The 72089-nt window shown below is 43.0% G+C and overlaps 1 protein-coding gene and 4 pseudogenes across 1 annotated transcript; 1 reads left to right on the forward strand and 4 right to left on the reverse strand.

The window, feature by feature from the left end:
- Positions 1 to 9916: 9916 nt before the first annotated feature.
- On the reverse strand, positions 9917 to 10873 carry LOC100725913 (olfactory receptor 7A17-like). The gene has a single exon (XM_003467832.2). The coding sequence runs from the start codon at positions 10871 to 10873 to the stop codon at positions 9917 to 9919; it is 957 nt and encodes a 318-aa protein (XP_003467880.2).
- Positions 10874 to 22072: 11199 nt separating this feature from the next.
- Positions 22073 to 23005, reverse strand: LOC100725646 (olfactory receptor 7A17-like; annotated as a pseudogene).
- A 3347-nt stretch (positions 23006 to 26352) lies between these two features.
- Positions 26353 to 39157, reverse strand: LOC100725378 (olfactory receptor 7A17-like; annotated as a pseudogene).
- Positions 39158 to 39469: 312 nt separating this feature from the next.
- Positions 39470 to 45442, forward strand: LOC111756230 (putative ATP-dependent RNA helicase DDX11-like protein 8; annotated as a pseudogene).
- Positions 45443 to 45553: 111 nt separating this feature from the next.
- LOC100725109 (WASH complex subunit 1-like) lies at positions 45554 to 58234 on the reverse strand (annotated as a pseudogene).
- Between the last annotated feature and the right edge of the window lie 13855 nt (positions 58235 to 72089).

Below are 72089 nucleotides of genomic sequence, written 5' to 3' on the forward strand. Positions count from 1 at the left end.
TTGGGAAGAGAGGCAGAAGGAAAGACTTTGGATCATAGAGCTTGGAGAAATGCGTCAGGCCCACTAAGCATCTTTATTGTTACTGCACACAGAGACAGTTAAACTCTTGGAGACATGGTTTCTTTAGCTGTCAAATGTGATAAAAATGTCACCCAGCTCATAAGAACCTTTATGAGACATAAATGAAGAAAGATACACACATCGAATTTCATTTTTAAAATAGGAGAGTGCTGAGAGGTGATCTCAGCTCTCTGTTGAAGAATTTTTGACTTAAATCCAAAGGGAGTGAAATTATTATGCAAAAAATACTCACGCTCCTATGTTTCTTGCAGCACTAACATGCAACAATCAAGGAGTCAACCTGGATGTGCATGTACAGAGGCCTGAGCAAAGAGCCCGCATCCATCATAGCTAGTATACACAAGCAGGACAATACAGCGTTAGTCAGCCACACAACAAGTGACCTTCTGTCATAATCTGAAGCAGCCTGGGTGAAGTGGAAGACAGTAAGGAAAGTTTAAAAACCCAGCCACAGAAAGGCAAATTGTGTGCTATCATTCATGTGAGGAAGCTGAAAAACTTGATCTTACAGGAAGAGAATGGAGTACCGGTCCCTTGAGAAGGGGATGCGTAACAGTGAGGAAAAATGGGGAGAGTTAGACAGGAAACACCGAAAACCCAAAACAACAGGAAATTGATCTTGTGTTCCACAGCACAGTAGGCAAATCTTAGTCCCAGCAATCTATAACACATCACAAAATAACTAGATGATTTCAAGGATGATTGAAAGATGATTTCATTGGATGATTCCAATGCAATAGAAATGGATAAGTGCATGGTAATTACCATGGTGGGGCTACCATACATTATATACATGTATAATAACCAGGTGCAGTACCGTTGTTGTATGTCAGTTTTAAACTATATTACAAACCAATTAAAGTAAATTAAAGATCATCTCATTACGGAGGATGTGCTGGCTAACTCACAGCAAAATGTAGGATTTCCAAATAAGCACAGAAGGGCCTCCCAGGGAGACCCACTTCAGGCTTCTGAACTCCAGAAAAATGAGAAATAAATGGATTGGAAGCAATTTAATGTCAATTTGTGATAGCATCAATAGGCATCAAATGCTGTGTAGTCATTTCCAATAAAAATGTATTTGGAAGAACTGAATTTTAGGCTTTCAAGTCAGTTTAGCCCTGATTGTGCAAGGGCGTTTTGTGCTGGTGGGCGCTATGCAAAATTTCCTGCTACAGAGAATTTCCCATTTAATAAATATCCGTGTGCTTCTGCTCTAGATGCCTTAATACTGAATGAAGAAACATAATCCACTGTTAACACTGGCAATATCCTCTCTACTTTCAACTCTTACCTAAATTTCTACATTCTTTTCCATTTGTTTTCATTCATGATCTTTTAATTTCTATTCTTTCAAGTTTTCTCTCCCTGTAAAGGGTACAAGTAAACATGATTCTGTGGATATATGTGGGAGGTGTGCCTATTTGGGTGCAAAAAGGATTACAAACACACACCGGTGATGGTATCTTGACTCACTGCGTACATTTTCTTAAACTCAGCAAAACCATCTCACCTATTTCGTTTATTCCTGGCAACATCTAAATTATATGCATTTTCCCCCACACCACCTTCTGAAAAGAAGTTAGCTGAGGCTCAGGGGTGTAAGCAAAAGAAAGCGAAAGCACCATTTTTAAGACAAAGTAGTTAATGCTGAGTGGAAAATAACTAGCAGTTAACATTGCCTAGAAAGTTTTGGGGATGTGGCAAAGCTCAGGCAGCTAGGAGGTCCTTAAACAAACAGGACCTTAGATGGAGACAAACCGGGGTGGGAAATGTTTCCTCTTTTATCTCAATCTACCCTTTTAAAAAATTTATTTATTTTATTATTTTTTTATTTAAGGGAAAAATTTTTAAAAATTAGCAGGATATATTATCGAAACTTCTTTGATTTCCTATTAACTAGGTTTGAAGCCCTGTATTGCTCCCACTATCTTGTTTTGACTGATTTTACTCTCTTCTGTTTTGTTTGATAGTATCAAGTTTGAGGGTATAGGCAACTACTTTGAAGGCAATAAGATTCACTATGATGCACTTTCTGGTTTGACTATTATCTTGTTTTGAAGTCCAGTAATGTCCCCAATGTTTAGGTTTTATTAGTTTTGTTCTGTACTGTTTTGTTCAATTTTATTATACCTGATGATATAGGCAATTCTTTTTAAGGCAGCAAGAGACATTATGGTAACCATTGTTGATCAGCTTGTATTCTGTTTTTACATCATGTACTATGTCCATACTTTGTTTTGACTGACTGATTTGTTTTGTCACATTTGGTTTTATTCTCTCCCCCCAAAAAGTAATAACAATTGTGGCAGTAATAAAACCCAAAATGTGTAAGTGTTATTGTAAAAAAGAGAGGAAAAGAAAGTGCTCTAAAGGACACAACTGCAGGTGTCTTTAGGTGTGTAAGATAGATGACCATATTACTGTTTTTGTTGGATCATTGAACACAACTGTTTTCAGTCTCGCTGTTCGAATGTCCATTTTGTATGCTTAATTTTATAACTTGAACAACTATTTCTAAGATGACAATATGTAATCTATTAACTAGTGATTTCTTACTGTTTATTTTTTTGAAATTCTGTATTACTTGTACCCTTTTACTGTTGTTTTCTTTCTTTAAATAAAATTTTTAAAAAAGAGAGAAATGTAGGCAGCAGCAGGAAAGGGAAAAGGAAAGTAGAGAACATTCCATCTGCATGAAAAATAGCTAAAGTTAATGGGGAACAGGCAGCAAGATGGCACACAGCTTCTCAGTCAGCTTCTGAGGAACATCAGCTTCTGAGAAAGTCTAAGAGAAGAAAACTCAGATGTTATTCTGAGGAAATCTAATCACACACTAAGGAAGTAGCTTGCAAAGAGACAAAAAAACCTCAGCTGCATCTGGGAAGGTTGTAGGCTCACAGTACCTGGCCATAAGGCCTTGGGGGGACCCACTGAGCTGCCGGCTGTGACTGCCCAGGGTGCCCCAGCCCTGTGAGACTGATTCCAGACCACTGTGCCTGCAGCTTGTGCTGTGTGTCCATTCCTTGATGGATCCGTGAACACCTTTCCCACAGGGACATGATGCTTTTGAAGGGAATGATTAAAGCAATTAAATGAACACATAAAAATTACATTCATTGGGGCTGGGGATTTAGCTCAGTGACATAAGTCCCTGCTTTGCATGCAGGCAGTCGTGAGTTTGATCCCTGGTACCAATAAAAATAAAATAAAGTAATAAGAAAATTTAAAAATTACATTCAGCCATGGCCGACCATCTGAGCTTGTAATGCATCATGGAAGTTTCTAATCAGAGAAAGTGTATCTACAAGAGGGTCCTAAGATGGTGGCTTGCTAGGTGATCAGGCAGAGAGTCTCTCCGGAGAAATCATATTAGATGCTAGAATATGACAACATGGAGAGGGCCAGATGAATGGACAATGATTCTTATTAACCAAGACAATGCAGCTGGAGGATTTAAAGTCGTGCTGAGACTGCGAAGTCTGATAACGGGAGGCTGCAAATCCCGCACCTTTAATGCAGCAAACTAACCTGAGGACCCAACAGGAAAAGCTGTGTTGGCTTTTGGTGACTGCTGGAAATTGAGACCCAGGACCGAGAAGCAGCCAGTTCTGCCCCGCTGCACCAGAGGAGATTGTGAAAGGCTCTGAAGCTGAACACTGTGCAGTTTTCTGATTCCATGCTGTGCCAGAAGCACAGTGAGGGTGAGCGGCATGGTGGTGTACAGTAGGACCTGCACCAAGCCCTGGTGAGTACTGGGGACTGGGTCCCGCACCTGCTGGGGTTGGCGAGAGAACATCTTGGAACTGGGCAGAGCCCACCACCACTGGGACATCAATAACACAGAGAGTCTGGTGGAAGACATCTTAGAGTTGGGCAGAACCTGTGGCTCAGTAACATCACTGAGTCACCCTGTAGAGAGTTCTGGTGGATGACATCTTGAAATTGGGCAGAGCCTGATGCCGTGTTGGCTTCAGTATCATACAGAGAACTAGTGGAAGACATCTTGTAATTGGGAAGACCTGTTGTTCTGGTGCTCCTGTCACAGAGAGGTCTGGACGCTTCTGAAAGGCCCTAAGCAATTTGGAGAGGGCCAGAGAACCCCAGGACACTCCAGTTTGAAAGAATCCAGAAACATGACAAGAGATAAAAATAAAAATAAAAAAATCTCCAGCTGCCCAACATGAGAAAATAAGCCCAGGAGAAATAAACACTGAAGAGAATAAGCACAGTAACCATCCAACACTGGACATAGCATCAGCCGAAATTAAAAAATACCTCCATGACCTCATAGATGAATTTAAAGCTGTACTCCTGATCCAAGTGAGGCAAGATATAAAGAGATTAATTAAAGAAATGACAAGCCGCACCCAAGAGAACACTGATGGAAGAACTGAGGAAATCAGAAAAGAAAGAGAAACTTCTGAAGAAGAATTTAAACATAACTTAGAATACATGAAACAGATCCAGAGAGATTACCAGGAAACTAAAAACTCCATTGAACACTGGCAAAATATCCTGACAGAAACTAAAGACAGCCTTCTGAAACTTGAAGAGAGATTTATGACATATGATCGTGAAAGAAAAAGCCTCTTAAAAATAACAAGGAACCAGAAAGAAACAATTCAAAGACTAGAAGATGACAAAAAGATACATAACTTAATAAAGAATGTGAGTGAGGAAGCAGGAGCAACCAAAAATGAAATACAAAGAATATTCACAGATATATTAAAGCAAAATTTCCCATGTATAGCAAAAAGAAATGATATCCAGATAAAAGAGGTATACAGAACACCAGCTACCTACAATGAAAATAGATCTACGCCTAGACATATAATAATCAAGCTTCCAGAAATCCACCAAAAGAACAGAATATTAAAAGCAGCCAGAGAAAAGAATCAGATTACCTACAATGGGAAAATTATCAAAATAACAACAGACTTATCAACACAAACTCTTAAGTCAAGAAGGGAATGGGGAGAAATATTCCAAGTCCTGAAAGAAAATAATATGCAACCAAGGCTCATATACCCGTCAAAACTCTCTCTCAAAATTAATGGAGAAATAAGATGCTTCCAAGACAAGGAGGAACTGTGGGAGTTCGTGGCCACCAATCCAACCCACAGAGAGTGCTGAAGGACATTCCAGAGAAAGAGAGGAAGTGATACCAGCATTCCAGCAACAGTGGCAGAGAGGCCTCAATGAATGGGGCAGACAGTGGAATGAGGGAATAAGGTGGACAAATTATAGCAGAAAAGTGGAGTAGCAGACATGAGGCAGAGATGGTAAGTTATAGTTTTTAGTATAGACAGCTCTGAAACACTATAAAAAAAGGCAGAGGTCATTGTTAATAGTGAATCAGGATTTAAAAGACACAGTAGTCTTATAGCCATATTTAGTTTGAATTTAATTTGTTCTGGTCTGTCCACTCATGTAAGATTTGAGGGCACAGACATCTGACCCAAAAATAGCAGATTATACCATGGTAACTATCCTTACTTTTCTGTTAACTTAAACTGAAATCCTGTATTATTTACATTGTCTTACTATGACTGATCTTAATTGAATCTGAATCATAAGACCATGGGTTGGCCTTGGCTGACTTTATTTGAATTTGGTATGCTTGTTAGTATCAACCCTAAAAGTAGAGGCAACTACTCTGAAGATGACAAGATGTAAAGGATATACATACTGGTATTAACTATTAACAGCTCTCAAATCCTACAATGCTTTCAAAGTTGTGTTTTTATAAAAATAGGTAATACTATGTTTAACTATATTAAGCCAGTGTTGTGGACAAATCTATTGAAAATAACAAGAGAAAACATAGTAACTACAGAAGATCACCTCTATTGCAGTCTTATATGTCTTATCCATTGCATGTTTTTCTAGGAATTTGTTTTGCTGTCTTGTTATGACTTGGTTTTCCCTATAATAGAGAGAGGATAGATATATATGTAGAAATTCACACATGAGTTTTTTTAAAAAAAATATTTATGGGAACAGATTATATAATGCAAGATGTAATGAACAGATACTCTGAAGAAGAGACGCTAAGAAACCCAATACTAATTTTGTAGCATTATGATATAAATTCTAGCAATACTATTGTTTGCTGATTAGAATGACATTGGTCTGGTCTCTTGAGTTCAGTTTCAGCATATGTAGAGATGGGGACGGCTACCACAAAGAGAATGAGAGATGCGGAGGTATTTAGTATTGTCTTCTCTAATTATGGATCTTGAAGACCTAAAAAGCCTTCATTATCCTGTAATGATTTGATTAGTTGTATAATATGCAATAAGTATATAAAGTGGGTGAAGATGGGGACAACTATTTGTAAGAAACTAGCGACAGTTAGATAGACAGTGAAGATCTCCAGTGAACTTGCTTTGAAATCTGCATTTCTTTAAATTGTTTTTTAACTGTTTTGATATGTTTAATCTTACCCTCTCTGAGATGTAAAACAAGTGTGTAGGACTGACAACCATATTACTGAGTTTTTGTTCAATCCTTGAGCAGAACTGTTTGTAGTGTCACTTTTTGAATGGCATTCTAAATACTTTAATTTTGTAACCTGAACAGCTATTTCTAAGATGACAATATGTAACTTATCAACCAGTGATTTCTTACCGTTTGTTTTTCTGTAACTTTATATTATTTCTACCCTTTTTTATCTCCAGGTATTTTTTTGTTTCCTTTTCTTTAAATACAAAAAAAAAAAAAAAAGAAAAAAAAAAAAAGAAAGTGTATCTACCTCCTCACATGCAAGTTATTCCTTCGTGGTGAAAGCAAGTCTTTCTTCTAGATTGTTAAAAAATGGACAGCATGGTATCATTGCCAATCGTTGTGGCACAAGCAATAGCAGACTATTATAAAAGTGGGCCAAGCCCATTAATTTTCCAGCAATTGTATTAAAAATCCATTAAACTTTATTGGACACTTTCTCAGATGAGGCAAAATCACACCATGCTGTGTGCTCACTTCCGTGTGGCTCTTCAGTTCAGCACATCGAGCTCTTTAAATGTGTATAATTGTCCTATGTCACTATTCTCTAATAAGCGAGTTAAAATTTTAAACACTGAGTGGTGAGGGACACAGGGCCAGTTGCCTTTAATAAAGATACAGCTATCTTCTCTAATTGGGTTAGAAAACAAATATGATTGTAGGAATAAAAAATATAATTAACAGTAACCAATTCTTCTTTTGGTATAGCCCATAAAGTTAATCTTAGTGTAGAAACAAAGTAAACTGAGTGAGCCAGCAGAAGCCACATGGGCCAGGAAAAAACTCAACAAGTTAACCCCAAAAGGAATGCTCCTGCACTGTTGGTGGGCATGCAGACTGGTGCAACCACTGCGGAGGTCAGTCTGGAGGTTCCTCAAAAACCTGGGACTGGAAGTCCCATTTGTTCCAGCTATTCCACTTCTGGGCATATTTCCAGAAGAACTGAAAACATCATACCACAGTGATATATATGCACCTATGTTTATAGCAGCACATTTTATAATAGCCAGATATTGGAAACAACCTAAGTGTCCATCAACTGAGTAATGGTTAAAAAAGTTGTGATATTTTTATACAGTAGAGTACTACTCAGCTATAAAGAATTATCACATTGAGATATTTATAAATAAATGGATGCAACTTGAGACCATCTTCATAAGTGAAATAAATCAAACTCACATGTATAATTCCGTATAGTCTCTCTAGTGTAAGAAATAGTAAGAGTACTTAATATTTTATGGTAATCATGGTTTCTCATTATATTGTTTTGAATTCTTACAGTGTTTTCAATCATTGGTTGGAATGGTTTTATTGTTTTGTTTGATCTTGTTATGTGTGATGGTATGAACAGCTACTTTGAAGAAAGCAAGACATTATAGCAGCCTTGCTGATTTAGTATAATCTTGCTTTGAAGTCCTACCATGCTTTTGTTTTTCTGTTTCAATTGGTTCTATCATATTGTATCTTACTGGATTTTACTATGTGTGATAGTATAAACAAAATTTTCATGGAAAGTGAGATATTATAGAAGCCATTGTTCATTTCTTGTTATTTGGTTTTGAATGTCCTGTAATACTCTCATTCTCTTGAATGGCTTTATACTATTTTGTTATGTTTGATATTATTGTGTGTGAAGGTACACTCAACTACTTCAAAGAAAGAGACATTATGGTAGCTTCTGTTGATATCGGGTTGTCTTGTTGAAGAAGTGCTGTGTTGCTTGCATTGTTTTGTTCTGACTTGCTTTTTTCTGTCCTCTTTTGTTTTATTATCTTTAAATCGAATTTAAAAAAGAAGTTAACCCACCTGTCCCATCAACCAGCTAGCATGAGGGCTGGGATGCAAGAGGCTTGGCCCCCTCGCACCAACCAGGCAACTGGCTGAACACAGGAACACAGGTTGAGCTGATAGGAACCAGGGCACAAAAACAGTTCAGTGCTTGTCTTGTTGGATTGACTTTCTAGGCCTAGAGCCAATAGTCTGAGCATCTAGAGGAAAACACAATGCAATATAGCTGCCTCGGGAGATTTCCTTCTGTCTTGTTTTTGAAATCCAATACTGTTTTCACTGTTGGTTCCATTGTGTTTTATTAGATTTACCACTTATTTTTTATTTGCTGGAGTATGTTTTTCATAGTTATTTGTTTAAGGAGATTTAAAAACCATGGTACTTTGGTCAGAAAAATAATAAGTATATCTTATAAAGTTAAAAAAAAAACCTTGATGTTTCGTTGGCTATTTCATGACTGCGTTCATCATTACCCTGCTATTCAGCTATTTTACATAACTATTGCAAGGTGACCGCAGTGAGATTCCACACCAGACGTCTCAGAAGGACATGCATGCGTGCTCTAGAAGTTGCTGATTCAGTGAAGCAGCTGGGCCGGAAGTCACACTCCCCTCTGGGTCAGCAACAGAACAAAGACTGAACTGATTCCTGGGGGTAAAAGAGATGTACAGGGCTGGGGATCCAGCTCAGTCATACAGTATTTGCTAGAGCACAGAAAGCTCTTGGTTTAATCACTACCTACTGGGAAGGGAAAAAAAATGATACATTTGCAAGATGATACTGATGAGACTTTCGATTTGGAGGGTAGGGTAATATTTTGAGTGTAGAGCTAGACATTCTGAACAACCTTGCCAACAAGATAAGTCAATGAAAGAAGACAGTATATCAACCAAGATACCAATTCTCAAACCAAGTCAATAAATTCTCTTCACATGGACAACTCTTCACAATACACTGGGTAGGAACAGAACACAGAAAGAAAATAATTTTCCAAAGCAATAAACTTACCAATTTCAAAACTTTCTTGGTCATATTAAAGGTCATTCCTGACTCTAAGGTCGTATGGAATCAATCTATTTATCCAAATTTGTAGCTGACTTTAATTGCCAAGTACAATTGTCCTAGACAAACAGTATAACCAAAGTAAAACCTTTGACTATTTTATAAGCACATAAACAAAAAATAAGTCAATGTGATATGTTACCCTACAGCACTTATAAATACGAAATCTGATTGTTCCATGGTAGAAATGAGAATTTCCAAACACTTCCTATCCAAGAACGGGAACAAGAACGGGAACAAGTTTGGGGGAGTAATAAATGACAAAAAAACAAAACAAAACAAAACAAAACAAAACACAAAACTGAAATAACTAGAAAGAAGAGAAAATCTAACAAAGTGATTTAAGTAAATTATTTAGAGAACTACATCAAAGAAATGGAAATTGCAGGCAGTAAAGGAAAACACATCATGTTGTACAATCTGATCAAAGAATCAAAATTGCAACTCCAAAATTTGAGCCCCGAATTGAGAAGCATTGCTACAGAGGTGGGTCAGCTGGTCCTCTGCCCGATGCCCTCCCGAGAAGTCCTCTCAGCGCTCTCTTGATGTCTTCATTCCTCAGACTGTAGATGAAGGGGTTCAGCATGGGGGTGACCACAGTGTACATCAGTGAGGCTACTGCAGTAGAGCACCAGTCTTGGGTGACAGCAGAACTCAGGTACACACCCAGGAGCGTGCAGTAAAACAGGGAGACCACCGAGAGGTGAGAGGTGCAGGTGGAAAACGCTTTGTACTTCCCTCGAGCTGATGGAACTGCACGTATGGAGGATATTATCTTAGAATAGGAGAACAGGATGCCAGCAAGGGGACCCATAGCCAGCAGCACTGCTGTAACATATATGGCCATGTCATTGAGAAAGGTGTCAGAACAGGCACGGTGGACGACCTGATCCAGTTCACAGAAGAAGTGTGGGATTTCCAAGTGACTGCAGAAGGACAGACGCAAAGCCATGAGGGTGTGTAACAGGGAATTCAGGACACCCAGGATCCAGCATGCCAGAAGCAATAACCCACAGAGCCAGCGGTGAATGATAACAGTGTAGTGCAGGGGGTAGCAGATGGCCACGTAGCGGTCATAGGCCATCACCGTCAGGAGAAAGATGTCCAACCCCGAAAAAAGCAACAAAAAGTACATCTGGGTGATGCAGCCTGCATAGGTAATGAGCTGGCTGTGGGTCTGGATGTTCACCAGCATCTTGGGCACAGTGGTGGAGGTCAAGCCGATGTCCACAGAGGACAGGTTGGAGAGGAAGAAGTACATGGGTGTGTGCAGGTGGGGGTCAGAGACGATGGCCAGGAGGATGAGCAGGTTCCCAAGCACCGTGGTCAGGTACATGGAGAGGAAGAGCCCGTAAATGAGGGGCTGCAGCTGTGGGTCCTCTGAGAGTCCCAGAAGGAGAAATTCTGAAGGCCGAGTAACGTTTCCTGGTTCCATGCTTTGGGTATAACTTCCAAAAATAAAAATGGAGTGAGACAAAGAGCATTAGCAAAGGATGCATGACTCACCTGCCATGAATACTAGCAATTTTTCACTAAGGTGGGTAGAACTCAGGGCCTCTCACATGCAAGTTAGGGGCTTTGCTACTGAGCTACACTTCCATCCAGATCTTCTAGTCAGGAAAATAATTTCTGTGTTTTTGCATGGATTTTTCCCCTTTAGCAGATTCCAGCTATAATGTCTCATTATACTGGAATGTCTCATCAAGAAGTCCTATCTCAAGAAGTCCTATCTCAATAATGTCTCATCAAGAAGTCCTATCTCATAAGCCAAGTGTCAATATTCTAAGAATTTATTGAAAAAACATATGCATTTGAGGAATATAAGTTGACAATGGTCCATGTCCCAGGCATTTTGTGGACAATCAATGAACAGTGAAGGAGCCATGACTCCAGCAAGTGGTGGGTGACCCAAGGAGAGAACAGCCAGCACCTCCAGAGATTCACCCCATGTTGGAACTTAGGGTGCTAGGAAACAAAGGAACCTGCTCACCTCCCTGGTAGGCAGCCATGAGCCTACTGGTGCATGGGCTGAGAATCAAACATCCTCCCCACCATAACAAACAAGAGCCAGAGGTCTGAGCATGTCTTGGGAGGTTGACCACATGCAATACAGCAAACATGGGGGATTTCCTTCTACCATCTCTTTGAAGGCAAATATTGTTATCACTGTTTTGCTTTGTTTTGATTAATTGTATCGCTCTATTCAATACTCTGTTTTGATAGGTTTTATAATGTTCTGAATTTGGTATGATTTTCCTGTACCTGATTTAAAGAACAACTATTGTGAAGATACCGAGATATACTAAGGTATCTATTCCTGTTCTGAAGTTCTGTACCAATTTCACTGCATTGTCTCGATTGGCTTTGTTTTGTCTTGTTCTGTTGTATTTTACTCTCTTCAAAATAGGAAAAAATTTAAAAAAATTTTAAAAAATGAAGAAAGCAAAATGTCTACAGTAAAATGATGGACGGGCATATAAGCAACTTGTAAACCATTTATTATGTCTGATGATGCTAAGTACTGTTTTACTGAGCTTTTCCCAGAAACAGTCAGCTTGTAAAGGGAGAAGATGATGTTGGCTCGGGTTTTGAATGACGTTCTGTCCCTGCAACACTGGGAGTGACATAATGCCACACGTCATGGCAGGAGTGCATGGCAGAGAATATCCACAGACCATCATGACCAGGAGGCAAAAGAGAGTGGAAAGTGTGCTGCAGGAACCAAGTCTCCTTCAAGGATGTGCCCCCCTAGTAGTCTAAAGACCTCTTCCGAAGCCCATCTCCACCCACTCTACCACCTCCTAGTAGCTCTACCTTGGGGACCATCACTGTAATGCATGTTGGTTACAGGATGCTTCAAGATCCAATTGTAGAAAATGTGGTGAAAAAAGATGGAAAGGAGAGAGTTGGTGGGGTTCTGTGTTTGCTGGTTATGCCAAGAAGACCAGGGACAAAGCAACATTTGAACAGAAACACGCAGAAAGACAGGTGGGGAGCAGGAGGGCTTCGGGGCTGTGCGCGGCTCCCAGGAGGAGCAGCGGGGTCAAAGGCCCTGGAGAAGACGCTTCTCTCAGGAGCTCAGCACTAACAAGGAAGCCCTGTGACCAGGGGGTGAGAGGGGCCACGTGTGACACAGAACAAGGACCGACCTGTGTGCAGGGGCGTCCGCTCCTCCACTGGACGTGGAAGTGGAAAGGTCACTGATTCCAGGGTGAGAGGCCAGTTCTGCAAGCGAGACCTCATCTCACGGAGAGAAAGAGGTCGCAGGTGTGGGTCTGTGCTGGTGTTTATTGGGGTGCCTGAGGCCTTCACTCCTGCACCCAATTCCTGCTTTTGACTCCTGGCACCCAGAACTGTGTGCAGCCTTATTGCTGCTGAAAGTTCAGGACAAGAGGCGGCTCTCTTTCCAGCTGCCATAATGTTTGCTTTAATCAGTTGAGTCAAAATCTCCCAGGCACTGACGTCAGCCCTTGGTTACCTCCTGTGCTGCCTTCAGTTCTGGCTTCTGTATTGTGAAGGGTGGACCAGTCCCTCTCCTCGGAAGCCTGCACTCACTCCTGAGTTACTTGTTCACACACACACACACACACACACACACACACACACACAGACACACACACACACAGACACACACACACACACACACACACACACACACACACACACACTGAGCACAGCAGGCTTACATGCAGGAATCACAGTGAGGACTCCTGGGACCGTGTAAACGACATGGTTTTCTCACACTGTGCACACATTAGAGAGGGACGAACACACAGAAAGCTGTCTCCATCAGATTAATTTCGATTTTCATCCAACTGTGGTCTGTCCTCTGTCTACAGAAACATTTTAGAAGCATAAAACATCTGTTCAACCAACAGGGCACACAGAATGGAATGAACCTTAGGGATTGAAAACAGTTTAAAGGTTCAGGTGACTCCTGGAAGGGCAGGAGCAGGAATTCCCTTCCTCAGCTGTGCAACCTTCTGGCTCGCCTTAACCCAGGACCATCGACAAATGGCAGCAACAAATGTTTCCAGGAGAAAAGTTCTACTCTCCTTTTAGTGTCCAACATCTACAGACTGAGCAGCTCAGGAGAAAAGTGGGCAAAAGGAATGCTAAGCAACCTTTCACAAGAGAAAATGGATGTAGATCTACGGGTTTTAGGCATTTTACAGGAAAAAAAAATGAAACATTGCATCTTCTGTCCATTCCATATTTATCTGGAGTACTGGTCTTTTACTGTCTTTTTGTAGATCAAAAACAATTCCCTTAGATTTTTTCCCTTCTGCTATTCCTTGTTATTCAGAAGTTTTGGGTTTTCATCTCTCTCTCTCTCTCTCTCTCTCTCTCTCTCTCTCTCTCTTTCTCTCTCTTTCTCTCCCTCTGTCTCCCTCTGTCTCTCTCTGTGTCTCTGTCTCTGTCTCTCTCTCCCTGTCTGTCTGTCTGTCTGTCTGGTTTCTCTCTAGTCCTGAAAGGGCTGGGTATGTAGCTCAGCACCACAGTGCCTGCTGACAAGTAAGTTCAAGGCTGTGAGTTCAATCCCTGGTTCCAAAAAAGATGTCAATGCCTGTGCTACCCTCAAGTCTACATTCTGATCATTCTCAATTAGCAAATATTTTCTGCTGTTCTTTATAAATTCTGTAGGGTAACACTCTGGGAGTCTGCTCTTTTACACTGAGAAATATTCTCCATGTGATTGATCCAGAGAGCACTAGGTCACACACACATCCCACCTACACTGATTTTACCCTTAGATTTCATGACTCAGGTGAAGAGATTTCACATTCCTTGTTCAGTTTTATGCTTGCACAACAGTGTATAAATACACGTACTTCGTATAGAGACAAATTTAAAGAAAATGAGAAGCTATCACATAAAAGGTGTGGCAGGGAGGAGACTGAAACCAGGTTGGATAGAACAATCTGAGAACTGTTAGTAAAAAATCCAAAAGGAGCCTGACAAAAAATTAAAATAGGTTACGAAAGGGGAATGATTTAATGACTTCAACAGGGATTAATAACTCAATTTACAAAGATTCACAAGAGATTAGCATATAATTGAGGTAAAGCATCTGCATATATCCTTTTAGACATGGATGGAGTTCAGGGGTACAAAAGGCATACACAGGGCTCTGGTTCAATGTCCAGCATCACAAAAATAAACTCTTTCTAAATATGTACGTGTGAAATACATTCAAGAAAATAAAAGGCAATCTTCAGTCAGATGAATATAATATCTTCTAAGTGATGACCAGAAATAATGTGCCTCATAGAACTGGATCAGAAAAGATCAAATAATGTATATTCCCCCAAACATACTTACATAAAAATTTTAAAAACTACATGGCAATAGTGAATGTGGATAAAAACTCTAATTCTTATATTTGGAAAAAATGCCATTCTGTTAATATCGCTTCAGTCCTTTTGTGTAAGAATCTAGTTCATGTCTTGTACTCTGAGTAACAACTGAAAGTAATGATACATGGCATATTAGTTATTGTCTTATGCTTTGTTATCAAATTTTGTTTTCTTATAAAGTAAGAAGAGAAAAGTCTAATTAAAAACAATACTCTGACCACATTGCATAAACACAAAGAACTACATAGGCAATGAAAAAAATTATTGAAAACAATAACACAAATTCATTTGGATTCACCAGTAAGAAAAAAATTGCAAGCAAACTTCATTACTGTAATATCCTTTTTAATCTATCAAAGGTTTTCATCTGCCTGTCTCCCATGAGGGGAAATAACTGATAAATGTGTACAGTACCTGCTGTACTGATACTGCAAGGAATCTTCAGGAAATTCTCTGTTCCAGAACTCTCCGATGGAAAGATGCTACAAATGGAAACACACCCTAGAGTGTCCATCATCAAGAAGAAGAGACACAGCCCACGTCAAAATCTGTCCCCTCACAGCTGAAGTCCTGTGTCTGTGCTCCAGGGATTGCAGAAACATATTCTCACAGTAACCTGGAGCCACTCTGGTCCTAATGCTTCCTCTTGTAGCTAAGCTTCCACAGGTTCAGTGTGTAGAGGATTTGTTTGGGGATTTTGTTTAATTGCAGATTCTTTTTTTATTTTAAAGAGAATAAAACAAAAGAAAACAAATTAGAACAGAACAGAGCTGTGAGCTGTCGCAGTGCTAAGCTCCAGGGATGCCTCTGTGGTTACCATCATAGCTGAACACCCAAGTTAACTGAGCAGGAAGTGTCTATTGCATTGTCTGCTCTCTACCCTAAACTGAATTCGCCCTTAAGTGAGCGAATTCAAACGAATCCCTCTAGCAAATTCTGCCAGCTTTCATTCCCTCTGAGCCTTTCCTTTAGCACCACCACAACTCTTGGGCTCACCTAGATGAGATCTTTCAAAAAAAGGTCTCTGCATAGGCACCTCAAATACAGGCTGGAGACTTGGTGATGGAGATGGAAGCTCTGTCCCCAGACAAGACAGCAGCCTTAATGAAGCCTCAGACCCCAACCCAGGGCAATTTATTTAGAAAAGCACCTTGCCCAGCTCAGCACTGCACGTTCTGAAAGACAATTAGTGCAGGAGATGGGCATATCTCCCAGTAGATTCTCCCTTAGGCATTAGTCCCTCCCTCTTGCCTTTCCAAACCTTATGGGACTCTGCTCTCCACAGAAAATTTTTCCTGCAGATTCTTTGTTATACAACCTCAGATTAAAAATCCAGGGGAATCCAGGCTTCATTACTCCTTCCCAGCAAAACTGCACGAAGTACAAATATGTACTAATAAAATGAAAAATGTCTAAAAATCATAAAATAAAATATCTGAATCAGAAAACCCCCAAAAGAATGAAAGACAAATTGGGAACATAGGAAGATTCTGGGTAGCTTTATATATTGTGTATTTGGGTCAGTGTTCTGATTATGTGGAGAATTTTTCAGATCTGAAACTTCACTGAACCTTTGGAATGGTGCTTGGCCTGTGTATTTTCCAATTTATTTGTACTTTTAGAAAAAGTTTCCTCTAGTATCTTCTCCCCACTATCCTTCACCCTTGAGAAACTAATAACAAATGTAAAATCCTTGGGCTCACCCCAACACCTAGCAAGTGGACACAAATGAAATTAAAAGGCTACTTACAGAAGTCATAGAAGAAAACTTTCCAAACATGGGAAATGGAGCTGGCATGCTGATAAGTGAGGCATATAGGACTTCAACTAACCATAACCAAAGTAAATCTATATCCTGACATATCATAATCAAGATCCCAGAAATGCAGCAAAGAACAGAACATTAAAAGCTGCTAGAGAAAAGAGACAGATCACCGATACAGGAAAACCCATCAGAATCACAGCAGACTTGTCAGCACAAACCATCAAGTCAAGGAGAGGTTGGAAGTAAGTGTTTCAAACCCTCAAAGAAAACAACTTCCAACCCAGATTGATGTACCCTGAAAAACTATCTTTCAATATTGATGGAAAAAAGATACTTTCAAGATAAAGAACACATGAAGGAATTCATGACTACCAAACCAACCCTACAGAGAGTGCTGCAGAATATTCTAGAGAGAGATAAAGAGGACCATGGTTCAAAGAACAGCAGTAGAGGAGGATCACCAAACAAGACAGGCAACTCAATGAAGGGGAAAAGTGGAGGGCCAACAACAGGAGGATAACAGGGCAGAGACTAACCAACGTATGATGGTTGTAAGCATTAATGTAGATGGCCTCAGATGAACAATAAAAAGAAGCACACCAAGAGTGCATCAGGAAACAAGATCCATTGATATGCTGTGTACAAGAAACACATCTAACTGGAAAGGAAATTCATAGACTGAAAATCAAAGGAGAGAAAACAATTATTCCATGTGACAGGAGACCAGAAAAAAAGCAAGAATAACTTGCTCATCAACTACAGAATTCATAAGAAACATATGGTATTTTTATGCAGTGGAAAGCTACCCAGTTATAAAGTAGAATAATCTCAGGGCTCATGTAGGTAAATGAACGCAACTGGAGATCATGTTCATGGCCAAAACACTTTGAATTCATACACGTAACCCCTAGCATAAGAAACAGAAGGAGTTAATGGGATCTTAAGCAAAATAGTTAATGTAAGAGCAGGGGAGGAAACACTTGGGAGGGAAAGGTGGAAACTACTGGTAATTTCTTATTGTCTTGTCTTGAACTCTTGCATTGTTTTCACAATTTTGTTAGGTTTGGCTTTGTTCTGTCTTGTTTTGTTAGATTTTACACTGTCTGATGGTAGGAGCAGCTATTTTGAATATAAAGCGATAAAGTATGGTAATCTTGGTTTCCTATTATTATGCTGTGATGTCTTATAATGCTTTCATTCATTTGTTTAATTGGTTTTATTCTGTTTTGTTTGATTTTTTTGTGTGATGATATGAACAGCTGTTTTGAAGAAAATGAGACATTTTGGCAACCACTGCTGATTTCTTAGCATCTTGTTTTGAAGTCCTAACATGCTTTGTTCTTTTGTTTTGATTGGTTCCATCTTGTTGTGTTTGATTTTATTATGTGTGATGTGGGAAACTTTTTGAGGAAGATAAGATATTACAGTAGCTATTGTTCATTTCCTGTTATCTAGTATTGCAGTCCTGTAATGCTTTCATCCTTTTGAATGGTTTTATACTATTTTGTTCTGTTTGCTACTATTGTGTGTGAAGGCATGGTCAACTATTTCAAAGAAAACAAGAGACATTATGGTGGCCACTGTTGATGACCTGTTGTCTGGTTGTGAAGCACGCTGTTGCTTGCATTGTTCTGTTCTAATTTGTTTTCTTTTGTTTTATTCTCTTTAAAATAAAAAAAAGAATCTGCTATTAAACAAAATCCCCAAACAAATCCTCTACACACTGAACCCTGAAGAGTCTTGATTAGTACAGGATCTCCTGAGGTCCATTCTCGTTCTGCTTGTGCTGCGCATTGGTGGGGTCCCGCGCTCTGTCTGATGCTAGGCAGTGTCTTTGGTCTCCATTCTCATGGCGCTGGATGCACCTCCCTCCAGGGGACAATGGGGATTTCTCAAAGTATTCCCAAGTGTTCTTTGGAGAGAAAATCATTCTGGTCATGGAGCACAGTTTAGGGCATGAGAGCTGGGAATATATGGAGGGTTCCAATGAGAGCCCTTTGGTTTTCCATTTGTCACTTTCAACAGATCTACGTAGTCCCTGTAAGCCAAAGAGCTGCAAAGTTAGAAAAAATTTCTTAGTGGTATTGACCACTAGAATGGACATTTATAAAAATTAAATGAGGTCATCATGAATTGCAATATCATAGCAATGTGCCTAAAAATCTGGACATCGCTTATAATTGCCACACACTTGATAAGCGCTTTTCCCCTCTGCTGAATATGTTGCAAGCTGTGGAAGACATGAACTAGTCCTCAGCACAAATGGAAGCTTCAGTGATATCGAACAGGCTCCTTGATTTTAGACTTTGACTGGAACCAGCACACAGGATTGGGACAAGGTGTTAGTTTAGACTTCTCAAAAGCAAGAGGGTTTACTGCAAAGGGGAAATGAAGTCTGCATTCACTTGGATTTTTTTTTACCTTCTTGTCACAAAGCATCTTCAGAGAACATTTTCTGTGCAGAGCAGCCTCCTATGTGGGTTGGAATGACAAGAGGGAACTGCTGATGCCCAAGGGAGAATCTGCTGGGAGACGTGAACATCTCCTGTGCTGATTGTCTTGCAGAATGTGCAGCCCTGAGTGAGCAAGGTGCTTTTCTAAACGGATTGTCCTCATTTGGGGATCTTGGCTTCACTTTTGCTGCCATCTTGTCAGTCTCCATCTCCAGGTCTCCAGCCTGTGTCCGAGGTGAAGGGTAATCGCTGACCTTTAAGGATAGGCGTGGAAGCAGAATTAAAAGCGGAATGGAAGAAATAAGGAGGCTCCAGTTAATGGAGAGAATATGTCCAGGGGTCCCTGCAATCCCTGGAGTGTAGACACAGGCCATCAGCTGTGCTGGGACAAAGTTTGACGTGTGCTGTGTCTCCTCATCTTATGATGGACACAGTAGGGTGTGTTTCCATTTGCAGCATGTTTCCATCTGAGAGTTCTGGGCTGGAGTTATCCTTGAATATCCAACCTTGCAGTATCAGTAAAGGAGGTTATTTCAGTTATTTCCCTCATGTGAGAAGTCAGATGAAAACCTTAAGTAGATTAAAAAGGATATTACAGTAATAAACTTTGCTGGCAGTATTTTCTTACTGGTGACTCTGCATTTGTGGGTTTGTTATCAATTCACTGTATAGCAGATTGTCCATGTAAAATCTTCGCTTTTGTATAGTCGGGGGGGGGTAGTACTGTTTTTAATGACACTTCTGTCTTTATTTTATGAAAAACTAAAGTTCCTAACAAAATGATATGAGGATAACAATAGTCAGTATTCTACGTTTTGTATTTTCAGTTATTTAGAGCAGAAGATATAAACCAAAGAAAGTCTTACAAAAAAAGGAACAAACACAATACCACGACTGCATTTCTCCACACATAAGAATTGGGGTTTTTTTTTTTTTACCACCTTCACTGTTTGCCATTTTATAATTTGTGTGTAGGTTTTGGGAGAAATATATACATATTTCAATTTTTGTTGATCTATTTCTACAAGGCACATTATTCTGGTGATCACCTAGAAGACATTACATTCATTTGAATAAAGCTTGTGTTTTTTTTCTGAAATACATTTAACACATACCCAGTTAGAAAGAATTTACCTATTTATTTTTGTGGTGTTGGAGATTGAATTGGAGCCTGTGTACCCCTGAAATGTATCTGTCTAAAATGATTTATGCAGATACTTTAACTCAGCTATATGTTAGTTTCTTACAGGTCTTTGTAAATTGATATATTAATCCATGTTGAGGTCATTAGGTTATTGCTATTTCATATCGCACAGCGGTTCTGATCCATGATCACTTTGAATCTTTAATAGCAGTGTTTTATACTGCTCTGTGTGATCTGCTTTAGTCTCCCCATCTCACTGTTTCTCTCATAGCTTCTCATTTTCCTTAAATTTGCTGTGTACACAGCAGCTGTATTCACATACTTGTGTGGAAATACAAAACGGAACAGGGGTGTAAAACCCTCACATTGGAATTTGGACTTGTAAAGGCAGAGCCAGTGTGTGAGGGGATGGGTGTGTGTGCCCTGACGTCCTCCGGGGTTAATCACATGGAGGACAGTTTTCAGTGTAAAGGAGCAGACTCCAGGGTGTCATGGCATAGAATTTATGCAGAACACGGGGAAACACTTGCTCATTGGGAATGATCTGAATGCAGACTTGAGTGTAGCACAGCCATGAGCATTTGCAAAAATAGTCAGAGACAGAAAGAGAGAGACAGAGACATAGAGAGAGGAAGACAGAGAGATGAAAACCCAAAGCCTCACAACAACACTGAGTAAATGCCAGAAGTAAAAATTCACAGATGGGATTCTTGATTTACAATGGGACCAGATACACACAAGTCCTCCAGACAAACATGGAACAGACAGAAGCAGCTCCGTCTTCATTTCTTATAAAATGCCTAAAACCCAGAGCTCTTCGTCCATTTTCTCTTGTGAATGGTTGGCTTATTCCTTTTGCCCACTTTTCTCCTGACCTGTTGAGTCTGTAGATGTTGGACACTAAAAGGACAGTAGAACCTTTTCTCCTGGAAGCCTTTGTTGCTGCCATTTGTCGCTGGTCCTGGGTTAAGGCGAGCGGAAAGGCTGCAGAGCTGAGGAAGGGGCTTCCTGCTCCTGCCCTCCCAGGAGTCACCTGAATTTTATTTTCATTGGAGGGAACATTCAGTACTGAGTAAGGGAACACAGCTACTGTGGAAATCAGTGCAGAGGTTCCAGAAAAACTACCATGTGGCCGTCATGGGAACCAACCGCAAACATCCTCAGTGTATAATCAAAGGCATGAAAATTATTCCGCTCCACAGGCAGCCGTGTAACCATGCTTGTTGTGGTGCAACTCTCAGTAGCCCAGAATGGAATGAGCCAAGGCGCCAATCAGAAGATGGGATGTGGATGAAATGAATACTCAGGGAGGTGGGTGACAGACAGATGGATAGAGAGGCAGATGCAACACGGGGAGACACAATGATTAGACAGACAGGCCGATGGCAGGTATATTGATTAACTGAATGACATATAAAACTAACAAAATGATGTCATTTGGTGAAAAAAGGGTGGAACGGGAGAGATTATGTTAAGAAAACTAAACCAGACTCAAAAGAAAAGTATGTCATGTTTTCCTCTCCTCAACGGAACTTCAAAAAGAAACGGATGTCATGAGAGGAGAAAGAAGACCAGGAGCAGAATAGGAATAGGAAAGGAATCGGGGGAAAGAGTGGGGGTCAGGACATGGAGAGTAATAAGAACAGTAACGCAGAGCAAAGCACATTGCTGCTCGGACGATTGTGCAGAAGGAAATGCCTTACAGTGTGTAATTGATCTGCACTAATAAAGGTAATTAATTAAAATCAAGCTGCTTATATCTTTAGAAACATTGAAATCAGAGTAACGGGAATTCCAAGTAAACCACGGCAATAGTGAGTTTCATTCTCCAGATGCACAAAGCATCCCAGCCTGAGGCCCGAGGTTTGGGTCCTGTGATGACAGAGATCTCTCAGGCCTGAGACAGCGGATTCTTTCAGAGTTTCCTTCCAAAGAGTCTCAACAGAGCCCTCTTGACATCTCTGTTCCTCAGGCTGTAGATGAAGGGGTTCAGCATGGGGGTGACCACTGTGTACATCACGGAGGCTGTGGTGCTCGAGTGTGAGGTGTGGGCTGAGACAGAACTGATGTACATACACGTCCAGGCCTGTGCCATACAATACAGAGACAGCCGAGAGGTGGGACGCACAGGTGGAGAGGGCTTTCTTCTTCCCCACAGCTGAGGACAGCCCATGGATGGAGGAAGCGATGTTGGCATAAGAACAAAGGATGCCAGTGAGGAAGCGGTAGCCAGCAGCATAGGGGCCAAATACATCAGGAGGTCATTCAGAAGGTTCTTGGAACAGGCAATCTGGGCCAATTAATTGAGTTCACAGAAGAAGTGTGGGATTTGGGGGTCAGTAGAAAAAGACAGCTGCAGAGCCATTAAACTTTGCAACAAAGTGTGCAGGACACTCAGAATCCAGGACCCCAAAATGAGGAAGCCACACTGCCAAGGATTCACAATGACCATGTAGCGGATGGGGTGACAGATGGCCACGAAGCAGTCATAGGCCATGATGGCCAGGAGGAAGTTATCCAGCTCTGCAAAGAGCAAGATAAAGGACATTTGGATGATGCAGCCTGCGTAGGTAATGACCTGGCTGTGTGTCTGGATGTTCACCAGCATCTTGGGCACAATGGTGGAGGTGAAGCCAACGTCTACAATGGACAGGTGGGAGAGGAAGAAGTACATGGGCGTGTGCAGGTGGGGGTCGGAGACGATGGCCAGGAGGATGAGCAGGTTCCCGAGCACCGTGGTCAGGTACATGGAGAGGAAGAGCCCATAGATGAGGGGCTGCAGCTCTGGGTCCTCTGAGAGTCCCAGAAGGAGAAATTCTGAAATTCTGGTGCTGTTTTCTATTTCCATATGGTGGATGCAACTATCAGGGAAAAAGAAAAGTCACATGAGTCCTCTTTGAGCAAAAGGGCATTACTAGTTTGGTTGAATTTCCACAAATTAAGTTTTGCAGTCTATGAATCCAATTGTATAATTTAAGGTCCCTTGGGGAAATCCCTCCTGCCATTCCTGATTGCAAATTTCTGTGCCTCTCTGAGGTTTCTCCCCCAAAATCAAGTCTTTTGTAGATTTCCTATGAAATTATTTCTCACAATTGAGGAATATATATGGGGTGATGACCATGTTGTATGACCTGTTTGGAAAATGATGAGCAGAAGCTGAAAACTAAAATTTCTACCTCCCAATGGTTGAGAAGATATGCAAACAAGAATATCATACATTATTGCTAGTTTTTGGTGAGGGATCGTGTAGATTTGCAAATGCATACTCACAGAAATCAATGTATTGAATATGTTTAACCTTTTAGATATCAATTATACCTCAACACGTGAACCTCTATTGGAAAACAGAGATGATCGTGTAACATGCAATGGGATCAAGGTTCCATAAAGAAAATAAAAGTTTTTAAAGAGAGAACAGACAGGAGATGGTGTGTGTGTGCCTGTGTGTCTGTATTTGCACACACAAGTGTATTATGCTAGACATGGAATCCTGGACCTTTTTCATGCTAACTAGGTTCTCCACCCCAACCTACAAAATTACTCCTAACCAAGAACTGCAGTGTGAACCTAACAAGAAGGGAATATTCTTGTGGTGATGATAGAAGATATAAGATGTGCCCTGTACAAGAACTTAACAGTCACAATAAATGTGCAATTGTAACGAGTTCTATTCATATACTTATTTAATAAGTGTGTTAGCATGGGGGAGTATATAATGTAAAAAACAAATCATAAGCTAAGGATTCACACAACAATGACTGTGTTATTTAAAGTAGTATAAGCATCCTGACTTTCAGTTGAATTTTACTCACACATAAAACAGAATGAACCTGAGTCATTTGAAGGACACTGGGTGATGTTGAGAACAAAGTAGAAAGAGAAATAAATCAGATCTAGAAAGGTAAATATCTTATATGATAAGCCCAATTAGAAATAAACAGTGAAATAAGGCAGAATTCTTGGAATAGGAGAAGGGGTGAAAAGGTATGGAGAGGGGAAAGAGGAAAAAACTATCAAGATAGGATTTCTGTTAACCTCCAGGGACATTATTCCACCCTGTACCACAGTGATTTCTAAGTTTTGCTATTTTTATGACTATGCATTGATTGCCCGTGTTAATAAAGTTCCCTGTGTTGTTGAACACATACATGAAGTATGCACTGCTTAACACAAATGAAAATCTAAAACATGTAAAACAGACATTAAAATCATAAGAACTTTTATGATAGGAATGTGGATTTCTAAGTCAAGATTATATTTCCAGAGAGCTGGAAACAATTTACTACCAGAAGAAGTCTAAAATACGTAGACAGAATATCACATAGCGTTATAATTTTTCCCTTCTGAAGATGTGGGTCCAAACACATTCTCACCCTGAAATGGTGAAACAGAAGGACAGCCTTCCAGAAGGTGATGACCCTGATATCGCAGAAGTGTGTCCACCCACAGAAAGTCAAAGATGCAATAAAGAAGAACAGAGTCGGAAAAAAAGTTGGGCTCATGTGCAAACTATGATTTCCAGCCTGAAACATACAGAAGAATCTTCACTAGGTTTTTATTAAAATGAAGGACTCATAATTATTGAATTCGTTCTTTCAGAAAAATGGGCAATGTGGGAATAATGTATATGACCCAAGACACATCCAACTCCAAAAAGTATACATTTTCATGCCCCGCAAATGCATCTGTACATACACAAAAAACGTGAAGATCAAAAGGTTTGTGAAGGGAAATTTTAAAACTCCAATTCTTCATTGGAAAACTACATTGGAAAACAAATCAAAAATCCTCCCGCAGAGTACGAGAGGGAAAGGCTGGCAGGGATGTTTTGTAATAAATAGAGAGGAGACTTCACTACCAAACTCTCAGCACATTTAGCCTCACAAGTGTTACAGTCACTGCAAAAGAAGGCTCTAGTCAAACCTTCCCACTTGCTAAATGGTTTCTATGTGAGTGCCCCGTGATGGAGATAAAGCTTGAAAAATGGGGTCCCAAGAACTGCTACTGCAAGATGTGACAGGGACAGGTATTTCCTCTGCATCTTTCCCATCAATGCAGAAACAAAGTCCACTCTATTTCAACTTAAGCACAACGATGACCTCGTTCCCTTTCATTTCCCTCCTAACCATCACCCCACTCACCTAAGCCCCTAACTGTCAGGTGCTTGGATTTACATTCCTTTCCTGGAGACACTGTTAGAGACAGGTGTCTCTTCTCTTTGAGATCCTGTTGCCTCCAAGCCATTGCTGACAATTAACCCAACTTAGTTAGATCTGTTTTAAGATCAGGAATTAACATTGCAGAGTTAATTGTTCAGCAGAGCAGCTAACAGCCACAGCAGGATCCACTGCAGTTTAGGTCAGGATGAATCCCAGGAGCCTTCACAGGCCCACTCGTGGGTCATGGGTTGCCTATCTTCCCCTGCCATCCCTACTGTGTTCCCAGACTGACCTGGATGCAGTCTTTAGGAGGAAGTTCTCAGGGCAGAAGTACAAGTCCTTCTTTGGATGGGTGAGTTGGGAACAGAAGCTCTGTCTCCCAAAAAGATGCAGCCAAACCAAAAGGGTGATTCCCCTACGTAAACCTGAGACCTCAATAAAAAACCACTAGTGCCCTTGGTGGCTCAGATCTGTAGACTCTGAGGAGCATCACAGGGAGGGTCTCGGCTGCCTATACCTGCTCGCGGGCCCTCACCTCTTGGTTACACCACCTCTAAATCCCTGATTGCCCATGGTGAACTTGCCTGGAAAGACATGTGATTATTCCTGCTGAGTCTGTGTCCTGTATCCCCGGTCTGTGGTCCAGGAGGACTACTTAGTGTTTCCCTCTCCGTTAACCCTCACGCCCTGCAGAGAAATGATCTCCTAGTGCATTATTCCCCCTTAGGGGTAGAGTGTGTTTTTAAGGTGGACACTGGGGAATCCTCCTGTGTGGCACTTCCTGGGTCTTCAAAGTCCTGACTTGTGATGTGTAGAAAGCTCCTGACACCTCCAGAAAATCCCTGTGCTGAGCTGAGCTGGCAGGGTTCTTTCACTCTCAGTCTCGTGACAGAGTTCACACAGCACAGACAGCAGATCTTCTCCAGAGTTGAGTAAACTTAACTGGTAAATCTCTGAGTTACATCCTTTGCCTTCAATTTTGTAATTCCAAAGGCCTCTAAAATGCTATCGAATTATTTTTTTAGAAAGGGTCCTGCTATAGTTCAGGCTGCAGGGAAACCTTTGCTTTCAGTTTCCCTCTGGAAAGTCTTTTCAGAGCTCTCTTGATATCTTCGTTCCTCAGACCTTAGATGAAGGGGTTCAGCATGGGGTTGAATACGGTGTACATCACCGAGGCTGTTGCACTTCAGTGTGAGCTGTGGGTGGCAGCAGAGCTAAGGTACATACCTAGATCTGAGCAATAAAATAAGGAGACCACTGCGAGGTGAGATGCGCAGGTGGAAAAGGCTTTATGCCCCCCTGAGCTGAAGAGATGGCACACATGGAGGAGACGATTTTAGGGTAAGAGTACAGGATGCCAGGCAGGGAGCCAGTTCCCAACAGCACAGGTACCAAATGCACCACAAGGTCATTGAGGACATTCTAAGCACAGGCAAGCTGGGCCACCTGATTGGGTTCACAGGAAAAGTATGGGATTTCCAGCTCCGTGCGGAAGGACAGACGCAGCACCACGAGGCTTTGGAACAAGGCATACAGGATGCTCACCATCCAGGACACCAGCACCAGCACCACACAGAGCAATGGGTGCATGACGACCATGCAACGCAGGGGGTGACACATGGCCATGAAGCGGTCATAGGCCATGACAGCCAGGAGGAAGCTGTCCAGCTCTGCAAAGAGCAAGAAAAAGGACATCTGGGCAATGCAGCCTGTGTAGGTAATGACCTGGCTGTGGGTCTGGATATTCACCAGCGTCCTGGGCACAGTGGTGGAGGTGAAGCCGATGTCCACAGAGGACAGGTTGGAGAGGAACAAGCACATGGGCCTGTGCAGGTGGGGGTCGGAGAGGATGGCCAGGAGGATGAAGAGGTTCCCGAGCACCATCGTCAGGTATATGGAGAGGAAGAGCCCGTAGATGAGGGGCTGAAGCTCTGGGTCCTCCTAGAGTCTCAGAAGGAGAAATTCTGAAATTCTGGTGCTGTTTCCTGCTTCCTCATGGTGGATGCAACTACAATAAAACAGAAAAAGTAACATCAGTACTGTCCACACCAATGCACGCCACTCATGTAAGTTGAAATGATCCAATTTATATTTTCTGGTCTATAAATTAATTCCCTAACACTCTCTTATCATCTATTCCCTCTATAGCATGCCTAGTGCCATTCCCGGTTCAGAATGTCTGTCCCACTTTAAATCTTGTCCCCAGGAAGTCATGTGATGTCCGTTAATGCTGGGGACCTATTTCTTACACTGCAGGAATGGATCCCAATGGTGTATTCTGGGCCATGACTCTAGACTGCTGCAAAGCAAAAGTTTTCACATTCCAATGATGGCTGAAATACATGCAAGTGAGGAATGCACGTGCCTATTTATTGTTTTGCTAAAGATGTTACATACATTTGCAAATACTCACCAGCAGGCACACATTAGCCAAATCTGAAGCATATCTTAATAAAGCAGTGTCTAAAAAGAATAATCATGTGCTTTGCCAGATGTGAAATAACCACAGAGAAAGCAAAAACAGATATATTAGAGCATCCTCTTGCATGCCTGGGGTCCCTCGTGTGGATCCCGGGACACCATGGGTGCTGGATAGGCTCTGCCTTTAGTCCTTACACCAACCCCCAGGTGGCATTTGGCACAGGTGTCTAGGCCAGAACAACAGAGGAGGTGACATTTAAACAGAGAGCCTGAGAAGACGAGGCAGGAGCCAGGAGGGTCTCTGCAGAAATGTTCCCTGCACAGGGAGAAGCTGGGGCAGCAGCCCCATGGAGGGCACTCGGGAAAGGTGTTCAGGGACTTCAGGGATCCAGCATGTGGAGGTCAGGAAGAGAGAGGTAGGTGAGGGAGAGGGTGTCTGAGGTCACTGGGTGATGGGCTGATACTGAAACTGCAGGACACGGGGAACTTTGACCAAGTCTGTAACTCATGTTGCCTGCGCACTCAAGTGGAAACTCTCCTGGCCACCATGGATGGCTGCTTTCTCCCTCTGTGCTATCACCTTGCAAGAGCCCAGTGGTCCAGGGGGTGAGGACTCTGCACACACCAGCATCCCCACCCTGGGCCTGTGTACCAGTGAACTGGGAGACGGTCTCCGCACTGTGTACCAGTGAACTGGGAGACGGGGCCCAGAATTTTCATTTTGTCAACCTCCAGTAAAGAAAAACCATGGGCTATAGCTGAATAATACTCCATTGTATAGAAATACCACAACTTTTTTATCCATTCCTCAGTTGATGGACACTTGAGTTGTTTCCAAGATCTGGCGATTACAAATTGTGCTGCTATAAACATAGGTGCACATATATCACTGTGGTATAATGCTTTCAGTTCTTCTGGGAATATGCCCAGAAGTGGAATAGCTGGAATAAATGGGATTTCCAATCCCAACTTTTTGAGAAATCTCCAGACAGACCTCCACAAAGGCTGTACCAGTCTACACTCCCACCAACAGTGCAGGAGAGTTCCTTTTTCCCCACAGCCTCTCCAGCATTTGTTGTTGTTGGTTTTCTTGATCCTGGCCATTCTTTCAGGAGTGAGATGGTATCTCAGTGTGGTTTTAATTTGCAGCTATAAAGAAGGATCACATTGAGATATTTATCAATAAATGGGCGCAGCTTGAGACCATACTCATAAGTGAAATAAATCAATCTTACATGTGTGAATACCGAATAGTTTCCCTAATGTAAGTAATGATTCAAATATATAAAAATATGTGGTAATCATGATTCCCCATTATGTGGCCTTGAAGCCTTATAAAGTTTTCACTTATTAATTGGAAAGGCTTTATTCTGGGCTTCTTGATATGGAAATATTTGAAGCTATAGTGTATGAAGCTTTATCCAAATATTTCAAGGAAAAAGACAGACACTATGGTAACTACTATTAAGTCGGGTTATTTGGTGGTGAAGCACTAGGTTGCTGAAACAGTCATGCTTTGACCTGTATTGTTATATTGTTATGTCCTGTTTTATCTCAAAATTTTGTTGTAAAAAAGAGAGGGTAAAAAAAGAGCTCTAATGGATATAATAGCAAGTGTGTTTAGGGGTGTTAAATGGCTGACCATATTAATGTTTTTGGTTGGATCATTGAACACAGCTGTTTGCAGTCTCACTGTTTGAATGTCCACTTTGTATTCTTTGATACTGTGATTTGAGCAACTGTTTCTAAGATGATAATATGTAATCTATTAACTGGTGATTTCTTACTGTTTTTTTTTTTTTGTAGTTCTGTATTACGTGTACCCTTACACCGCTTTGTTTTGTTTTGTGTTATTCTTTTTTTCCTTTTAAATAAAATTAAAAAAAAAAAAGAAAAACCACGGGCTAATTTCATTTCACTTTTAAGCCTCTACTGTCAATTGACAGAGACACACACCCCAAAAATTAGTCCCATAAATACAGTGTGGACAAGGAGAGGAATGAAATGAATTCAAGCAGAGGCTGAGAGGAAGAAAAATTCTTCCTGGATGTTTGCAAAATTTCAACCAAGGTTCTGGGTGTCATGCAAAAACCAGCAGTTAAAATAGGCCTCTATCTTCTCAAAGCTGTGGAATCTCTGTGCTTTCCCCCACCATTTAAGAAGGACTTCAAGACAAAAAATTTCCAAGGAGAATAAACAAAAAATTGAGCAAAAATAAAATCTATACAAATGAAAACAAAATTTGAGCACATTTTTGTGTGAACAAAACTTTTTTTTTTTTTTTTTTTTTTTTTTGCCCTGGGAATTGAACCCACAACCTCATGCTTTTCAGACAGGAGCTGTGACCCTGAGTTTTATCCCCGGCCCTGAAACATTTTTCCTTACATGTATTCTTTATGTATCTGACCATGCAGTTTTGATACAGCCCACTGGTGACTGAGGCAGGTCCTCATCTCTATTTTATTCATATATAATTTGGGATGCAGAACGAATGGAATCAGCAAGGCCTGCAGGGCGTCTCCTAAAGGCATCTGTTCTTTGTGATTTGGGGGCTTTCAGTTCTATTTTTAAGCTGATCCCGCAGTGCTCCCGTGCCCTCTTTAGGGTCTCTGCCCAAGATTCGGCTCTCTGCCCAGGACAGTCTTTACAATGTCACGCACACATCATGCCCATGACACTGTGACCTTCTAGTTTCTGCCTGGGGCTTTGGGGTCGTTCACAAATGGTTCACTGTGCTCCATCTATGCCGTTATGTTACGGCACCCCAATGGGTAGAGCGGTCACCTGTGTTCTTCAGCTCTGTGTTTTCACAAAGCAATGGAAATGTGAGACACGCAGAAACAAGCTTAAGGCGATGAGCAGAGACGTGAAAGAGCCAGGTTAGAGCTGATTCAGAATAAGTGTGCCACATAAACTGTCTGCAGCCTCAAACCCACTGAGATGGGGCCGTGCAGATGGAGCACCTTCCTAACACGTGTGAGACTCTGGGTTCTCCTAGTGCCGCAGTTCTTCTTAAAAAATGACGTGAAACACATTAGAAAATATTAATGCCAACTAACAATGACATTAATGCAAGCTGTAAAATATTAACATATTTAAATATATTTACTTAATCTATTAACATATTTTACATTTAATATATTATACTATATTATTATATACATATTTTGTATTTAAATATCTTTAAATATTAATGTGATGATCCTATGATTCTGGCTTGTCATAAATGGTGCTATTATTTATTGAAAAAAGCACCAATTGAATCTCCATCTGCCAGGCATTTAACATGTACAAAGTTTACATTTCAGTGTAAGAAAACCAGAGAGGCCTATGAGCCTCAAACGAGTGCTTTGAAAAATATGACTCATCCATTTTTGTTGTAAGATAAAATTTCCAAAAACTTCTTTCTCTGCATCTTTCTCATCAATACGGAAACACAGGTCTCATCTTAAACATAAACTACACTCTGGTTAGACAACATTTCCCTCCTCAGTAACTTTCCATTTGTCTCCTCATCTTAGCTGTAAAACCCTCTGGGCTTTCATCTTGGGTACCAGCTTCAATAAAGCGCTTCTTTTTCTTTTTTGGATGATGTCTTGCCTCGTTTTTCAGGTATATCATTGGGGTGCAACATCAGGAAATATGATACTCGAGGGTGTGGGGAGCAGCAGAGACCCCTCCTGGGCTCAGCCACCTGCTGAGTGAACTTGATCAAGTCACTGTTCCGAGTCTCTTCTTCACCTATGAAAAAGCTGATGGAAATACAAAGCACACGAGGTTTCTGCCATTAAGGATGGCTCTTGGACTGGATATTGAAGTCAGGACATCTCTTTACCCATACCAGTGAAGAGCAGAAACTTCTGGCTACGCACCCTTATATCTAGCTGGCTACTTACATATTTATCAGAATTTTATTAAATGTCCTTGTTATGTTAAAGCCCCTCCCCTGAGACCTAAAAGCCCAGAAGAACAAGACAGAAGATTTCTCGTTTTCCATAGTTTATAGAAAAATAGTGAGTAAAATAGGTTCAGTTAGTGCTAGGAGCTACAAAGAAATTAAGTACAAGGTGATACGATAAAGGTGCACCCTAAAGCAGCATGTGTGCATAGTCTTTGTGCACATGCACGTGGTACATGTGTGTGTATTGCAGTGTTTTGGACTCTTGTCAAGTGGCAAAATTGGGGAGTGAGCTGAATCCTGAGTATTGAGTCATCATTTCCACGGCAGGGGAGCTAGCCATTACTAGGCACAGATTGATTAGGTAAGGCACAGTGTCTCACCAAAGATACGTAGATTGACCTGCGAGCCTCCTTTAGAGAGAGGGAGTAGGTGGTGCTCATCAGTCTTTGTCTGGGGATTGAGAACTAAAACAGGAAAGAACTTTTACCTTGGCAGAGGTGATTGAAGAGGCTGTGTGCAGACTAAAAGATCTGGATGGTCAGAAAATAGGAGTAGGCTAAGGAAGTCAGATTGGGGCTCCATCTGGCATCTGACTGGATGGCAGAATTATTTACTGTCTCCCATCTCCTCCCTCCCCAGTGCTTTAGAGTGAACCCAAGTGTTTATGCAGGCAAATGGTCTACCTCTGAGCCACTGGTCCTGCCAGGAATTATTCTATTTCTCTTTTTAATTAATGAATTTTATTGGTACATTTTAGATATGCATAATGCTAACCTTCATGGTGTGGAATTTGTGTCTGTATGTGATACAACTTGATTCTTTTTTCCTCTTTCCCTCTCTTCCCTTCAGCTGCTCATCTTTTCCTTATTTACAAAAGCTTTGTTTTCATTTTTCCTTCTATTCTGCCTTTTTTCTACTCCCAATCCTCTCCCTAGTTCCCCTTCTCATTTGAATATTTTCTTCCTATTTCACAATATCTAATACACATTTCAATCCAAGTATAAATATACACTTTCAGTTTCTCACAACGTATAAACAGTGCAATATTTGAGCACGTGTGTCTGATTAATTTCACTTAAGACTATAGTCTCAGCGTTCATCCATTACGTAGAAATTTCTCAAGCTTACCCTTTTTATGGCTGAGTAGCGCTCCTTTATATTTAAAAAAAAAGCCCATACCTTCTGTATCCCTTCATCAGCTGATGGGCATTTGCCTTGTTTCCAAGATTTAATTATTACCAATTGCTACTCTAGACATGAGCATGCATATATTGCTGTGGTGATTCTTTTAATTCTTTTGGGAAGATACCAAGAAGAGGGAAACCTGGGATAAATGGAACCTGTAGACCTAGGTTTTGAGAAATTTCCACACTGATTTCCACAGTAGTTATACCAGTCTACATTCCCACCAGTAGGACATACGGGCTGCTTTTTCCCCACAGGCCTTCCAGCATTTGTTATTTGTTGATTTCTTGACAATAGCCACATTTTCTTGACAGTAATGAGATGGAATCTCAGTGTTTTTTTAATTTGCATCTTTCAAGTGACCAGTGATCTTGAACCTTTTTTACGTGTAGTTATTTGCCATTTGTGTTTCTTGGTCTGAGAAGTGTATCTTCATTTCAGATGCCGATTTTTAGATTGGGGCTTTAAATTTGAAGGGTCGGATTTTATTTGGGTTCTTTATATATTCTCAACATTAGTTGTTTGTCTGAGGAACAGATGATAAAATTTTTTCCATGTCTGTGGGTTGTCTGTTTACTCTGTTGGTGGTGATTTATTTTGCTGTGCTAAACTTTTTAGTATGATAGGATCCCAGTTGTTGATTGTTTTGTGAATTTTACTGTGAGATTAGAGTTTTGTTCATTAAGTATTTGCCTACACCTTTGTCTTCAGGATTTCTACTTATTATCTCTTACAGCAAGTTTAGTGTTTCTTTTAATATTTAGATCTTTGGGGATGGGGCAGCATAAGCGCCTGCCTTGCAAGCAGGCGGTCCTGAGTTCGATCCCCAGTACCGATAAAAAGAAAAAAGAAAAAAAATTTAGATCTTTGATCCATGTGATTTTAATTTTAGTGCATGGTGAGAGAGATATGGATCTAGTTTTAGTCTTTGGCATGTGGAAAAGCCAGCTTCCCTCCCCCCCGCCACTATTTATTAAAGAGGCTTTCTTTCAATGATTGTTTGAACATTTTGTGAAACATTATGGTTTAGTTTGTTCAGAATTGTTTCTATATTCTCTGTGCTGTTCCACTGATCCTGGGTTCTGCTTTTCTTTTGTTGTTATTTTTTATTTATGTATATATTTATTTTTGCTTAGTTTTCCTTCTCTTCTCAGTATTGTGCTGTTTTTTTCACAGTAGCTCTGAAGTATAAGTTCAAGCCAGAGATTGTAATGCCACCTGCCTTGCTTTTGTTGTCCAGGTTTCCTTTTGCTATTCTATGTCTCTTCTGGTTCCAAATCAATTTTAGAAATGTTTGCTCTAACTCTGTGAGGTATGCTGTAGGTATTTTCACCAGGATTACATTAAATCCGTATAGCAGTTTTGGGAGTATGTGCAGTTTCACTATATTGGTTCTTACCCCCAGAATAAGGAATAGGCTTCCATGTTCTGACATCCTCTTCAGTCTCCCTTTTACAACTACTGCAATTTTGGGTGGTAAGTTCTTTTACTTCTTTCATTTGGTTAATTCCTAATTTTTGAATGCTATTGCAAAAGATATTATGTGTCTAATTTTTCTCTCTGATTTCATTATTTGGATATAGGAATACAATGAATTTTTAACCAAGATGTGGTACAAAATTTGGTTTTTAAATCTAGGTGTCTTTTGGTGGACATTTTGGTGTTGTCTATGTAGAGTATCATGCCATGCACAAATAATTATTTATTCCTTTTCCATCTTTATTCCTTTTATGTATTTCCCTTCTCTGTTTTCTCTGGCCATTATTTCCAGAACAACATTGAGCAGGAGTAGTGATAGGGGACATCCTTGTCTTGTTCTTGATTTTAGAGTGACAGCTTTCAATTTTTGTCCATTTAGTATGATGCTGGCTGTTGGTTTGTCATAGCTGGCTTTTAACTAATTGAGATAAAGGTGATGTATTCCAATGTTCTATAGGGTTTTTATCATGAATGGGTATGGGAATTTGGACCCTATGGTCTGAGAGTATGCATGGAATAATTTCAGTTCCTTTGCATGTACTTAAGCGTATTCTGTGGGTTAATATGCGTTCTGTTTTGGATACCATAACATCCCATGCATAGCTGAGAAAAATGTGTATTATGATGTTGTAGGATGGAACACTCTATACATATCTACTGAATCCATTTGTTCACAGGTTTGGTTCACTTCTGATACTTCTTTGTTGATTTCTTATCTAGTTGATGTGCCTATTTTTGTCTGTGGGGTATTATGATCCCCTGTTACTATGATTATTCATGTCTGTTAATATGTTTTAATATAGTTGGATGCACTGGCATTTGGTACATGCATATTTATGATCTTTCCCTCTTGCAGTTTTCTCTTAGCAAGTATGTAGTGCCTTCTTTGTCTCATTTGATCAGTCTTGGCTTGAAGTTCACTGTCTACAAATAAACTAGTTACTTGTGCCTTTTTCTGGGTTCGTTTTTCATCCTTTGAATTTCAGTCTCTTTTTTTTATTGGTACTAGGGATCGAACTCATGACCGCCTGCTTGCAAGGCAGGTGCTTATGCCGCTGAGCTAAATCTCCAGCCCCTTAGTCTCTCTCTCTCTCTCTCTTTTTTTTGTCTTTTTCGTTTTTATCGGTACCAGGGATCGAACTCAACAACTGCCTGCTTGCAAGGCAGGCACTTATGCTGCTGAGCTAAATCCCCAGCCCCCTTGAATTTCAGTCCCTTGATTGCTTTTTGAGTTTAAATGTGTTTCTTGTATGCAACATATTGTTGGATCTTTTTGTTCATCCATTTTGCCCCACTCTGCTTCTTTTGAATGGTGAATTGAGGCCATTTACATTGATAGTTATAAGTGATATGTATTGATTTATCCTGTTGCATTTTCCTGTTGTTGGCTCCTTACCATTCCCCTCTGTTTAACTGATTGCCTTTCCTGGTGGTTTCTTATCGTTGGTGTTCTTGGAATTGTACTCTTGTCTCTTTCTAAAATATTTTTCAGAATATTTTGTAGAGCTAGTTTAGTGATCATGAATTTCTTCAGTTCTTTGTCGTGGAAGTATCTTATTTCTTTATCAACTTTGAAAGATAGCTTTGCGGGATATATCAGTCTGGGTTGGAGGTTGTTTTCTTTTGGGTCCTGAAATACTTCACTCCGAGCTTTCCTTGACTTAAGGGTTTGTACTGAAGTCTTCTGTGATTCTGACGGTCTTCCTTTATAGTTGATTTGTTTTTCTCTTAACAGCTTCTAGTATTGTATATTGTGCTGAATTTCTTGAATCTTGACTATTATATGCCTTAGGTTACGTTTTGTTTACTTGTTTTTGCTTGTTTGGTTTTAGTTTTTGGTACAGGGTCTTGCTTCTAGTGTAGAATGACTTTGAACTCACTATGTAGCCCAGGCTGGCCTTGAACTCATGGTGATTCTCCTACCTCCTGATCGCTGTAACTCTGGGTGTGTGTTACCATGTCTGACTTGGCTAGATTTTTTAAATCATGGCTAATTGGAATTGTATATGCCTATTATTTGTGTTTCAAATTGTTTTTCATGTTTGGGAAGTTTTCTGCCATTACTTTGGTAAATAGTTTTTTTTTTTAATCTTATTTGGAGTATCTCCTGAGTTGCCATTGACTCTGTTCAATCTTACTTTATTCTTCTTTGAAGCACCTACCAGCTGGTGGATTGATTTTTCGTGATCCCTTTCTATTGTTAACAAATCTTTCTTTTCATGGTCACAGACCAAAATTCTGTTTTCTAGATTTGGTATTCTTTCCTCACATTGTCTCATGCCCCTGTGTATCTTTTAAATGGAATTTTTAATCTCATAGGCATCTATGTGAATCTGTTTTATGGTTTTCATTTTTTTCCTTATATGGGGAATTTATGGTTTCCATCATTTTCCTGAACTTCTCTATATTTTTTATGTATATCTTCTCTAGAATCACTAATTATGCCCTTCATTATGCCCATCATCTCTGAAGTCATCTGAGAAATTATTTCTGATTTGACTTTTTCCTAGAGCCTCATTCATCTGCTTTGTTCCTTTTACTGATACCACTTCAGAGAGTCCAGAAAGGCTGCTTTTGAATTGTTCTGCTTCATCATCCCTTGGATTTGCCTTTGGGGAACTGCTGAGCAGGAGTTGATTCTGGCTTCTGTGTCTTCTCATTTTGTTTATTATTTCAGTATAATTCATGCATTGATGCTTGTAAATTCTGTGGTAAGCATCTTTATTTCTATTCTCAAGAACTCTTAAGAAATGACTGCTTCTTAGAGATGTCTTCAAATTATAGCTGACTTTTGGGTGTTGAATGTGTTGTAAAATTCTACTGCTCAAATTATTGGGGATGAGAAGTTGCTGCCTACTTGGGCTACTAGCTTGTGGTTCTTTGGCACTGGCCTGTAGTATTGTTTATGATCCTCAGGTAGTCTCATTCTTGGCATATATGGAAGAACAAATAATTAGACCAGTTTTGTCACCTTGGGTAAAGTAGTACAATGAGTAATAATTCCATCCTACACCCCCTAAAAAATGATAGCCTTTGGGCCAGGGATGTAGCTCTGTGGCACATGTGCCTGTCTAGAAAATGACGACCTTCATAACTATTGATTTACAACCTTTATACATATGAACAGAACTTGTAGTTACCGGGGCTGGGGATTTAGCTCAGCGGCATAAGTGCCTGCCTTGCAAGCAGACAGTCGTGAGTTCGATTCCTGGTACCGATAAAAAGGAAAAAGACCAAAAACAAACAAACAAGCAAACAAACAAACAAACAAACAAAAAACCAAAAGAACTTGTAGTTACCTAAGCAAATCTAAAAGAAACGAGAAAATTCTGTACAGTACATAGTGCCTTAAAAGGCAATTTTATCCTCAGGAAAGAAAATTAAAAACGAGTTAAAGAGAAAAAACAGAGCAAGAAGAGAAGAGAAAGGGATTAGAAGCAAGGCTGGAGGACAAAGAAAGATTTGGGAGACTGGTGAAGAGCCCAGGAGGGAATGGAAGAAAGACAGGTACAGTGGAAAAGAAACAAAAACCAAGTAGTATAAAAACAGGAACAATCAATCAAGAAAGAGAGCAAAAATAATAAAAATATAAAAATTTAAAAAAAATTAAAAAGCAAAGGAAGGAACATAGAAATAAGGGGCCAGAGAGAGCCCATATCCATGCTGACTGATCCCAGCAAACCAGCAGTAGAATTACGGTGGTGGTGAATAATCCCAGCAGGCCTGGGCCTTTAGTTCCCTGAAGTTCAGACTACTTCTGCATTCTGGCTATGGCTTGGACCTGGTTTTCAGCCCACTACACCCCAAATGACTGCTGCTGACTTGAACTCTGCTCCCTGGACCAACTTGAGCATGGCTGCGCTTCACTCTGACACTTGCAGCCACTAGATGGCGCCAGGCCTCCAGGTGTTCTGAGTTGTGACTTCTGTTGGCCCTTTCCTGAAAGGCTGCTGACCAGTCATCCTTTCCTGGGGGACGTCTGAACCTGAATGACTCCCAGCCCCTGCAGTCCACAGCATGCACTGCTCTGTTCTCTCAGTGTGTTTCTCCATGGAAGCCCCTGGGGTGACCGGTAGTCCCTGTGCCTCTGGGGGTCCAAGCCGCCCCTCGTTTTCCCAGAACAACTTGGGCTAAGGGAGAAAACAGTGCTTGCCACCTCCCTGCTCTGCATTGTGGTCCCCTCTTCATTCTCCTCGTAGTCTGTAATTCTCACCTCAGATCCTTTCAGGGTCCCAGGAACCCACTTCCCTCCTCCTCATCCTCTTCACATTGCTGTATTGTGGTGTCCGGATTTCAAATATTGTAGAGGCCGTTTCTCTGCTGCTCACCACTCTACCATCCTCCTGGATGTGCAGCAGTTCTTTAATTTCTATATATATTGCCCTCAAACAGCTGCATTGTATTGTAGAGACCAATAGAATAAAGATGTATTAATAGAATGGGTTCTAGACTTTTAAATATATATACTGAGAAGAGATGGACCTCTCATCTATGTTAGAGATATTACTTCCTAAAAGTGAGCAGTGGGAAGCAAAATAGAAGAACCGGTCCGCAGAATGGTAATCAGAGGAGGAAAGAATGTGCAAGGCTTGCAGGGAAAATTTCAGAAGAGGAGAGAAAAGATGAAATGAAGCCTTGAGCCCTTGCTTGGCTGGGGAGGACAAACACTGAGAGGTAGGACTGTGACTGTCACTTGCCTCTTCTGGACAAGCCTTGTTGGTGACTCTGCTGGTGCCGAGGTTTCATGGGCCTTCCCTCCAGGAGAAGGCGAGGCAGTTTGGGTCTGCAGGGGCCACGTGGCTGAGCCTGTGAGGAGATGCTGCAGAGGACTCACCAGCGCCAGCCTTGATCCCATGGCACCGTCTTTCTGCAGAAAATTATTAGAAAGGTATCCAGGCAGCAGTGGATACCTTTCCACTGCTGGTTTGGGGGTTGGGGTCTTTCTCGAGTGCCTGCTGCTTAGCCACTGCTGATAAAGGCTCTAAATGAGATGCATGAGTCTGTTGCAGGCTCCTGCAGGTGCACAGCACATGCAGAGAACACGGTCCCTGCATGCTGTAGAGTCTACAACCCAGTGTACATCTGTGACCACTGTGGAGCCCATTATGTACCATCTCACTGCTCCAAAGAGAGGTAACACTTCCCTTTAGGTTTTTTCCCTAGAACCATGGCTGATAAAATCCAGGAATCCGGTGGCATTGATTTCCCCTTTCCCTTCCCACCCTACTCCATCCAGAAGGACTTCATGGCAGAGCTGTATCACGTGCTGGAGGCTGGCAAGATCAGGATATTTGAGAGTCCCAGTGGTACAGTGAGTGTGTGACATGGGACGATGGCTGAGAACATGAAGGCTTCCACTTCTCACCTCTGCAGAGATCCTTGTGGCTGGAAGTTGGGCAACATGGTCTCTGTCTCTCTGTCTGTTCTTGAGCTGGTTATTTGCTCTTCTGCTTTTTTGTTTTTGTGAGTATGAATCGCTTGACTTTTGTCCAGTATTAAGATATTTGGCTGGAAACATGGAAGAGCAGCGTTGATCTTGCCTCACTTACCCTGTTGGCCTTGTTCCTCCCTTTGTGGATTTCCATCCTTGTCCTCTGTTTCCCTCCCATGTCCCCTCACTCTCCCCAGCCCTTATGTGTTTATCCTCAGTTCTGTGGCCTCTCTTCTCATGTGTCCATTCCTGTGGAAATCTGCCCCCATGACACTGTTCCCCTTTCTGTTCTGGTGCCTTCTAAATCACACCTCCAAGGAGATGCCCTACCCTCTCATAACCTGAGTGGATTTTCTTTACCCTCTTTGCTTCTAATGCACAGCCTTCCTTCCACTGCTGCCTAAGATGCCTGGTTAATCTCTAAGTCACTAGTGAAACCTTCTGTGATTGCAACACCTAGGGGTGGCATCTTCACTTGGTGCCTGCACTGCCCTGCATGGCACTGCAGCTCTGGGAGTATCACTGTCTAGATTTCACCACAGTGTGTGCCGTCCCTCCAAGTGCACGTTACTCTTTCCCTTGGGCACTTTCTAGGTGCTCATGCCCAGTCCGAAATGTGATTCCCCTGCACCCAGGAGATGTCAGGAAAATGAATGTATTTCCTTTCCTGGTTGTGAGCATTCCAGCGAGGTGTGTGGGGTCGTGCTGCATGAAATGCCATCAGTCATCGGGTGCTCTGGGAGTGTTCAGTGAAGTCTGTTCTGTGTCTGTAATTTTGGAATCTTGTGCAGAGTTTTGTTTTATTTTTGGTTTGTTTACTTTTGGTTTTGGTACTGGGGATGAAACCTGGGCCTTCTCCCTGCCAGGCAAGCACCATACTGTGGAGTGACACCCTCAGATCACTGCAATGCATTTATTTATACACTCGGCAGGTTGGTGTCATGTGACACTCTGCCTACACGTGACACCTGTTTGCTTGGGTTAACTTGGGCTCTCCATGTCCCCAGAGCTGGAGCAGCTTGTTCACATGGCTCACCTTGGGCGCTTTTCATTCTCAGGATCAGCTTTACTCCAGCCCCACACGTGGTATTGACCTCCAGCTTCAGCTGCTCCCCACACTTGCCCACCTGGCCCAGCTGCTGGCTGTTGATGTCCCAGATTGCCCAGAGCAGCAGCCCAGGTTCTGTTGATTGTGCTGCCCAGGACATTGCCATCCAGTGTCTCTCAGAAGCTGAGTGAAATGGTTCACTCAGCAGCATGTACTCTGGCACAGGGCCTTTCAAGTTCTAAGGCATGCCCATAGCTTCCACATCTCTGGATGATGATAATTTTATTAGTACTGTATACATCTCCAGCTGCTTACTTACTGTGTACCAGGTATTCTTTGGATCCTGCTACAGGCATTTGCCTTTCTGTCTTAACTAATTTCAGTGCCTACACCTCTGTGAGGTAGGGATGCTCCTCACCCCCTTTTTGCATACATGTGTGGCAGCACGCATTATGAGGTGACCGCAGAGCCCCAGAACTGGGAAGCAGAGGAGCCAGGATGTATCCCCGACAGCCTGGCGGTGGCATCTGAAGCCTCAGCTTGCAGTCTGCACTCCCTCCTCCCTGGGCACAGGCTCTGTCTCCCCACTGCACATTCAGCTTGGATCAGGGTCGGAACCTGTGCTGATGCTCTGAGATGTCAGCATCCTTGTTCCTGGGCAGAAAGACTGGAGACCTGAACCGACCAGGTATACCCAGAGGAGCGGCCTGTGGACTCGGTCTGTGTCAGAGATCTTGGGACCCGGGACCTCACCCCACACCTGAGGGGCTCACACAGCAGGACCTGCTGTCTTACACTTCTGCAGGTGGACTGCAAGGTGGCAACAGGGCTGGCTTTTCTTAGGGCTGCAGTAAAAGGGTCTGTCCAGGTCCCTCACCGTCCTTCCAAGGACACAGTCTTCCCCTCTGTGGCTGCATCTGGCCCCCACTCCAACACACAGGTCCTTGGGAAACACTAGAGCTCCCATAGCCTCAGGTTCGCTAATTACATCTCTAGTGATCCTGTGCCCAAATAAGGTCACTTTCTGGGACAGGACAGGACTTCCTCATCCCAGCTTTGGGGGGATTCATCTCAGCCTGCAGTGAGGGCCACAGGGAAAATTCTGATATTGAAATCACATCTCTAGAGCAGTTGACTGACTTTGGGGGGAAAAAACAAACAAAACCTTAAGCACTAGGACAGATCATGTTGCATCTGCACATTGATTGTTTTAAAGCTGAGGCTAACATGGCTTGGCAACTCTGTGGATTTGCTCTGCTGAAAAGCTCTGAATTCCTTTCTATCCAGTTTAGTTTTTATTAGTTCTTATTTACAGCACATAATGATTCCCCTCCTTTGGGGAGCTGGCACATGGACACAGCACATCTTAATTCCCTTTTCAGCCCCTTTTCCTTCCCTCCCTCTCTCCTCCCTCCATCTCTTGGTCTTCTTCCCATTTGCAAAAGAGCTGTCATACTATTTCCTATTTTCTGTATTTGATTTGCTCTTTATTTATATTTTGGGTTTTGTATAAGAAACCACATGATAGATAAGCTTTTGTGTCTGATTTATTTTACTTAAGCTTATGAGCTAAGTATGTCCATTTTCTACGAATGACTCAAGTTTACCCTTCTTTGTGGCAGAGTAGTGCTCCCATGTCTGTAAATACCACATTCTCTTTATCCAGTCATCTGTGGACGGACATAAAGGTTGTTTCCAAGATTTAGCTCCTATGAATATGCTGCTGTGAAGTGCACATGCATCACTGAAATGAGTAGACACTTCTCTGAAGAAGTAAAAGCGGCCAATAAACACATAAAAAATGTTCAGCATTACTGAACATTAGAGGAATACCAAATAGAACAATGCTGAGATTTCATCTTTTTCCAGAAAAATTGGCTGTCAGGAAGAAATCAAATAGTAGCAAATCCTGGAGGGGAGGCTGGAGGGGAAAGGAATCCCTCTCCACTGGTGGTGGGAATGTACACTGGTACAGCCACTGCGGAAGTCAGTGTGGAGATCCCTCAAAGCCCTAAAAGTAAAAATTCCATTTGACCCAGCTATTCCCCTTCTGGGTGTCTTCCCCAGAGAGTTAAGGATGTCGTATTACAGGGACACATACCTTAATTCTTTTGGCAGAGGTGCTAGTCTAGTTTCTTGTCGCTGGTTGTTACCATGCAGAATTTGCATGCACCCCACAAAGTCACCGTAAGTTCCTTTCGGAGTGTTGAGCATTATGATGAAAGCAGTTCTTTCTTGCCGCTGGGCCCCATGTCTGTTTCTTTCTTTTTCTGTGTTTGTCCTGGCTGTTGTATTGGCTGCACCTTTCCTGTCCTGTTGTGTCCTGTCCTGTCCTGTCCTGTCCTGTCCCCGTCCCATCCCCGTCCTGTCCCTGTCCCTGTCCCGTCCTGTCCTGTCCTGTTGTGTCCTGTCTTTCGTTGACTCAGGGGGCCCTCTAATTTGTAAAGCCATAGCTTTGAAGCCTTTTTGAAAATGAGAAAAGTCCTCTAAATTTTAGCAACTTGGAAGGCTGGGCTGGCTGGGTGGAAGGGGCCAGTCCAGCCTGGCAAAATATCAAGACTCTGTTTCAAAATTAAAAGCAGAAAAATGAAGAGGTCCACTTTGCCACTCAGTGGTGTAGCGCTTGCCTGGAAGGAAGAAGGCGAGTTCACCTAGGGAGCACTGCCATCCAAGAGGAGGAAAGCTTGGAGAAACGATCAACAACCTGCCCTCTGTTCCCGCAGGGAAAGTTCTTGAGTCACATCTGCGGGGCTCTGACCTGGCTCCGTGACTTTGAACAGAAGAAACAGCAGGAAAAGGTGTGCTGCCTCCTGGCTCCTGGAACCCAGCCCCTGCCTGAGGGCCAGGACTTGCTTCCTGCAGCCCCATCTTCCTGCCCGGGCGCCTCCCACTGCCCTGAGGCTTGGAGGAGAGCCAGACTGGGTCACCCAGTTTGTGCAGAGGAAGGAGGAGAGGGAGCTGGCAGAGCCAGTGAAGGTGAGTCTGGGCGGGATCCTGGGGTTGGTGTAGTGGCCTCTGTCCTCCCCCAGTCACCTTGCACCCTGCACTGGTGGGTTCTCCTTGGCACTGGCCCGAGGCAGCAGAAGGAGGGGCTGCTGCAGCCCCCATGCTCTGGAGGCCAGTAGGGGTCCCCGCAGGAGTCTCCTCAAGGCTGTGTTCCCCAGGAGGAGCAGAGCAGAAGGAGGAAGCAAGAGGAGCGGCTGCAGCAAACCCGCCACAGTGCACAGTTGAAGTGCGCAGCCCAACGCCAGGTGGGTGCCCTCCTGTCCTGCCCCTGCCACACTGCTGGAGACAGTACAGCACCCAAGGTCACAGTGCAGGGATGGTGAGCCGGGAGGGGACCACTGGCTTCACACCAGCAGAGCAGGGTCCCAGGTACTTTAGGCGGTGTGTGACAGTTACCATGGGAAACACCAGGTCTTTCCCTGTCCAGGGAAAACCAGCAGGGAGCTTCCTTCCCTGAGGGTTTCAGCCTCTCACCTTGTCCAGCCTGGAAGCAGCTGCACACAAAGCAGAGCTTCCTATGCTCTCAGCTCCATCAGTCCCAGGGCCACAGACCCACATGCCATGGGTTCCTGGCTCCCGCTCCCCATGCCCATGACAGCTCCTGTGAGTCCCGAGCTGGCATTTTCTGCGTGTGGCATCAGTTCTCCCTGGCCCAGCTCTCAGCCGCTTTTCCAGAGCCTAGTCTGACCTCAGCCTGTGCTCTGTGCTCCATCCCCAGCTCTGCCAGGCCCACTCCCAGTTGCTGCAGTACATGTACCCGTACAGGTGGGACATGGCCCCGGGGTGGGAGTGAAAGTCCTGGTCCTGTTGGCCTGCAGAGCGTGTGCGCGGCCAACTTCCTCTCCTGGTCCTGTGTCCACAGTGGGTGCCCTACTGGGCCCTGCCTGCTTGGGACAGGACTTCTGGCTCTTGGGGGCCAGCCTGCCTTCTTCCTGGGGTGGTGATAATTTGTGACCTGGCCGGGTAGCAGGGAGCTGTAAGGGGCCCCCACTCAAGGCCTGCAGGTTTCTCCATAGGAAGCGTCTGAAAGCCAAGAATCTGATGTACATCAAGCAGATCCTGTATTTGCTGGAGCAGTTTGTGGCCGTGCTGGGAGGTAGGCAAGCACTGCCCCAGTCCCCACCTTTTCCTTGGCTGCCAGCAAGGACCCCAAAGTCTCCCACAGGTGTTAGCTGTGTTTCGATCATTGATCTTCCAGATTCTCATTCTTTCTGCTGAGTCCAGCAGTCAAACTTCACAGCCTAGTGCATTTGCCCACATTCTGTGCTCTTTCATTTTTTTCTTTTTGGTACCAGGAATCAAACTCAGGACCTTGCACTTGCCAGGCAGGCGCTGGGCCCTGGCGCTTCTGTGCCCTTCCCCCCACCACACTCCGCCACACTTGATGCAGTGCATGACATTCTGTGAAGGGGTTGTAGCCTGGCAGCATATACAGTGCCATGCATGGCCTCAGTTTCATTTGTCCCTGATGGGAGCAGCCTGTCTGTTTGAACCCAGGTTCACAGATGAGTCACTGAGTGCAGACCGGGTGCTTCTCATGTGACTATGGTGTGGACCCCTGGCCTTTCTGTGTCTGTGCCCACGAAGGTGGGGAGCTGGTGGGGATCTACAGAAGGATCTTAACCCAGTGGGGTTACCTGCTTCCTCTACCTTGACTACTGTAGCCCACCACCCTGGCAACCACCTGCTCCTTGTGCTACGCATGGTGGGGGCCGTCTGCCCTGCTCAGGAGGAGGCCCGAAAAAAAGAAACAGGTTCCATGTGCATCACTCCCTTGTCCATGACAGCAATGGCTCCCAGAGGCTTAGAGACTTAGGCCTGGGCTCTCCTGAGTCCCAATCAAGCACTGAGACCCCTTGGAAGCCCAGGAGATGGGGGGAACCCTCTGGTGCAGCCTGAGCTGGCAGGGCCAAGCACTCAGCCCCAAGCAGAAGCCCAGGACAAGGGTGTTGGGGCCAGCCAGGTCTCCAAGAGCACCCCGCCTGCAGAGGGACAGCCTTGGGGCCCTGACAGGCCTCCACCGGGTGTGCTGGCTGCAGGGGGAGTGGGGCCTCTCCTTGCTCCTGCTCCTTCTGCTGCTTCTTCTCCAACTTGCGCTCCTTGACGCTGCGCAGCTTGGCCTTGCTGATGCCCCCAGCTTGGTGGATGGACTCCAGCAAGGTGGCCCGGCCGCTGGAGGGGTCCACCACCTCCTTAGGAGCCACCTGGACAGGTGCTGACAGGGCGGAAGTGTGAGGAGTGGCCTTCCAGGCCCATGCCGAGTCAGTGCCTGGTGTCAGACACCTGCATCCCCCCATTTCCCACCCCGATTGGGTGCTGCCCTGCAGCAGTAGACCTGGGACTCACTGATGCACCCACAGAACCTCCAGGGACCTGTGGGCCAGCGGAGACTTCTGTGCCCCTTCTGGAAGCTGCATGGGGGCTGGGAGGTGCAATATGAAAACCCAAATTCTCAAGTCTCCCTTTGCAGTCGCCCTTGTTTCCACTGGTTCAGCTGGGAGTGAGGCCATGGCCCCAACTTTGGGCTCCCCACCCTCTCCCCTGGATCTAAGTCCCAGAGCTCTGCAGTCCTGAGAGCAGAGCGGGCCCAAAAGGCTAGGCCATGTGAGGAGGAAACTGTACTATGGACCTCAGACTTGCAGCTGCATCGTGGCTGCAGTCTGCAGGGGTAGGCCTGGAGGTGCTCTGGCCAGCACTGCAGGAGCTGTTGGAGGCAGAGGTGGTGGTGGTGGAGGGGTGGGGGTGGGGGTGCTATGAGTACCCCGCCCTCTAGGTCTGGAACAGGCGCAAGGCTGAGCACCCGGGAAGCAGGCTGAGTCAAGGTTCAGTCCCAAGGTCCCAGTCCGATCCACTGCCCAGCACCCAGCTCACCAGCCTTGAAAGGTGTGTCCACCTCTGTCGAAAGGCAGGCAGCTCCGGGATGGAACCGGGGGCAGAGGGGGCAATGCCTGGGCCTGGGTTGGTGCTGTATATGAGGTCATTGGAGACGCCAGGCAGGTCAGGCAGGTAGGATGGCATGTCGATCTCTGGCACCTGGCACGTAGAAGTTCTTCTTAGGGACCTGTGGGGGAGCACATGCGCCGTGGCTACAACATGAGGACATGGTCTGCAGGGTCACCCTGGGCCCAACAGAGCCCTCTACACCCCAGGACAGTTTGGAGCTCCCCAAGACCCTGATCTCTGCCCCCCCCACCTGCTGCTGGAGCAGCCCTCTCTTGCTGATGGAAAGAGGGGCATCTAACAGCTTCTCCTCCAGCATCACATGGGTCTTAGTGACCGCCCCCGCCAGCAGTCCAGGAAAATGTACTTCTTGTACGTGCAAGGTGAATGGGATTTAGTCAGCCTTCCTGCTTTGGGGTACAGCCCGCTCTTTGGTGCCTAGGACTCGCCAGCTCTCACACCCACCTTGCACCCGACCTAGTGCACTTCTCCTCCCAATCCACTCAGCGCCCCCTGGGCCCTACAGGTTCTCTGTGGTGTTGAACAGCAGCAGGGAGCTGATGGAGTTGATGTTGCTGGGGAGCCCGCGGAGCCGCTCCTTGGTCTCAGCCTTGGGCTCTGGCTTTGTGTTCACACAGGGAAGAACTTCAGCTTTTCCTGGGGATGACAGGGATGTGGGGGCTCAGCAACCCGTTCTGTCCCAACCCAAACCCTTGGGTATCAGTAGCCCATGTGGACCCCGTGCCTGCACCCTGGCCTGGCTGTGGCCTCAGACCTGCAGGGCCCATTTGTCCAGCGGCCAGTGCTTGTTCTGGATGCAGCTGCTTGGCCATGGCTGGAGGCCCGGGTCCTATGCGCCTGAGAAGACTGAGCTGTAGTCCTGCAGGCGCTGGGGGGGCCGGGAACTTGGCGCTGGAGAACACCAGCAGGCAGGGACCAAGGGCTGGGGAGTTGAGGGGCATGGTGGGGGTGGGGCGTGGGGGGCGGGGCTGATGGGCATGTGCTCCCCACCTTGATGGCCTTCTTGTTCCCCTTGAGCTTCTCGATCTTGGCCTGGCTCCTGGAGATCCGCTCCCCAAGCACCCATAGCTGCCTGTGGCTCAGCTCCACACGCTGGGAGATCCTGCCATGCAAAGGTCGCAGCAGGGACTGCACTAAGCCACTCCAGCTCGGCAGCCTGCAGAGCAGTAGGCGCCCTTTATAGGCTCTGGGTATGGCTCCCTCAGTCCCGGGGGCTCCCTGTCCCTGTCCCAGGGACCCACTGTGACAGTCCTACACGAGGGGTCCTCACTTCACAGGGCTCAGTTCCTTGGGGCCTACCGTGATCACCTGTGGCTGTGGCGGAGGCATCTGCACCCCCCCCCCCATGGGCCCGCATAGGGTGCGTGGGAACCTGGGATCTGTCAGAGGAGGAAACAGCGGGGAGCAGGGCTGCACCCACTGCCAGCACTGACCCGACTTGGCGAGAGAGGGGGGTCGGGTCTGGGCGGTCCTGCTCCTCTCGCTTTACACCCTACAGCACGGGACCCTGCCCTCCCCCCAGGCCAGACACACACAGGCGGACTCAGGACCCAGTCTCTGCAGACACCCTAGTGACTGGGTCATGGCAGCCTCCTCAGAGAGCTGCCCTGGGTGTCCCTCTGCTGGTTGCAGGCTGAACTGCAAGAATAGCCTTTCCTTTCCTTGGGAAAGAGCAGAGCCAGGACTGGGGTGATGAAGGTCACAGGACTGGGGTTATGGAGCCCCTGGGCTACGCTGGACAGTTGGGGATGACCTCGGGCACTCGTGAGGGAAGCTTGCAGACTCAGAGCTGCTCCCGCACAGGAGCCATCTGGGGCCCCAGGTCTGGGAGTCATTAAAGGGGCTTGGCTCAGAGAGGAATCCCTGGCCAGGGTGACCCTCCCTCTGCTGGGAAGGGCAGCACACACCAGCTAAAGATGTCTCCTGAGACCTCTTTAAGGTACTGCAGGGCATCGGCCACCTGCTGGATGGCTTCCTCCTGCCGCAGGTCTGGCTGGATGAGAGGGATGGCATAGGTCTGGTCAGCTGAGGGGCCCGGGGTCCTCACTGAGGTCATGGTGCTGTGGGTGGGGCCAGAGTGTCAGGACCATGGGCGGGGTGTTCGCATGACAGTGGGCAGCAGCCAGGGACCCTTGGTACAACAGAGTCCAGGCCGGTGAGAAGAGGGCCTGAGGAAGGAGGGTGCAGTAATGGAGGTCCAGGAGGAAACACGATGAACCAACTGCACAGCACGATGTGCTGCCCCTCAGAACCTCTGTTCTTTCTGTCTCCCATTCTGCAGATTGAAATATGCCTTCGCTCTTTTTTGCAGGGAAAGTGTTACTGGGAATCAAACTCAGGACCTTGTGCTTGCCAGGCAGGCCTGCCTCTGCTCTTTAAGAAGTCTTCAGTTCCAAGGATAAAACATTATGCACAACACATTGTGCCAACATCTTCCCCAAGCTGCAGCCACTCCTGGAGCCCCTGCAGTCTCCTGAGCGCACCTTTCTCCCCACAATGACTCCTCCACACTCTGTGGCTGGTGCTTTCCTGAGATGATCTGTCTGCTCCTCCACTTCCCCAGCGTCTAGCTCCCCTCTACACTTACTCTTCCAGGAAAGCCAGGCCTAGGTTCCCAGACTGAGACCACCGTGACTCCACAGGGCCTGGAGGTTACTCCATCTTCCCTCCTGCCTTCCTATTGAGCAACCCAAGGGGCCAGTGGATCCCCCAGCCTGGGAAAGGCCCTTGTGCCTTCTGAGAGACCACCATAGCCTTTCAGGAAACCCTGCCTTGTACTAATTCTGATGCGTCTGCCACCCTCTGACTTAGTTCAGTCCTTTGCTTCTTCCAGCAGGAGAGGGGAAAAGAGAGAGTGCTTTCTGTGCTTGTCCTGGGATGAACCCTCCTTAGTTACACATCTGTGTGTGTGAGGGAGAAATCCAGGCTCAGGTCTCAACAAGGACCTGGGGGAGTGAATGGGGCCACCCTGAGGCTTCCTCCTGCTGTCTGCAGACAGCTAGTGCTGAGCTGTTAAGGGGAGACCAGGACCACCACAACAAAGATGCGAAAGACACTGCAAGGCAGGGACACAGCCTCAGAGACAGCAAAACCCTCAGGATAAGCACCCAGTCCAGCCTCCTGTAAAGTGCTAAGGGAGAAACTGCTTCCCAGTCAGGAGCCCAGAAAAGCCTCTTACCAGACTGCAGTGCTCTGCTTTAATCTCTGCACTTCACATGGTCTCAGTGGTGATTGTGACAGCTCAGCACATCCTCTTCTCATTCATGGACCATGCAATTTCTTTGTCATCAAAATAGTCCAAAGTCCTATCTGAAGAAATATCTCATTTCCGTTTAATGAAATATTTCTCTTGTATGGCTATGTAACTCTACACAGATCTTTTGGTTGAACACCTAGGCTGAATTCATGCTACTACTTATGATAGAGAAGAGAGATTAGTATGTTAGAGACACAGTACATGGCTTAAGCCTTGCTGATACTCATTGAGCAAATGGAATGAGATAAACAGAGGAAACAAGGACTCTGGTAAACTGTGTGTCATTGAACTGACATTTGAGAAGGTGACTCACATAGAAGACTGGGAATCAGAGTCCACAGATCAAAGAGGATGCTAACTCCTACATGCTCCCTGGAAAGATGCAAAGATAGGAAAAACCATCTGCTTCTCAGCCCTTGCTTTGTCTCCAGAATGGTAACTAGTTGGAGGGTGTGGGGGCCTGGTCTGTGGGGAGGGTCAAGTAAAATGAGCTGGAGGAAGCCACAAAATAGAGAACAGCTTTTGTGGCACCTTGCTGGGTGTGAGCTTTGTGCTGTTCTTCTGGACCCTAGGGGGAGCGCTCCCAGTCTGGTGCAGGGGAGACTGTTTGCTTCAAGATCAGGCACAATGCATGCACTTTAGTGAGGCAACCTGAAACCATCTGAGTTTCATTAGCAGTGACACTGAGGGAGATGTGGGGATGAGAATAAATGAAGAATTCACCCTGCTCTAAGAAAACAGGGAGAAGTTAAATGTGATCCAGTCCTATAGTCCACAACTTCCCTGGGTTGAAGTGATGACCCTGAATATGGAGGACATTTGAACATGGACCGACACTGAGGAAGGCTCTCTTTCAGTAGCAATGACCGGACAGCACAGCCCAAGGACTCATCTTCAGCTCTCTGGAGAGTGAGGATATCTTGCACCCAGGACAGCTGCAGAAGACTCTCTTTCCCTCCTTATAAGGGTGGCCCTAGACCCTGTGGGTGAAGAGGCCAAGGTGCTAGCATAGGCTTGGGGCACAGGACTAGGGTGACCAGTATACTGAGGTCTCCAGGTCACCAGTTTTTCCAATTCTGTTCTGAATTAAACGTAGGACATCAGTAAATGGATCAGTGGAATGGAGCTACCACCAATCAGGAGAAGCTGCATTGTCTTTATTTAATAGAGCATAGAAGAACACATGCTTTAAAAACTAGAATCAGACATGTTTTAGGTTAAGAGAATTTTGATTAGGGAACATTTTGATGTGTAGACTTATTCTTAAAATCTACCCTATTTGAAGTTTTCAAAGTGTGTTAAAATGCATTATGATGTTGGGAAATTTGTTTCCTCAGAGAAGCAACAACTACGCACAGGAAGTTCTTATCTTCCAGGTGGCCCTGATTCTCATTGGATTGACAGTGCTGTGACTTGGGATTGTGATAGCCCCTTTTATTTCCATTACACTGAGGTTTCCACTTGTGATTGGTATTGATTGCTAACTATGGACACCTTTCCTTGTATCAGTAATGAGTCCCCTATCTCAAATGTTAGGTGTTGTCAATTACCTTTCTCTCTCTGAGCTAACTATGTGGAGGAAGCAGCTGAAGCTGGAGACTGACCATTTGTGTGGGCAGTAAGAGGTCAATGTGTGCCCCTGACAAACAAGCTGCCCCAGCTCAGAGTGCACCAAAGCACAAGGCTACCCAAACAATGCATTTCTAGGCAAGGATGTACCATGTGACTTTATCTTGTAAATGTATCAATAAATGCCACTATGGTGGTTGAGCAGTTCCTTTCCTCCCATTAGGAGAGAGGGCTCCACTTGACCTCTGCTTTCATCTCTTTTCTTTATTTTCCCACCCTCTAGCCATCCTTAGTCTGGGAACATCTGGATCTGCACCCAGAGATGACACCTATGCAGTCCTCTTCTGGCCCTGAGTGTCTACTGACTAGTTGGATGGTATTGACAAGACAGTGAAGGCACTTGCAAATTGTATAAGGACCAGAGGCAAAAGCCAGCTCTGAGTGGATTCTTTCTTTGATCAGTTCTTCATCTCTGGAGCACCATCTATTTATTGAGGCTGGAATGACAACCACCAGTGGTAAGTGTCTCACTGTGGAAACTTCAAGGACTGTAGTGAAAGAGGGCTTGTATGGTCACTTGGATAAAATATAGGAACCTTCTCTGGTTACTCGGGCAAAACTTTAGTGCTATGTTGACAATTAAGAAGGAATACCTGTCTTTTAAAGTGCTCTGTGAGACTCCATGTGAAATGTGATCCTGCCTGGGAGGGTCAAAGGTATTTTCTATCACCTCCTTTGTTCTCCTTCATCTTCAGAGCAGGGAGTCTCCTCTTGGAAATTTCCAGGTTCGGCTCAGCTGAGATGAATGTATTTTTCTGTTCATTCAAAGACAGGAAAAGAGTGAGTCTTTAAAATATTTTTTTTCCAGATCTGTTTTTCAGATCCTAGGAAGACTGGGAACAAAGGCATTTGTTTTTACTGTATCAGGATTTGGAATTTGTGAACTACTTTTTTGGCAGCATATGAATGACTCCATATGAGTCTACATCATGTACTGATTACTGCTCTCAATGCATTATTTGTACTGTGAGTATTTCTTCTTCCAGTATAGCAATTTGCAAATCATTTTAGTATCTCTGATGGTGATTGTGAATTTGCACCTAGAACTTGATTAGGAGCATTTGGTCCATGCATGATGAAGATCTTTAGAGATTACAGGTCAGGGTACTTTGTACCTTACTATGAGCACAGAGCTGAGGGTTAAATTTTCCAAACTGCTTCCATCCTGACTGCCCTGATGAAACTTTTTTTTTAATTAATAAACTCTGCAAGAATTTATGTTCTCCCAGCAGTGCTCATTTCATGATGTTAATGTCACGCTGAAGGGGAACAGGAAAAGCAGTAGATTCAGGAACTTCATGGTCTGCAAGGATCCTCAGCATATAGCAGGGCTGACTGAAAAGGGAACATTCTTCCTGGTGCTAAATGGTCTAGGGTATGAGGGAGGCTCACAGGGATAATGCCAGGCCTTGTTGTGTTAGAGACACCAGGTGACTGAAAGACAAGGGAGACTGTTGCATTTCTGGTTGCTTCTGTCTCCTAGAAAAGGCTGATCACTGTGACATATGTGGTAAGAACCAATCAAAGACAGCCAAGGACTCTGCTCTGTGCTCCCTCTTTGAAATCCCATAAAAACTTCCCTCCCTGAGCCTTGCTCAACATTTTAGCACACAAAAGCCTATAATCATTTCACCTAACCTGCCTTCTCCCCTTCATGTGAAATCTGACCGTGCATCACAGTCTGGTGGCTATGCCCATCTCTCCTGATTCTCTTCTCACTTTCTCTCACAAAGTATTCCCAAACAATTACATGTACTCTTGTTCACAACTTAGCATCAGCTTTTTGGAGGATATGAATCTGAGCAAACATAGAGCTCCAAGGCAGAAGCAGGGGTATCAGGAAGAGAGGGAAAATACTACAACACAGGGGACAGGTAACAGTAGTGTGGAGCAGAGTGGGGACAATAGAGGTGGAGACAAATCATATTTTGCCTTTCTGTCAAAGATAGAATTTCAAGAAACAACAAACAAACCCACAGAACGAAAGAATCCAGGCACTTCACAGCACAGTGCAAAAGCCCCATGTTCAATCCTCAACATCATGATAAAGAGAAAGGTTACTAGACTGGCTGCTAGGATATGTGCTAAGAGAGGAAGTGGCCATCCAAGATGCCTCCATGGTTTTAGGGCTAAGAACTGGAAAGGTGGAGTCTCCTTCACCTGAGATGCTAAAGCCTGTGAGGAGCACATGTTCTAGGAGTGACACTAAAGGCTTAATTCAGGATCTAGAAGGCTGGCGATAATATTGGCTATGAAAAAGGAAATGTCACAGGGACTGTTGCTTTCCTAAGCTCGATTTTGCAATAGGCTGTCGGTTGAAGAAACAACTTTCGGAGTTGCTGTGCAGCTGGCATTTGATGCCACAGAACTGAAGGTGATAACTAAGACATAAGAGATCACCATAGAGAAAATCTAGGATCCAAGTCCTAGCACACTCTAGATTTGGCAGGTGAGAAGAATCCATCAAGTTACAAAGGTCAGACAAATGCAGATTTACCCTAAGTGCCTGATGAAGTTCACGTTTTAACCAAGTGTGTGGCCCCTTTTCAGAGTAAATACTGTTTGCCTCAAAGTCTGTTTTGTGTGACTATTTTAATTTTTACAGTAGGGTCTTGATAGGCAGTTCAGGCTCTTGAACATACTATGAATTCCGGGGTGCCCTCAAACTCAGGGCGATCCTCCTGTCTCAGTCTCTGGAGTACTGGAATTACATGTGTACACCGCCATGCCTGGCACTTACGTGATTTCAAAGGAGCTGTGTCGTGAGATTTTCCTTAGTAGATGCCCTCACATCTTTCTCTGTGCTTTTACTGTTTTATTTCTGTTAGCTTAGTTTCCCTTCATCCCAGGTCCTCTTGTCATAACTCCCTGGGGTGGCCTGGAACAGCAGTAGTCTGCAGCTTTAATGCCACTCCACCCCTGCCCCACCCACTGGAGGAGGCCTTACCAGGCCCCTTGTGACGTCATAGTTTACTCAGCCAATGGGACAGAGGTCTGGTGCCACGCCCACTAGGTTGAGTTTAGAGTCTCCCTGGTTACACCTTTTGTGGGTAGTTGGTGGATCTGAGAGGAGGATGTTTGAGAGTGTCCCTGTGATGGAAGCCACTGTCATGAAGTGGTCCCACCCCTTTCCTCATCCCTGTCTTCCTATTCCAGAAGAAATTAGAAGGCAGAAATTGGCTGCGGCCAGACAAAAGGTAAACCGAACAGGGTCTCAGTTCCTAGACCCAGAGCAAGCCCCAGCTAGAAACTTCTTGGCAGAGTCTGTAGCCCCCTGGGAGCAAATGTGGAGGGACCCTCAGCACTCCGGTGCCCCCTTCAAGGCCTGTTACAGATCCTCTCCTCACAGCCCGAATGCATCCACCTCCAGGGGGACTCTCCTTTAGGCCTCGGGGCTTGGCTCTTGCTTCCTATCCATACTCACACATTTTTCCTCCCTGAACCCTATATTGGAGACCTCTTTCCCTTCTGCTGTCTGCACACAGAGGAGGGTGGGGACACAGACAGATTCTGGGGACAGAGAGGGAAGAGTAGTGTGCACTTAAGACCCTTTCCATTGGATGCCCTCATCACAAACCCTCACCTGGCCCTTAATCTTCCCACTTGGATCCCTAAAGCAGTTTTAGCCGCCTTCTGGTTTCTCTGGTGAAGACACAGGTTTCTCCCTGGAAGGGCATATGAGCATGGGATGGGTAAAGAGGTTTTGGCCACTGGGCTCCTTAACTTAGACACTGACAACATAAAACCTTCATCAGGGACCTCAAAAGGTTGACAGTCTCTCTGGGTGACCAGAGTAGATCAGATTTGTGTGAGCTTTTTCCCCAGGAGTTGACTCTACAGAGAGACTCAGAACGTTTTCTAATTGTCTCCTTTTCCTTTGACTCTCCTGTATGTGGTACTGATGATTAGACCCACAGCCTTCAAAAGTACAGAAAGCTGTCTATTACTGAGCTGCACTCCAGCCTGTTACTGTCTGTTTTCCCCCATTACGTCTAGGGATTAAGTCCAGGGAGCACAGGGTTCCATGCTCAGCCTTTTTTAGTTTTTATTATTTCTATTTGAGGAAGTGTTTTACTACTTTTATCCCCTCAGGTTTCCCTCATTCTTATCCTGCTATTGCAACATCACCAATATTTGGGGTTACAGACCTAGATCACAGTGACAAGTTTCTCTTTCTCCTTTCTTTCATTTCTTTCTTCCTGCTGTTCAGCCATGTTAACTTGTGTGTTTACTGACCGACTGATCATCACAGTGTGTTGTAGGGCTGTTGGCAGCATTAAGCAGATGGTGTGCATAAGAGTGTTCTATAGGAGGATGTGAACAAAGTGGCTTATTGTTTTCATGAATATCACTGCTCTTCTTTCCACAGTTAAGAGAATTCAAAAAACAGAAGAAGCGTGATTGCTTTCCAGTGGATAAAAGAGTAAGTTTTTAAAATGCATAAAACCTAAGAAATCCAGTGGTGGAGAATGTCACCCACATGAAGCTGTGTCATGGCTGGCCAGGCAGCTAAGGATGGGGCTGCAATGGCAGTAGAAGGTCAGAGTGCAGAGGAGAACAATGTCAGGTGCTAAGAATTCTGCATTTAGGGCTCAGTGGGAGAGTTTCAAAGAGAGCACTGCAGCTTGGGGCCAGAGAAGGGAAAGGGGTGACAGATACTAGGGTGATAGAAGGGTCTGAGGTCACTAGTCCCTCCCTCCATCTACTGTCCCCTGTGCCTTGGGCAGGTGCATGAGATAAAGGAGGAGCGGGACAGGAGGGCTGATAAGCCTCCTGTCCAGCTGAGTGAACTGGAGAAACACGTGGGTCAGTGGGGACAAGGGTGATCTGGGGAGAGGGGTGTACCCAGGACTGGGGTTATGGGCTACCCTGGACAGTTGGCGATGACCTCAGGCACTCGTGAGGGAAGCTTGGTGACCCAGAGCTGCTCTCACACCAGAGCCATCTGGCGTCCCAGGTCTGGGAGTCATTAAAGGGGCTTGGCTCAGAGAGGAATCCCTGGCCAGGGTGGCCCTCCCTCCCATAGGAAGGGCAGCACCCACCTGCTGAAGATGTCTCCTGAGACCTCATTCAGGTACTGCAGGGCATCGGCCACCTGCTGGATGGCTTCCTCCTGCCGCAGGTCTGGCTGGATGAGACGGATGGCGTAGGTCTGGCCAGCTGAGGGGTCCGGGGTCCTCACTGAGGCCATGATGCTGTGGGTGGGGCCAGAGTGTCAGGACCATGGGCGGGGTGTTCGCATGACAGTGGGCAGCAGCCAGGAACCCTCGGTACAACAGAGTCCAGGCTGGTGAGAAGAGGGCCTGAGGAAGGAGGGTGCAGTAATGGAGGACCAGGAGGAAACATGATGAACCAACTGCAAGGCATGATGTGCTGCCCCTCGGAAACTCTGTTCTTTCTGTCTCCCATTCTGCAGATTGGAATATGCCTTCACTCTTTTATGGGGGGTGGGTGGTGCCATCTTCCCCAAGCTGCAGCCACTCCTGATGCCCCTGCAGTCTGCTGAGCTCTCCCTTCTCTACCCAATGACTCCTCCACACTCTGTGGCTGGTGCTTTCCTGAGATGATCTGTCTGCTCTTCCACTTACCCAGCGTCCAGCTCCCCTCCACACTTACTCTTCCAGGAAAGCCAGGCCCAGGTTCCCAGACTGAGACCACTGTGACTCCACAGGGCCTGGAGGTTACTCTACCCTCCCTCCTGCCTTCCTATTGAGCAATCCAAAGGGCCAGCAGATCCTCCAGCCTGGGAAAGGCCCTTGTGCCTTCTCAGAGACCACCATAGCCTTTCAAGAACCCCTGCCCTGTACTAATTCTGGTGCATCTGCCACCCTCTGACTTAGTTCAGTCCTTTGCTTCTTCCAGCAGGAGATGGGAAAAGAGAAAATGCTTTCTGTGCTTGTCCTGGGATGAACCCTCGTTAGTTACATATCTGGGTGTGTGAGGGAGAAATCCAGGCCCTGGTCTCAACAAGGACCTGCGGGAGTGAATGGGGCCACCCTGAGGCTTCCTCCTGCTGTCTGCAGACAGATAGTGCTGAGCTGTTAAGTGGAGACCAGGACCACCACAACAAAGATGCAAAAGGCACTGCGAGGCAGGGACACAGCCTCAGAGACAGCAAAACCCTCAGGATAAGCACCCAGTCCAGCCTCCTATAAAGTGCTAAGGAAGAAACTGCTTCCCAGTCAGGAGCCCAGAAAAGCCTCTTAGCAGACTGCACTGCTGTCCAGTGCTAGGGAGCAGGAACAGGACAAGGAATGAGGCCAGGAAGCTTCAGGACAGCTGCCACCCATGACCCTGCCCAGTCTGGGGTCTTCCAGCTCTCCTGCAGACAGGAAGCACTAGAAGTGTGGCTTGCTGGAACTGAGGGACACTCAGTGGGAAGAGAACCCAAAATCCCAAGGCTTAGAGAAAAATTAATGGAAAATAGGTTTCTATGGGTTCCATGCTGCAGTAACCACATTTAAACCTGCTGGGTGAAATAAAATATATTACTGATTTCATCAGTTTCTTTTTACTTTTAAAAGCAGGTGAGAGGGATGAGGATTTAGCTCAGTGTCACAGTGCTGCCTGGCAAGTACAAGGTCCTAGGTTTGATACCTGGTACCAAAAAAAGTTTATATGAGTTAAAAGCACCAAGTGACTGGATTCTGACCTAAGGACCAAAGGAATCATAATGGTCTCCTATTATCATCCCCTCTGCTAATATCTGTAGCCCTTAAATAATTATCATGAAGATGATCATCTGAACCATCTTTTAGTATATTTTCATATGCTACAACATCATCACCACTATTAATAATGCTTATAAGTAGTAATAGTAGTAATAATTATTACTTCAGTTACCTAATAGCTATGCACCTTAGAGCCATTCTACTCCTTCTCAAAGAATTATTTCATTCTTAGTGAATTTCTCTTTATCCCCAGTTTTTGATGAGGAAATAAAGGTGGACCAACCAGGTAGCACTGTGTCAGTCATCAAAATGCTACTTGGGATCAAGCCAGACTTAAGTTGTACTGTGTGAATTCATAACTTTGTGACTTATCAGTATTTTTTTGTTTGTTTTTTGTTTTAATGCATTAAAATGCAAATCTTAAGAAGTCAAAAGCTTCAGTCCCATGTGTGAGGCACTGTCTGGACTCCGCTGTAAGGTGGTATTTGTCTAAGGGGAGGTGCTGGGGCCCTACACCAGGCCCATCAGGTTCCTCACACTTTCTGGACCGGGACCTGGCTCTGTCATCTCCTCACTGCACTCTTGACAGTGACAAAGCCCAGTACAGAGAACAGTCACCTTCTGAGAGGCCCACGGCCTCCTTGAAAACGATTCACAACCTCCTCGAAGGGCATAATCAATACCCTAGAAAGCCGGGGATGCAGTTGAAAATAAAAGCTGGCATTTCACCCAAAGCAGCCCACCTTGGGGAGTTTTGTTACTGTAAGTCCTGGCTCCACAACTGCTGCCTGCAATCACTCTAGGCCTCTGCCACCTCCTGCTGGCTCAGCTTCACTTGTACTGCTTTTTTCTCTCTTTTTCCCCCAGTCCACTGAGCTTCACCTTCACCCTTCTTTTTTACGTTTTGAGACAAGGTCTCCTTAGGTCTCTCAGTTGTCCAAAGTGGGCTGCAACTTGCGACCCTCTAACCTCGGCCTCCCAGAGTGGCTGGGTCACAGGCGTGCACCACTCTGCCTGACTTGCAGATCCTTTCCAAACCTGGAATGAAGATCTTCTGCGAATGCTGGTGGTGCTGCTGCTGCCTGGACTTGGGGCCCAGTGGTCTCAGGGCTACGGCAGGACAGCGCGACCCACGTGCAGTCATAGCCCACCTCCCTGGACCTCAGCCCCGCCCCCTGTCTACCCCCCCCAAAACCAATCAAAGCAAAACAATGAAAGCAAATAAGACTTCCAAACAGGATAACAGGAAATAAACAATGGTTACCGTATCATCTGTTTTCTTACAAATAGCTGCCCATACTAGCACACATAATAAAACAAACAAAACAAAGCAGAATAAAAATAATCAAAACAAAATAATGAAAACATTACAGGACTTCTAAACCAGAAAATAGGAAATCAACAATGGTTACCATATCTTATCTTTAAAGTAGCTCCCTGTACCATCAGACAAAATAAAATCTAACAAAACAAGACAGAACGAAACCAAACTTTAACAAAATGATGAAAATGATACAAAAATTCAAAATAAGACAACTGGACATTAACAGTGGATACCACTTTCCCTTTTTAGGCCTTTCTTCTCCTATCATTTTCATATGTATTATGATTTTTTGGAAATGACTAACTCCTTTGGTTTTTTATGCTAGGGAGATAACTTGGTGTTCAGATATATGAATCCAAACCATTTCACCCATGAGCATCACCCAGTTGCATCCATTTACCCACAAAAGCCTTGAGATTATCCTATTTGATAGCTGGGTAACTTTCCATTGTATGGAAATACTGTATCTTTCTTATCTATTCTGTGGTTGATGGGCAAGTTATGCTTGCTTTTTTCTGGTCTCCAGTAACATGAACAATTGTTTTCTCTCCTTTGATTATTAGCCTTTGAATGTCCTTCCCAGTTAAATGTATTTCCTGTATACAGTGTACTGAAGGGTCATGTTTCTTGATCCTCTTTCCCTGTTTCTTTTTAGTGGTGAATCAAGGCCATCTACATGATTACAACCGGCACACTTTAGTTCATCTCTGCCGTGGTATCTGTTGTACTCTAAGAAAATAGCTTCGTTATATGTGTATTATAGCAAACCTGTATAGGGGCTTACTAAATGTGTTTGTTTTATCCTTTTTCCCTAACTGATATGTTAAGTGACCTAACTGATATGTTGAGCAACACTCTCCCCTGTAAAGAATTGCAGGAATCTCACCTAATTGATATGTTAACCATTGTTGCCCTCTACAAACTACAGAAGCTGTGCTAAAACAAGCTAACAAGGGTTGTTAATCACTGCTAGGCGCCTCTATTCTCCGCTGAAGAGCTAAGGAAAACTAGAATGGCAATTAATTTCCATTTGTTTAAAGTAACCTGCTTGTGTGCAGAGAGATTTGCGTGTGAGTTTAACCCTTTACCCTGACCTTGACACATTACCGCCGTTTTCTGTTCTGTATGGCGCCTTATTGCCTCCCTCTCCCCTCACCTATCTATCTAGGCCATAAAGAATTTGGGTTTCTGGTGACCTCCCCCCGACCCGGTGATGATCTGTCGTAAAATGAGCCTGCCCCAATTTTAAGAACTGCTTAGCTTAAACAAATTACCGGGTAATACTATGGCCCAAACCCCAATCGGTGCTTTCCTTTTGTTCTGTATGTATCAAATGAGTTAGATAAAGACTTAAGTTCCAGCGTCTCATAACTTGTGACCCCTTCGCACTCACTAGCGAAGACAAGCTGTCCTGAGATAATTAACTCTCCACTTTCTTCTGCAAATATTGCTGCAGACGTGCCACTCTGAGATAATGTCAGTCTGCAGGATGGGAGTAATTTAAAAAAACACCAGGAACTCTGTCAGAGCTAAGTGGACAGCAATACAGTTTCCAGACTTGGGTCAACAAGTTTGATGGCTCTGCAGGTTTCTTTGTCTCCCCCCACCCTTTTCCTCCAGCCCCTTTTTAAAGTCCTCCCTTCAGCTTCTGGGGGACAGTCTCCAAATTGGCTCCCGGAGACTGGTCGCCAGGCCTGAAAATAAAGCCTTTGCCACCTAAATTTTTGGTCTCTTGCCTCCTTGGATTTTATACCGGGGCCCAAGTTATAACAGTATCTTCCTGCTGTTGGCCCTTTACTTTTTCACTTTGTTCAACTGCCTGTCCTGTTTGGTGGTCCTTCTCTGCTGCTGTTCCTGGAACTGTGGGCATCCTTATGTCTCTCTAGAATATCCTTCAGCACTATCTGTAGGGGTGGTTTGATGATGATGAAGTTCTTCAGTTGTTCATCATGGAAGTATCTTATTTCTTTATTAATTTTAAAAGATAGTTTTGTAGGGTACATCAATCTGGGTTGGAAGTTGTTTTCTTTCAGGGTTTGAAACAGTTCACTCCAAACTCTTCTTGACTTCATGGTTGTTTTGACAACCATCTGACTGATTCTGATTAGTTTTCCTTCATAGGTGATCTGTTTCTTTTCTCTAACAGCTTTTAGTGTTCTGTTCTTTTGCTGAATTTCTGAGATCTTGATTATTACATGTCTGGATGTAAACTTTTTTATTATTATTTAAAGGGAAAAAAAGGAAATAAAATAAAAAAACAAAGCAGTAAAAGGGTACAAAAATACAGAATTTCAAGGAAAAAAATACAGTAAGATATCACTAGTTAATAGGTTACATATTGTCATCTTTGAAATAGTTGTCCCAATTATAAAATTAAAGCATGTAAAGTGAACATTCATACAATGAGATTGCACACAGTGCCGATCAATGATCCAACAAAAGTTCAGTAATATGGATTTCCATCCTACACACTTAAACCTACATGCAGTTATATCCCTTGGACCACCTTTCTTTCCTCTCTTTTAAATAACAATTACACTTTTTGGGTTTTTTTACTCCCACAATCCTTACTATTTTTTGGAGGGAATAAAACCTAACGTGGCTAAACAAAACAGAGTCGGTTAGAGCAAAATGATGGGAATAGTACATGATGTAAAAATAGAATATTAATCAGGTGATCTAAAATGGTTACCAATGTCCCTCTTGATATTTTTTTAAAAGGTTGCCTATATCATCAGGTATAATAGAATTGATCAAAACAGTACAGAACAAGACCAATAAAAGCTACACTGGAGACCTTACAGGATTTCAAAAGAAGATAATAGTCAAACCATAATGGACCCCTTAGTGAATCTTATTGTCTTCAAAGTGGTTGCCTATACCCTCAAACTTGATACTATCAAACAAAATAGAATATAGTAAAATCTGACAGAACAAGATGGGGAGAGCAGTACTAGGGATCATATCAGGTTAATAGGAAAACAAAAAAGTTACTATAATATATCCCGCTATTTTTTAATTTAGTTTTCCCTTAATTGAAAAAAATGTAAGAAAAAATATATTAATTTCAAAAAAGGATGGGATTGAGGTAAAAGAGGACATTGTATTAGAACAACACAGGTCAGAACTGAACTATTTAAGCATCATTGTTTTTCACCCCCAGATAATCTAACATAATAGTAGTCACCATAGTGCCTCCTTCCTTGAATTATTTGAGTAATAATTTCATATACTATAGCATCAAGTATATCAAGTCAGTCTGAAGCTATTCAAGAGAATGAAGAAATTACAGGGTATTTAGAACCAGTTAACAGAAAACGAACAATGGTTTCTATACTGTCTCTTTACCTATAAAAATTTTGTTTATACTATCGCATATAGTAAAATATAGTAAGATACTACATGTTAAAACCAGTGGAAACAGATGTACAACAGCTTGATGGGACTTCAAAACAAGATGATATTAAATCAGCACTAGCTTTTATGATGTGTTGTTTTCTTCAAAATAGCTATTCATACTATTACAGATACTAAAATCAAACAACCCAGGTTAAAACCATTGCAATTAATGAGTGATAACATTATATGGATTAAAACAAATATGATTGGGAATCATGATTACCATATAATTTTACGTAATCTTATCAATTCTTACACTAGGGAAACTATTCGGTATTTATACATGTGAGTTTGATTTATTTCACTTATGAGTATGGTCTCAAGTTGCATCCATTTATTTATAAATATCTCAATGTAATCATTTTTATAGCTGAGTAGTACTCCATTGTATAAAAATACCACAACTTTTCTATCCATTCCTCAGTTGATGGACACTTAGGTTGTTTCCAAGATCTGGCGATTACAAATTGTGCTGCTATAAACATGGGTGCACATATATCACTGTGGTATGATGCTTTCAGTTCTTCTGGGAATATGCCTAGAAGTGGAATAGCTGGGTCAAATGGGGCTTCCAGTTCCAGCTTTTTGAGAAATCTCCAGGCTGACTTCAACAATGGTTGCACTAGTCTACACTCCCACCAACACTGCAGGAGAGTTCCTTTTTCCCCACAGCCTCTCCAGCATTTGTTGTTGTTGGTTTTCTTGATCTTGGCCATTCTTTCAGGAGTGAGATGAAATCTCAGTGTGGTTTTAATTTGCATTTCTCTAATGACCAGTGATGGTGAACATTTTTTCATGTATTTATTTGCCATTTGAATTTCTTCATCTGAAAATTGTTCATTCATCTCAGATGCCCATTTTTTGGATTGGGTCTTTGAATTTTGGGGGTCTGATTTTTTAAAATTCTTTATATGTTTTAGAAGTCCTTTGTCTGAGGGGCAGTTCACTAAGATTTTTTCCCAATTGTGGGTTTTCTTTTCACTATGTTGGAGATTTCTTTTGATGTGCAGAAACTTTTTAATAAGAGGCGATCCCAGTTATTGACTCTGGAAAGTATTTCCCATGCGGTTTGAGTCCTGTTCATGAATTCTTTACCTACTCCTATGTCTTCAAGGTTTTTACCCACTTTGTCTTCCAATAGATTCAGTGTTTCTGTTTTAATATTCAGATCTTTGATCCATTTAGATTTTATTTTAGTACATGGTGATAGGCATGGGTCTAGTTTTAGTTTTAGGCATATGGAGAGCCAGTTTTTCCAGCACCATTTATTAAACAGACTGTCGTTCTTCCATGAACATGTTTGGCTCCTTTATCAAAGATGAGGTGGTTGAGTGTGTTTGTAGTTGTGGTTGTATCTTCTAATCTATTCCACTGATCTTTGGCTCTGTTTTGGTTCCAGTACCATGTTGATTTTACTACAGTTTGCTCGTAGTATAACTTCAAGTCAGGGATTGTGATACTGCCTGCCTTGCTTTTGCTGCTTAAAACTGTCCTTGCTGTTCTAGGTTTCTTCTTACTCCAGATGAATTTTAGGAGTGATTTCTCGAGTTCTATGAGGTATGTTGATGGTATTTTACCGGGATTGCATTGAATCTGTATAAAAGTTTTCAGAGAATCGCCATTTTCACAATATTTACTCTTCCTATCCATGAGCAAGGGATGTTTTTCATTTTCTGAGATCATCTTAAATTTCAATTTTCAGTGTACTATAATTTTGCCTGTATAGGTCTTTCACTTCTTTTGTGAGAGTAATTCCTAAATATTTCATTTCTTTGGTTGCTAGTGTGAAGGGTGTTGCCTCTCTTATTTCTTTCTCTGTGACTTTTTTGTTAGTATATAGGAATGGAATTGATTTTTGAGTATAGATTCTGTTTCTAGCTACATTACTGAATTCATTTATTATATCTAGGAGTCTTTCAATGGAATTTTGGGGATCTTCTATATAGAGTATCATGTCATCTGCAAATAATGATAATTTAACTTCTTTTCCTATCTTTATGCCTTTTATTTCTCTCTGTTGTCTAATTGCTCTGGCCAATACTTCCAGTACTATATTAAATAGGAGTGGTGATAAGGGACATCCTTGTCATGTGCCTGATTTTAAAGTAAAGGCCTTCAATGTTTGGCCATGTAGTATGATATTGGCTGTTGGTTTGTCATAGATGGCCTTAATTATATTGAAGTAAAGGCCATCTATTCCAATTTTCTGTAAGATTCTTATCATGAATGAATGTTGGACCTTACCAAAGGCTTTTTCTGCATCTATAGAAATGACCATGTGATTCTTACTTTTGGCTTTATTGATATGGTGGGTTACATTTATTTATTTACATATGTTGAACCATCCCTGCATGCCTGGGATGAATTCCACTTGGTCGGGGTGTATGATCTTCTTGATGATTTGCTGCATCCTATTTGATAATATTTTATTGAGGATTTTTGCATCTGTGTTCATTAGGGAGATTGGTCTGTAGTTCTCTTTTTCAGTTGGATCCTTCTCTGGTTTTGGTACTAGAGTAATATTTGCTTCTAGGAACGGTTTAGGAAGGATTGCTTCCCTTTCAATTTCATTGAAGAGTTTGAGGAGTGTTGGCATTAGATCATCTTTGTATTTCTTGTACAATTCTGAATCCACCTGGGCTGGGCTCTTCTTTGTAGGTAAAGATTTAATTATGTTTTCAATTTCACTAATAGAAATTGGGTTATTCAATAGTTTTACATCTTCATGACTTAGCTTTGGTACTTCGTATGCTTCTAGGAATATATTTCCTCTATGTTATCAAACCTTTGAGAGTAGAGGTTTTTGAAATAGGTGTTGATGATCTTCTGTATTTCTATAGGATCTGTAGTAATTTCACCTCTTTCACTCCGTATTGCATGAATATGAGCTTTTTCTTCTCTTTTTAAAATAAGGTTGGCTAGGGGCTTGTCGATTTTATTTATTCTCTCAAAGAACCAGCTCTTTGATTCATTGATTTTTTGGTTTCTGTTGCATTTTTTTCTGCTCTGATTTTTATAACTTCTTCTCTTCTTTTGGCTTTGGGCTTGACTTGTTCTTCTTTTTCTAGATGTTTGAGGTGTAACATCAGGTTATTTATTTGTATTCGTTCTGTTTTCTTAATGTGGGAACTCAGTGCAATAAATTTTCGTTTGAGGACAGCTTTCATTGCATCCCACAGATTCTGGTAAGTTGTATTTGTGTTTTCATTTGTTTGTAGGTATTGTTTAATTTCTTCTTTAATTTCCTCTGTGACCCACTGATTACTCAAGAGTGTGTTATTCAGTTTCCATGTCTTTGTGGGATTTTTGCAGTATCTTTTATCACTAATTTCTAATTTCACAGCGCTATTGTCAAATAGCATGCAAGGGATAATTTTGACCCTTTATTTAAATATGTTCTGTGAGTTAATGTATGGTCTATTTTAGAGAATGACCCATGTACTGCTGAGAAGAATGTGTATTCTGTTGTTGTTGGGTGATATACTCTGTTTGTGTCTATTAAGTCCATTTGTTCGTAGGTGCGATTCAGTTTTTTATTTCCTTGTTGATTTTCCATCTGGTTGATCTGTCCATTGGTGTGAGTGGTGTGTTAAGATCTCCTGTTAGAATTGTGTTACTGCTAATTTGGTTTTTCATTTCTGTTAGTACTTGTTTTATATAACAGTGTGCTCTGGAGTTTGGTGCATATATATTTAAGATAGTTATCTCTTCCTCTTGAAGTTTTCCACTAACCAGTATGTAGTGTCCTTCTTTATCCCTTCTGATCATTATTGGTTTGAAATTCAGGTTATCTGCAAACAGGATACCTACCCCTGCTTTTTATTTTGGGGTTCCTGTTGCATGAAGTATTGTTTTCCACCCTTTGACTTTTAGTCTGTGAGTATCCTTTTGGGTTAGATGGGTTTCTTGTAGACAGCATATGGTTGGGTTCTGTTTTTGATCATTCTGCCAGTCTGTTTCTTTTAATTGGTGCTTTGAGACCATTTACATTAATGGTTATAACTGTTATATATTGGTTTATTGTTGACATGCTATCTTTCTGCTGTTGCATCTTTATCTTTCTGCTCTGTTTAATTGTCTTCTTTGTTTAGTGGTTTTTTCCTAAATGTATCTAGGTTGTCTTTCAGTGTTATTTGCAGGGTTGGCTTGGTGATCGTGAAGTTTTTCAGCTGTTCTTTGTCATGGAAGTATCTTATTTCTCCATCGACTTTGAAGGACAGTTTTACAGGGTATATCAGCCTAGGCTGGAAATCATTTTGCTTTACGATCTGGAATACTTCACTCCATGCTCTTCTTGACTTTGTTGTTTGTGCTGAAAAGTCTGCTGTGATTTTGATAGATTTTCCTTTATAGGTGATCTGTCTTTTCTCTCTGACAGCTTTTAATATTGTATTGTTTTGTTCAGTTTCTGGGATGTTCATTATTATATGTCTGGGTGTAGATTTATTTTGGTTATAGCTATTTGGAGTTCTGTATGCTTCGTTGATCTTGATATCAGTTTCTAATCTCATGTTTGGGAAATTTTCAGCTATTACTTTTCTAAATATCCTCTTGACATCCTTTATGTTGTCCCCTTCATTTTCATTTATCCCTATCAACCTTCTGTTGTTATGCTTTGCATCATCTTGCAGGTGTTGAATTGTTATTTCCTGATTTCTTGTTATTTTTAAAAGATCTTTCCTTTCCTGTTTGCTAGCTGCAATCTTGTCTTCAAGGTCTGAGATTCTATCTTCACATTCATTGAGGCAGTTTTTACAACTGTCAGTGGAGTGTTTGATTTCCTGTCTATCTCTTTGCATCTGCTTTATGTATTCTTTTTGTTTGTTATATTGTTCATCCAGGGATTCTATCTTTTTGTTTAGGTCCTCCAATGTTTTAACTGTGTCTTTTTTAGATATGTTCAGCATCTCCTTCATTTCTTTTATCATTTCTTCTTTTACCTGAGAGATTATTTCTAGTTTGGATTCCTTTAAGGTTTCCCAGAGTTGCTTCTTTATTCCACTTAATATTATTTCAGGTATTTCAGGTATGTGGAATGTGTTTTCTTCTATGCATGTGGTTTCTAGGCTTTCTTGGGATGGGCTGGATATTTGATGTTGCATTTTCGTCTTTCGTTTTGTCCTTTTTCTATATTTTCGAGCTTCAAGTGTTGTTCAAAGTGAGGGAGAGAGTTCCCCCAGACCGTGTCTAGGCCCAACAGGCTGGGCCCACAGAAAACCATGGCCTGGCCCCTCAGGCGAGGAAGAGTGTTCCCAGAGACTGGGATGGTATTCTGTGCCTAAGCCCGACTGACTGGGTCAGGCAGGAAACTGCACACTGGTCTCTAGGTGACAAAGAGAGTTGCCCTAGAATGGGGTGGGACTCTGTGCCTACACCACTAGCTGGTCCCAGCAGGAAACCGCAGGTAGATCCCCAGGCAATGAAGAGAGTTCCCCCAGACAGGAGCGGGTTTCCTGGGGCAGCATTCCTTGGCTAGGCCCCACTCACTGGTCCTGGCAAGAAACCACACACTGGTCCCCAGGCGACAAAGTTCCCCTAGACTGGGGCGGGATTCCAGGCCTAAGCCCGAGTGGCTGGGCCGGGCAGGAAACTGTGCGCTGGCCCCCAGGCAACAAAGAGAGTTCCCCTAGACTCAGATGTAAACTTACTTTGGTTATGGTTAGTTGAAGTTCTATATATCTCTTTTATCTGTATGCCAGATCCTCTTCCCATGTTTGGTAAGTTTTCTGCTATTAGTTCTGTGAATAGTCTTTTTATTTCATTTGTGTTGACTCCCAGCTTTTTGGCTAATATGCATCAATCGTAAATTATTTTTCTTTGTGTTGTCTTGCAGCTGTTGAATTGTTATTTCTTGATTCCTCATGATTTTTGAGAGATCTTTCCTTTTACTATCACTAGCTGCAATCCTGTCTTCAAGGTCTGAAAGTCTATCTTCAGTCTCTTTTAATCAGTTTGCTAGCTCTTGATTGACTTTTTAATCAGTTTTGCTAGCTTTTTGATTGACTTTCCTGAATATCTCTTTGAATCTGTTTCATGCACTTCTCTAATGATTAATGATAATGAACATTTTTTCATGTATTTATTTGTCATTATTATTTCTTCATCTGAGAAGTGTATATTCATCTCAGATGCCCATTTTTGGATTGGATCTTTGAATTTTGGGGGTCTGAGATTTTAAATTCTTTTAGACAGAAGTCCTTTGTCTGAGGGAGAGTTCACTAAAATTTTTTCCCAGTTTATGGGTTTTCTTTTCACTATGCTGGAAATTTCTTTTGACATGCAGAAACTTTTTAATAAGAGGCGATCCCAGTTATTGACTCTGGGAAGTATTTCCCATGCGGTTTGAGTCCTGTTCATGAATTGTCTACCTACCCCTATGTCTTCAAGGTTTCTACCCAATTTGTCTTCCAATAGATTTAGTGTTTCTGTTTTAATATTCAGATCTTTGATCCATTTAGATTTTATTTTAGTACATGGTGATAGGCATGGGTCTAGTTTTAGCTTTAGACATATGGAGCCAGTTTTTCCAGCACCATTTATTAAAGAGACTGTTGTTCTTCCAGTGAACCTGTTTGGATCCTTTATCAAAGATAAGGTGGTTGAGTGTGTTTGTAGTTGTGGTTGTATCTTCTAATATATTCCATTGATCTTTGGCTCTGTTTTTATTCCAGTACCATGTTGATTTTACTACTGTTGCTTTGTAGTATAACTTCAAGTTGGAGATTGTGATGCCTTCTGCCTTGCCTTCATTGCTTAGAACTGTCTTTACTATTCTAGGTCTTTTCTGCCTTTTGTTTTTTAAAAGGCATACTTGAGCTAAATAAATACGGAAAAATTCAAAGACATGTTGTAAGTACAAAGATGTTACTGATCAAAAGTACACCAGAATAACTATGGTATGTAAATTCAATTTGTAATAAAAACAAGTTAATGCATACTTCATTTATTACTGTATAGAGGTTCAAATTATCACAAAAATAATTTTGATATTATAAAATTATAAATCATGACATTTCCAGATATAGTAGCCTCAAATGAAAAAGAAGAAACTGAAGAATTTGATGATGATGATGAAGAGGAGGAGGAGAAAGATATGTGGGGAGATTTAGAGGAAAGAATAAAGAAATATCAGTAGGGAATTATATGGCTTTATACTGAGAAATCACAACAATCCTGTCTTAAAGAAAAAAATAACATCTATGCATTAATAGAATATTTCAAAATTAAATTAGCAAGCTGAATTCATCATACAGATAACTATATTCCCTAACAGAAGAGTACATACTCTGGGCAGCTCAGTGGTAGAGGCCCTGTCAGACATGGAGGAGGCCCAGAGTTTATTTTACACTACAGTGAGAAAATGAGAATAAATTTTTTTTTTCATTCACGTAGAGCTTATTAATGAGTGAACATGAACTGGACTGTAGGTCAAGAAGCAACACATCCCAGGTATGATGGTGCACACCCATAATCACAGCACTCTGGGTGGAAGAGGCAAGTTCAAGACCAGCATGGGGAATATAACTACATAGCAAGACTCTGTTTTAAAATTAAAAGCTAATGAAGACACGTGATAATTAAGGAAAATACAGGACATTTTTGTTGTGTTCTTGAAGGAATTTCTGATATCAAGGGATATAAATGTAAAGCTTTTCAAAACTGAGAGACTATTTGTGTTTCTGTTGTAGAAAAGATGAAGTGAATGGGGCTATTTGTAATAAGTACTGTAAGAGATGTCTATTTTTGCATTGCCATTGTTTTTATATTTTTAAACTAAAAAGATGATAAAAATTGTATTGTCTTGCTAGTGTACAAAACTGAGAGTAAATAAGATCCAAAAATTACAATAGATATAGTGAAAGGGAAAGAAACTGCTCAAAGGGAAATCATATTATTTAATCAATTTTGCATGACTACCTCATAATCTAAGTAACTATTTTTGAGGATAACAATATGTAATATAACAACTGTTGTCAAATTCCTATTATCTTGTTTTGAAATCCTGTATCACTATTCTGTTGTTGTCATCATAGTCTGGCTTTTGTTTGCTCACTTTGTAATTTTTCTGTGCCTTGTCTTCTCTTTAAAGCAAAAAAAAACAAAAAACAAAAAAATAAACAAACAAACAAACAAACAAACAAAAAACCCATGATAATACTTACACTATGCTGTTTCCTTCCAGTCTTCCCAACACTTCATGCTTTAGCAGAGGTGGACAGAGATGTCCCTGCCTTTTTAATGATTCTTCCTTCACTGGACTTTGGAATTCCATGTGATTTTCTTGGGTTTTGATGACGATGCCTGCACAGCCATTGGAGGATACAGGAGAGTTCCCCAAGTGGGCAACAGGACAGGATGATGCCCCTAATTATACCTACAGGGGAGAGTGCAGGTCAACAGCAGTACAAACAGGAACAGCACAGGCAACTTCTCAAACTGGGCCTCTATTTCCACACAGGAGGGTGGGTGGTCTGGAAGCAAACTAAGCCTCATTCAGTGCCAGTGTCAGGTGCTACAAGATGGTGAGTGGAGATGGGGCCCATGCAGTCAGTTTCCTTTTCTTTTGAGCTTGTCTTTGGCCCTTTTGATCCTATGTTGAGTGACAATGACCAGTTTCCTTCTGTGTCTTATATGGCCTCCAAGGACACATCTCTGCACTGTGGCATAGTCTCCTTGGGCACAGTTTCACCTGGGTGGGACTGGGCATCACCAAAGATCTGAAAGGTCTTCAGTTTCTCTCAGATGTGAGAGCAGAGATGGACAGGAACAGAGTCTGTGTGACATTTGTGAAAATGACCTCCAATGGTGCTGTTCCATGTCTTTCATACACAGGGAAATGATTTCCTGACCAAGGAAACATCACCCGTAAATATGGTTAGCATTTACTATGATACTGAGAATCTAAATGATGCAAATCATGGTATAGGACAATATCTGGGGACATGAGGAGTCTGGATGACAAACACACTGGCATATGACATGACTGGAAGAAATGTCACACAATCAGAGAAAAACATGGTTTGGGGAAACCTTTGGATCCAAATTGAGTTGGGGGTCACACC

This window comes from Cavia porcellus, unplaced genomic scaffold, assembly GCF_034190915.1.
Source record: "Cavia porcellus strain 051 isolate PalLab524CR breed Dunkin Hartley unplaced genomic scaffold, mCavPor4.1 scaffold_17, whole genome shotgun sequence".
Lineage (NCBI taxonomy): Eukaryota > Metazoa > Chordata > Mammalia > Rodentia > Caviidae > Cavia > Cavia porcellus.

Bases quoted from the DNA above. Each gene is read 5' to 3' on its own strand.
- LOC100725913 (XM_003467832.2), bottom strand. From the start codon at position 10,873: ATGGAACCAGGAAACGTTACTCGGCCTTCAGAATTTCTCCTTCTGGGA.